Source organism: Lepisma saccharinum, unplaced genomic scaffold, assembly GCF_977018435.1.
Source record: "Lepisma saccharinum unplaced genomic scaffold, izLepSacc3.1 HAP1_SCAFFOLD_967, whole genome shotgun sequence".
NCBI classification, from domain to species: Eukaryota; Metazoa; Arthropoda; class Insecta; order Zygentoma; family Lepismatidae; genus Lepisma; species Lepisma saccharinum.
The window spans coordinates 1-62,778 of NW_028143619.1; the positions used below are offsets into that span (position 1 = coordinate 1).

At 38.0% G+C, this 62,778-nt stretch overlaps 2 protein-coding genes across 2 annotated transcripts; both read left to right on the forward strand.

The window, feature by feature from the left end:
- Positions 1-8,688: 8,688 nt before the first annotated feature.
- LOC145983448 (dehydrogenase/reductase SDR family member 11-like) lies at positions 8,689-27,000 on the forward strand. Its single transcript, XM_083116552.1, has 5 exons — positions 8,689-8,893; positions 10,127-10,256; positions 16,025-16,154; positions 18,937-19,065; positions 26,883-27,000. Exons 1-5 carry the CDS (start codon positions 8,689-8,691, stop codon positions 26,922-26,924), a joined length of 636 nt encoding a protein of 211 aa, XP_082972678.1. The 3' UTR covers positions 26,925-27,000.
- Positions 27,001-34,597: 7,597 nt separating this feature from the next.
- LOC145983447 (dehydrogenase/reductase SDR family member 11-like) lies at positions 34,598-62,013 on the forward strand (the record flags this gene model as incomplete). The annotated part of the gene is made up of 5 exons (XM_083116551.1): positions 34,598-34,807; positions 40,166-40,334; positions 51,924-52,053; positions 58,046-58,166; positions 61,854-62,013. Coding segments are annotated over exons 1-5 (712 nt in total), but the record flags the coding sequence as incomplete, so codon positions are not given.
- Between the last annotated feature and the right edge of the window lie 765 nt (positions 62,014-62,778).

Consider the following 62,778-nt stretch of genomic DNA (forward strand, 5'->3'; position numbering starts at 1 on the left):
CTTTACCAGTTACTCAGCCAATATTTGCTATTTCAAGTAACTACAGGTACCAAAATATTTTACAGCCCAACACTAACTAGACTTCAATTTATACTTTATTAGGTGCTAAATGTAGCAAGAACACTGATTGTACATACTTTTGAAAATCCAACTATTTCAGGATTTTTTCTATGTAAGCATATTTTTATTGATTACTAACTTTAACAGACCAATCAGGAAGACGCCAAAATTCACTAAACTTAGTACTATAGTGTAGGTGATTGCATGAAAAGTAGAAATTATAACAACCACAAGATTTCGCTTCTTTTGCTTTTGTGACTAATCGTGACGCTGAGGATGAATGGATGGCCAAAAATCTTAAGGACTGGATGTATTTTACCACTACAGACGCCTATGTAGAAACACTAGAGTACTGTTAGCTTTCAAAATTGATGTTATACTGTACTGTTTCTTAAATATTTTGTATTTGGCACGTTACACTTATATCCATTTCAGGACAAATATTGCTAAAACTCTCAAATTAATGTGTACAAGTTGATATTTCTGCTATCAGAGGAATTAACAACCCTATTTTACAAACAAATGGTATTGTTTACACTTTATTTACTTCAATCTGAGACTAATATTTTACAGTAATTGAATCATTCAGCCCTAGTCAATACTTTACGGCATCAGAAAGTTTGTTATTAATCTAATAAGTATGCTATTTTGTGCTATTCTAACGCAAACGTTGTTTAATTCACTGGTTATAATGCAAACTTTTGCACAAATTCGATATATTCACTACCTTCAAACCAAACAATTGTACTTATTTAGCGCATTTCATTTATATTTCTTGTAATTAACTTATGTTTCTTATAATTAACAAACTAAAGTAATTACTTTGGCATGTTAAAAACCTTATTTTTTACTATTTCCTATTCTATCAACTTCTATATTGCTCTTTTTATCAATTTATGTAAGACCACACTCTGGTAAATGCACATATATTCTCTTTTATACACACACACACACACACACACACACACACACACACACACACACACACACATTTACACACTTATACGAACATACATCTGACGTTTTTCAATATTTTGCTATGAAGTTTGCATCCACGCTATTCAAACAAGGACAGGCAATGTAGTATTTATGAGTATTAGTAATCCCAAAGTGGTGTTTTTGGTGTCCAAGTTCAGATGAGAGTCTGCTATGTGCCTTTTGCAGGGGATTGCATGTGAAGTGTATGCATATTGAGCATTATTGAGTGTGTATGCTTCCAAGTTTTGCTGTTATTTTCCTATAATTCTGCGTGACTGTAGAGTGTTCTCCCTTTTCAACCAGTTTTCTTTCATTGATTGGATACTTTTTGGGAACTTAGCAGTTTTTTATGTTATGAAGCAGATTGTTGTAGAATATTTTGCATGGTCTTTTGTGATATTGAGTGGCTGCTGTAACGGTAGTAAGTATCTTTCCTTCTTGTGTTGATGTTCTAGTGTAGGTTTCCTATTTTCGGTCAAGTTGCAGTACTTAGAATAATCGCTATTGTCTTATTGATCTACGAAGCTCCTTTGAATAATCATTTGCATGTGACCCTATACTCCACGCTGTACTTTGTTCTGGGAGCTATCTTTTGAAGCCTTAGCATTCTGCTAGTACAGGATTATTATCGTAGAGGTAAATAATTCGTGAAAATATGTATTTTTCTGATTAACTATAGTCGCTTAGTTGTTCTAGCAGGTATAAGTAGTTACTGCTGATGTTGTTAATTTTCTATTCGCAGGGGCTATGTATGATGTAGCGTATTTGTGTTGGCTGTCCCTTTTATTCCTATGATGTTGAGTTTCTCCATAAGCATGTCCTGTTTTACTCTATTCTATGCCTTGTTGCTGCTACATATCTGAGGTATGTTGCTGGTTCATATCTGAGTTAGCTTGTTTGACTATCTATTATTTTTGCTATGGCTGTGGGTATTGATGTCCCTTTCTGAATTTCATGTTGGTTTCTCTTTATCCTTGTTGCTGCTTGTTATCTGAGTTAGGTTGTTTGACTTCAGGACTATCCTTTTTTAACTTTATTGTTGATTGCTGTTTTGTTTATTTCCTTATTTGTTTTTATTTGTTTACTGAATCTATTTGTTTTGTGTCTTGTAATATTATTTACTATAGTAACAAAATTATTTTCCTTCCATCCCACATTTATTATTCTGAGCAACAGAACTTCTCCTTCTTTCCCATATATTTGATTATTTCTGGTGTAAAAGTACAATTTTTTCAAAGTGAATGATTTAAAAGTACAATTTTTTCAGTTAACGTTTTAAAAGTACAATTTTTTCAAAGTTAATGATTTAAAAGTACAATTTTTTCAAAGTTAATAATTTAAAAGTACAATTTTTTCAAAGTGAATGTTTTAAAAGTACAATTTTTACAAAGTTAATGTTTTAAAAATACTATTCTTTCAAAGTTAATAATTTAAAAGTACAATTCTTCTGCTCTTTGAACTTTTGTACAATTTTGTTATTGTTGTTAAAATAAATATGTTAGTTGATATAAAATTACAGTAAATTTTCATGAATTTATATATTAAAATTCAAAATAGTGTTACTTGCTAAAGATAGCGGACAAAATAAATTAAACTTTGACAAATACTGAACAAGAAATATACAAGTATGTTGATAAATATCAATTTTTAAAAATAATTTTGTTACTATAGTAAATAATATTACAAGACACAAAACAAATAGATTCAGTAAACAAATAAAAACAAATAAGGAAATAAACAAAACAGCAATCAACAATAAAGTTAAAAAAGGATAGTCCTGAAGTCAAACAACCTAACTCAGATAACAAGCAGCAACAAGGATAAAGAGAAACCAACATGAAATTCAGAAAGGGACATCAATACCCACAGCCATAGCAAAAATAATAGATAGTCAAACAAGCTAACTCAGATATGAACCAGCAACATACCTCAGATATGTAGCAGCAACAAGGCATAGAATAGAGTAAAACAGGACATGCTTATGGAGAAACTCAACATCATAGGAATAAAAGGGACAGCCAACACAAATACGCTACATCATACATAGCCCCTGCGAATAGAAAATTAACAACATCAGCAGTAACTACTTATACCTGCTAGAACAACTAAGCGACTATAGTTAATCAGAAAAATACATATTTTCACGAATTATTTACCTCTACGATAATAATCCTGTACTAGCAGAATGCTAAGGCTTCAAAAGATAGCTCCCAGAACAAAGTACAGCGTGGAGTATAGGGTCACATGCAAATGATTATTCAAAGGAGCTTCGTAGATCAATAAGACAATAGCGATTATTCTAAGTACTGCAACTTGACCGAAAATAGGAAACCTACACTAGAACATCAACACAAGAAGGAAAGATACTTACTACCGTTACAGCAGCCACTCAATATCACAAAAGACCATGCAAAATATTCTACAACAATCTGCTTCATAACATAAAAAACTGCTAAGTTCCCAAAAAGTATCCAATCAATGAAAGAAAACTGGTTGAAAAGGGAGAACACTCTACAGTCACGCAGAATTATAGGAAAATAACAGCAAAACTTGGAAGCATACACACTCAATAATGCTCAATATGCATACACTTCACATGCAATCCCCTGCAAAAGGCACATAGCAGACTCTCATCTGAACTTGGACACCAAAAACACCACTTTGGGATTACTAATACTCATAAATACTACATTGCCTGTCCTTGTTTGAATAGCGTGGATGCAAACTTCATAGCAAAATATTGAAAAACGTCAGATGTATGTTCGTATAAGTGTGTAAATGTGTGTGTGTGTGTGTGTGTGTGTGTGTGTGTGTGTGTGTGTGTGTGTGTGTAAAAGAGAATATATGTGCATTTACCAGAGTGTGGTCTTACATAAATTGATAAAAACAGCAATATAGAACCTGATAGAATAGGAAATAGTAAAAAATAAGGTTTTTAACATGCCAAAGTAATTACTTTAGTTTGTTAATTATAAGAAACATAAGTTAATTACAAGAAATATAAATGAAATGCGCTAAATAAGTACAATTGTTTGGTTTGAAGGTAGTGAATATATCGAATTTGTGCAAAAGTTTGCATTATAACCAGTGAATTAAACAACGTTTGCGTTAGAATAGCACAAAATAGCATACTTATTAGATTAATAACAAACTTTCTGGTGCAGTAAAGTATTGACTAGGGCTGAATGATTCAATTACTGTAAAATATTAGTCTCAGATTGAAGTAAATAAAGTGTAAACAATACCATTTGTTTGTAAAATAGGGTTGTTAATTCCTCTGATAGCAGAAATATCAACTTGTACACATTAATTTGAGAGCTTTAGCAATATTTGTCCTGAAATGGATATAAGTGTAACTTGTTAAGCCTGCCAAATACGAAATATTTAAGAAACAGTACAGTATAACCTCAATTTTGAAAGCTAACAGTACTCTAGTGTTTCTACATAGGCGTCTGTAGTGGTAAAATACATCCAGTCCTTAAGATTTTTGGCCATCCATTCATCCTCAGCGTCACGATTAGTCACAAAAGCAAAAAAGCAAAATCTTGTGGTTGTTATAATTTCTACTTTTCATGCAATCACCTACACTATAGTACTAAGTTTAGTGAATTTTAGCGTCTTCCTGATTGGTCTGTTAAAGTTAGTAATCAATAAAAATATGCTTACATAGAAAAAATCCTGAAATAGTTGGATTCTCAAAAGTATGTACAATCAGTGTTCTTGCTACATTTAGCACCTAATAAAGTATAAATTGAAGTCTAGTTAGTGTTGGGCTGTAAAATGTTTTGGTACCTGTAGTTACTTGAAATAACAAATATTGGCTGTGTAACTGGTAAAGCACTCAAAAAAATCAACTTCGTTTCCTCGTAGTACTCCCTGAAAGTGTTTCTTGCACGCTAATAAGGCTCTGGCGTGTGTTCCTATGCCTCCTACTACCCTCTGTAAAATTCATATTGACCAGTGCTTAACCATTCAACATGCTGTAGAGCCTAAGCTTTAAGCTTCAGTCAGCGGAATTTAGTTCTCAGGGACATATAGTGATTGTAGAATAAAAAAAGAAGCCTCAAATAATACAGCATAACAGATACAAATAACCCCTGGTGTTAATCAAACACTCAAAAAGTCAATAGTACTTGAAACGTGCCCCGAATAAAAGACTATAAGGGTAAATAGCATGGTAAGAAAAGTTTGGCAGGTGGACTTAAGAGCCACGTAGTCATCTGCTAACATCGTCTTGTCCTGTGATTTGTCATTATATTGTTAAGTAGTTATATTTAAGGGATGAAAGAAACAATATTAATAAACATTCAGTTAGAGTACTCTTGGTAAAGGGGTTTCAGTGCCTAGAGACATAATAATTTTAGTTACAGTAAAAGTTTGGCCTCTTATAAGTGCGAAAAAAGTACAAATATTAAACATTTCATACAGTTTATCTAGAAAGCAAAAGCAAAAATACAATAAGTGCGCAACATACTTAAAAAATAAGCAAGCCGTGATATTCTAGTGGGCCATAATAAGACTAAAATATACTCGAAAATACTCTGACATAAGGTTGACGGCTATCTGAGATCAAAATTTTCAAGCTTTCTCTCATGCATAAAGTGGCTCTAGGAATCACTAAGCCTCAATAAAAATGGAAACAGGCAGTAAAAGCACTTGGAGAGTTGTGGTAATCACATCATATGAAAAACATGCAAGAACAAGAATATATGGAACCCTACTCATATATTTAGGAAACTTTACCTACCCTAACAGTAAGAAAATACCTAGGAAACTCTAAAATAAACAAACTTTCCTACGAAGCAAACCAAAAATACCGTAGTGGAAGTCAATAAAGCCTAACAACAACAACAAGATTCAACAACTACATCAAAACAAAAACAACAACAACAATAATAATAATACTAATAATAATAGTAATAATAAAGTTTGTGGGTACAGTTTTACTTAAAAGTACTTCTTCCTTAGTGATAGAGAAATTTTTTAAATAAAAAACAAAACTCAAAGTTAAGAATTAATAAATATAAGATACAAAAGGCAATAAATAGAAAAATTAATAAAAGAAGTTGAAAAAATTATCTTTGCAAGTCAAAATTGCAATAAACACTTCTGCAAGAATAGATGAAATTGTGATATTAGAGTAAAACATGGAAATAAACTTTTAAAATAGCAAGTTAAAAGTTGAAAAATGTCTTTGTGAGTCCAAAATTTAATAAAAAATGTTGTCTGAATAGAAGAAATTGTGATATTAGAGTAAAAAAATAAACCTAAATTTCAGCTAAAGTTGAAGAAACACAGTTTGTGTGTCTAAATTGCCATGCGAACTCTTGCTTGAATCGTTCAAATAGCGTTTTCTGAGTAAAAATACCCAAAAAATGCGAAATATTGTCCCTAACAGTAAAAACATCTGGTCAATTTTACGTGAATCCTGATGTTTATAAGGCAATAATCAAAGGGTCCGTGGTTCGCAACCCCGAAATAAGGGCAAATAGTGGATCGCATCCACTTTAACTTGTAGATACTGGAACTGAATGTTCCTAGTTCAGCCAAATTACTTACGTTTTGGTCAAATAATCTTTGCAATGTTACGAAAGGCGGCAGAAATACCGCGTAGATTACTTCCACCAAATAAAATTGGAATCTCAAAGAAAATCAATACTCGCGTGTAAAAAAATTGGCGGGTCCCGGCTTCCATTCAACTTCGGAAGAAGACCAAGCGATGGGGGCCGTAACAATGAAGAACCTTTCTCCCCTCCCGGGTCCATGAACGCACGCGGTTTGGGGGTGCCGATGAATGAAACCACATAACAGGTTCTTCCGTAACAGGTTAATATTAATAACATATCTTCTGTCCGCATACTTCGTTTTCATATAGGCTACATCGTTCAATTTCTTCGCCTTTAAAGCGAACATGTGTTATAATATCTTCTACCTCCGATCGAACGCGTCGGCACCGGTTGAATACGAGTAAATCCGGATCCTTAATTATACCAAATATGACTCACCACCGACGCCAAAATGACCGGACGTGACGCCTTAGAATAGGCCGAAAATGTCTTTTGTACATTAATGGAAAAACCATTAATTCCAAGTTCCCACGTCTGTATAAAGCACCCATGACTCATATCCGGCAGAAACGCATTAATAAAGTACAACAATAGTGTTAGGTTAGAGTAAAAACGAACTCCACAATAGTGTCTTTTGTACATTAATGGAAAAACCATTAATTCCAAACTCCAACGTCAGTATAAATCATCTGTGACTCATATCCGGCAGAAACGCATTAATAAAATACAACAATAGTGTTAGGTTAGAGTAAAAAACGGAATACATAATAGTATCTTTTGTGCACTAATGGAAAACCATTAATTTCAAACTCACACGTGTGCATGAGTCATCGATGACTCATCTCCTCCTCCACCCCCGACACGTGCCGACACGTGGCGGTTGATTAAATAACAATAGCGTCACCCCCGAAAATGAATAAAAAAGCCATTAATGTCAATTAAAATGATGATTTATTGGTACCAAGTATTTTTGATACTACTCACTGGCTCCCACTTCTGCGTACACCAGTGCATACAGTGTTTATCTTAGAAATGAATTGCAATTTTGAAGGAAGCGACAATGGAAACGGGAATGACCAACTATTTTCATGGAAGATTCTCAGTGTAAATGACTGCAGATTCGGCTTCGTCAAGGTCTTACGTCTCTCCTTTGAAATGTTAGTAATGTAAATTATATTGATGTTTCACGTAAATACTGCTTTCCTTCGCGACTTTGGATTCGAGGCTGGTCTTTCGGTGGAGACATCCAAAGTTAACCACTTAACGCAGTCAGCTTTCGAGGCGAGATATTCAGGCACATGAACACACTTATCTTTAAGATTGATCGATTGCTTGATTGATTTGCTTTATTTCTACTTCGCTTCTTGTGTCACTTTTGGCTAATTTGCGAAGTTGGGACTGAGTGGTGATATGAAGAAACTGATGAATGGACACTCACAAACATCCATGCCCAAGCCGGGATTCGAACCCGGGACCTGTGGCGTATTAGTACAAAGTGCTAACCACTCCGCCACGGGGGACGGCACTTACGTATCTTTTAGAAATTGATTATGTGCATGTGGCGGATGTTGTGTGTTACATGTAACATCCGGGACACATTTGATCACCTTGTATAAATATTAATATCATTATCAAATTAAAATTCACAGTTAATGGAAGATAATGTGTATGGCAGTGGTTCCCAAAGTTTCCGCTGCGGTGCCCTGGAGCGCCGCGAAATAATCCAATATTTTCACTGAAATGGCACTTACTTGTTAGTCTGCACATAGTTTTAGTACATTTCACATATAAAATGATTCTGAATTTGAAATATGTGTTTATTTTTTAACTTAAGGCAAGCAACCTAACCACACTAACAGAGCGTTGCAAGTGTTAGATGACTCTACATTTCGACTTGGGCGCCGCGGAAAAATATTGAAACACTACGGGCGTCGTGAAACGAAAAAGTTTGGGAACCCCTGTGTTAGGCCTTTAATTTCAATAACTGGTTTAAGCCCAAGATGTGCGTGGCATTTGAAGGTCATTGCAATTAAAAAGAGCAAAATATGACATTACTGACAGGCTCAGAAAGCTTCAACGCAGAATGACTCGATGGAACTTTGCCCTCTCGTTGCAGGCGATCGCCGAAGAACTCGAGGGCTCCCGAGGGAAGCTGCACCCACTGCAAGTGGACGTCTCAAAGGAGGAGGATATCCTGGCAGCCTTCCAGTGGGCGAGAGACAACCTGGGGGGAGTGGACGTCCTGGTCAACAATGCTGGAGTGGGAGCTCCCAACACAGTGCTTACAGGTATGGTCATTCTTAATAGGATACTTATGCGAGTATAAACTGCAGTAAGGAGAGATCAACCTATATATATATATTATCTTATTTTTTAATTCTAAATATTTTTAAGTGTAAGGCAAAACACTCTGTCACGTATCTAGAAAATCACTAAAATGTAAGTTAAAGTGTAATCATGCTGAAAATAATTGATTATAAAACGACGATGAAAAAATCGTCTGACTACCATGCGAGAGACCCGGGTTCGATCCCCCGTGGGGTAGAACCGGGATTTTTTCACCTGTTCAAGCTGCTCCGGTGCCCACCCAGCGTCGTATAAAGTGGGTACCTGGAGGAAACTCTTGGGGGTAAAGGCGGCCAGGGGCGTGGTGTTGATCACATCACCCCCACTTTCGGCCGTGATCAAGAAAGTGTGGGACCCTAACACCACACCCCTATACGCCTTCATGGCGTGGTGCATAGCACAGGGGAGCACTTTACCTTTTTTTCTTTTTACGACGATGAAAAATTTGACTCGTAATGTTTATCACTCAACCTCAGACAGAAAACAAACTAATATTTGTTTTCTTAGTTTGTAATGTTTGCAACTCTATATAAGGTCCGCTTTAGAAGAAAGCGTTTTCCTTAACATTTATCTTAACATTTATGCCCTGACCAAAATGATGCCATGGCATACTTCATGGCATTTCTCAAGCTTAGGATCGGTCCTATTTCTGTAGCATTTTTTGTAGCATAACCAATCAGAAGCGACCTCTAGGTCACGTGTGCAGTTGTAATGGCGGCGCGTGAGATGTAAACAATGTATCACTTCACATTTTTAAAAGAAGATAACTATTCAACCGAGAGGGATAACGTTTCCTATAAAAAGATTTTAGGTACAAAGCAATGGCACTGCTTAAATACATACTTTACAACGTATACAGTACATGTATTTTTTTAGTTGTTTCAATTGTAAACACCGTGTGCACTCACCATAGATGGTGAAACTCAACGTGCCTTTCGTGTTGTATATATTATGCATTGTAATCGCAAAAGCTTACCGAAATTTTTTCATGAAATGCTTCCAAATGCTTCCAAATGCTTCCATGTAAAGTAGTATCTGCTATAAGATTTTTGGAAGCATTTACATACTTATGCTAGCAAAAATGTTAAAGGAAATGCGTTGTCTAAAGCGGGCTTAATTGGGAATCCTTCACAAAAGAAAGGATTGGTTTCAACAGTGCCCACAAATGTTTTCAGACGGAGACACCAGCGCCTGGAGGAAGTTGCTGGATGTGAACGTCCTGGGCCTCTCCATCTGCACGAGGGAGGCCGTGAGGCTCATGAGGGAGAAGAACGTAGATGACGGACATATCATCCACATTAGCAGGTAGGCCTCATTTCAAACTGCACGCGATCAGAAAACACATTCTTTAATTTTCTTCCGCGCCCCTTTCTGCACCCATTTATTTTTTCAAAATCTACGAGGGTGATTCGAAAAGTAAGGTATCATATAAATCCTGTTCTTCGAATTTCCCGTCAGGCTCGCAGCAGAAGAGCACAGCTTTATCACACAGCCGTTAGATGGCGCAGATGTTGCGTCAGACCCTCGCAATATCAGTTGGAAGATGGCTGCGCCCACGGAACATGGTGAAACGTGGAAGTGCGTAGTTGCGTAGTGTGATCAGGTTTTTGAGTTTAAGGACACCTCATCGTCAACTGATTGAGGTGTACGGTGCTAATGTAATGTCACGAAAACAGGCGTGGTATTGGTGCACTGAGCACGATAACGGCAGGAGAGATGTACAGGAGAAACGATCCTGTCGGCCAAGCACGTCCACCACACATCACAATTTGTGCCGTATTGAAACTCTGATTCAGGACGATCGTCGCATTCGACTTAGCGATATTGCTGAGGAACTCAACATATCAGTGGGCAGTGCGCAGAAGATCGTTCATGAGCAACTGGACTTCTCTCAACAGGCGCTGTGTTGCTGCATGACAACGCCCGACCACACTCAGCCAACAGCACGCGTGAATTGTTATGGCGCTCCCGGTGGGAGGTACTGGATCATCCTTCCTACTTCCCCGACCTAGCATCGAGTGATTTCTATCTCTTCGGACCATTGAAGAACCACCTGCGTGGTAGGCGATTCACAAGCGGTACGGAAGTTGTCATGACGTGATTTCCTTCCATGCCGGCATTGATGCCTTGGATGTGTAATGAATGCCTTACCATTGGAACAAATGTTTAGACAAACATGGCGAATATATTGAAAAGTAATGTGTGTCAGTGCCATACTAATGTGTATCAGTATATCTGGTGTGTCCATGAGAGCTCTTGTTACCTTACTTTTTGAATCATTCTCGTAGTTTCAGCCGAAAACACCATTAACCATTAACTATTGCTGTGCCGTGTTATGTCATGTCATATTGAGCGCAGAATGTTTGGTATGGAACTGAGACCCATGTTTTTGTATACAACAGGCAAGCCATTGATGGTTCCACTCAGAAAGAGGAGCTGCATTTACTTCCCTGTTCTGGCGGCAGTCTCCCTAAATTTCAACAGCCTCTCTTTGCCAGCATTTTAGTTAAGAATTGTTTAATATTTTCTTCACTGAGGTGGCCTGTTTATGGTTCTTGATAATTGCTTGCAGTCAAGAGCTCCAGTTCAACACCCAACTCTGATTTTTTTCCAACGAATTAAGCAACGGAAGCATTTCCTTTAGCATCTTTCCTAGCATAAACAGTGGCGACTCGCTTTTTTTAGTTGTAGGAAGTTAAAGTAAACAGACCGAGGAAAGGGTTCGAAAGTGCGTTCAATTAAACAGGCCCACGGATCACTTGTACTATCCATTGCATTTAGAATATTATCTACAAGCCTCTACCAAAAGGGGCCATCCCCCTCTAACAATGAAAAAGATTTATATGGCGTCCTAAAAACACATACGAAAATAACATCGACAATTTTTCAGATTGTGATAGAATATCGATTTTTCTCTTTCGTGAATGAATGGGTTGTTTGTGGAGATAGGCAAGCTCCAGAAGTCTGTATTCTGCAATATTTGGTCGTCTTAATTTTATGACCAGTGGGGCGATTAGGGGGGCGAGGGGGCATTTACCCCCGCACTATGCTAAACTTTATGTACAAAGGGAAATATAATGTCTTTGCTACCCCCGGTTTTGGCACCTTGCCCCCCCGGTTTTGGAACCGAATCGCCGGCACTGTTTATGACCATGCAGGGGAGGATACCGGACGTCCCGATACCCGAACTTTCATGGCTGTTCAATGATAAGAAAATTATAGGTTTTGATTTTTTCAATTTTGATTTGCTTTATTTTACTTCGCTTTTTGTGCCACTTTTGGATAATTTGCGAAGATGGAGATGAATGATGACATTATGAAATTTATGAATGGACAATCACAAACATCCACGCCCAGACCAGGATTCGAACCCGGGACCCCTAGCGTCGTAGCGCGATCTGCTGACCACTCCGCCACGGGGGCCGGCAAGAAAATTATAGGAAATTTGAAAACATGGTAATTTGCGGAATACAGCACTAATAGGATACTTCCGAGAATTAAGTGTAAAACTGTACTCTGTGTGACAACCTTGGTCTGTAAGCCATTGTGTTACTGATTGTTTGTCTGGTTGGGAAAGGGGGCTTCAGTATGAATGAAATGGGTTCAATATTGTGTGCTTGAAAAAGTTGGAGAAAATTCGACGATTGGGAACGGCGACCAGTATGTTTTATTTGTGACCTCCAACTATCTCCAAATTCCCTTTCATAAAATGTTCATTTCATAATCGGGGAGGATAAAGAAAAGATTGAAACAAGAGGATGAACCGGGATGTGATTGTAGAAGCTTGTCCTTTAGTCGGCATACTCTCTCTTGTTTCAAACAAGTCCGCTAGAGAAGTACAAATAAGAAATAAAATATATTTGCTTTTTCCTCAACGTTTCTTCCTTTGAATTAAATTTATCTGTCTCCCAAGGACGCGCGTTAAGAGCACTTGCCAAACACAGGGTGCTAGATGCCAGCGAAGTTCAAATTATACTAGGTATAGAACCATAATGCTAGGGTTGGTATCACTGAATGAGGATACCCTCGATTCTTCCTCGCTGGCCATTTAACCGAGCAACCCCCTCGGCCATCCCGCTGTAGGTGGAAGGTCGAGGTTCCTCAGCAGCAGGAACAACTGTCGTCTTTGGGCGGCAGATGGAGCAAGCGAGTGATAGCGAACAGTAGCGAACCTAGTGAAATGTACACACATTACGCTCATAATTTTATAACGCACATTAAACTCCTAAAAAAGTAGAAGACTGGAAATAAGTGTAAATGAACTGTAGGAAGTTCCTCACTTCCTACATGTAGGAATCGCCCCTGAGCATAAATGCTTCCAAAGATGTTATAGCAGATAATACTTTACACGGAAGCATTTCATGGAACAGGCCTTTGATAAATTTTCTCAGTATGATATGAAAATTCTGTTAGGTGACTGTAATGCACAGATTGGCAAAGAAGAGACATTTAAACCTACGATTGGTAAAGAAAGTCTTCATGAATTAAGTAATGATAATGGTATAAGATTGATTACTTTTGCAATCTCAAAGAATTTAATTGTGAAAAGTACCACTTTTAAACATAAAGATATCCATAAATATACCTGGTCTTCTCCAGATGGTAAAACTCATAATCAGATAGATCATATTCTCATTGATAAGAGAAGACATATTAGTATAATTGACGTTCGTACACATAGAGGTGCGGACTGTGCCAGTGACCATTATTTAGTAATTGCTAAATTAAGAGAAAGACTCTCAGTGTTAAATCATAAGCAACAAAATCTAAAAGTTCTAAAATCTGATACAGGAAAGTTTACTGATGAAAGAATTAAGAAAGATTACCAAATTAAACTGTCAAATAGATTTGATATTTTGCAGGATTTAAATGATGATGAAAATATAAATGAAATAGACGTAAATAAGAATTGGGAGCACATACGTAATGCAATAGAATCAGCAGCTAAAGAAAGTATAGGGTACCATAAACCGAGAAAAAGTAAGCCATGGTTTGATAATGAATGTCATAATCTAATAGAAATAAGAAATGAGGCTAGACTTAGGTGGTTAAATAACTCTGATGATACAAATCTAAACAATTATAATAGAATAAAGCGAGAAGTTAACCGAACGTTTAGAAGTAAAAAAAGAGATTACTTGAAAAGCAAAATTAACGAAATTGAAACAAACAGCAAAAATAAAAATATCAGAGATTTATATAAAGGTGTAAATGAGTTTAGAAAGGGATGGCAACCTAAAGTAAACTTGATAAAAGATAAAGACGGTGATTTTCTTGCTGACCCAAGCGATATTCTAAATAGATGGAAGAACTACTTTAATGACCTTTTAAATGTCCATGTAGGAGATAAATCAGAAGTGAATGAAGTCCACACAGCAGAACCTTTAGTTCCAGAACCTAACGTGACTGAAGTTAAAGATGCTATTAAAAGGCTAAAGAATAACAAAGCACCTGGCATTGATTTAATACCAGCTGAGTTAATTAAATATGGTGGAAATTCATTAATATGTCAAATTCATAAATTAATTTGTTTAATATGGAATAAAGAAGAAATCCCTCAACAGTGGAAAGAATCCATAATTGTTCCTGTGTTTAAAAAAGTTGATAAAATGAACTGCAATAATTACCGTGGAATTTCTCTACTCTCAACAACATATAAAATATTATCTAACATTCTTTTAACAAGACTAACCCCATATGCTAATGAAGTTATAGGTGATTATCAATGTGGCTTTAAACGTAACAGATCAACTACAGATCAAATTTTTCACATCAGACAGACACTTGAAAAAAAGTGGGAATATAATCAAAATGTCCATCAACTTTTCATTGATTTCAAAAAAGCATATGATTCGGTCAAAAGAGATAAATTATATAATATATTAGTAGAATTTGGAATACCTAAGAAGCTTGTTAGTATGATAAAAATATGCACCAGTGAATCAGAAAGTAAAATTCGTGTGGGTATTAATATGTCTGACAAATTTACAATTCATGATGGGTTAAAACAAGGAGATGCATTATCTCCATTGCTCTTTAATTTTGCCTTAGAATATGCTGTTAGGAAGGTAAGAGAAACTAAAGAAGGATTAAAATTAAATGGTGTGACTCAGTTGTTAGCATATGCAGATGATGTAGACTTACTGGGGGATGATGTGAATACAATTAAGAATAATGCTAAAATATTTTTCAAAACTGCTAAAGAGATAGGTTTGGAAGTTAACAAAGAGAAAACTAAATATATGCTTACAGGCCGAAAGCAAGTGTTAGGTAATAATCAAAATCTAATTATTGATAACAACTCGTTTGAACCAGTTTCCAAATTCAAATACTTAGGAGTAATATTAACAAATGAAAATTATATTAAAGAGGAAATAAAAAATAGGCTTAATTCAGGAAATGCATGTTACTTCTCTCTTCATAAACTTTTGTCTTCTCGTTTAATATCTAAGAAACTAAAAGTTAAAATATACAAAACAGTAATTTTGCCTGTAGTATTATATGGATGTGAAACTTGGTCCCTTACATTAAAAGAGGAACATAAATTGAGAGTATTTGAGAATAAAATCCTTAGGAAAATCTTTGGACCTAAAAGGGATGAGGAGACAGGTGAGTGGAGAAGGTTACATAATTTAGAACTACATAATTTGTATTCATGTCCAGATATTATTAGAATAATTAAATCAAGAAGACTTAGGTGGGCAGGCCATGTGGCACGAATGGGAGAGGAAAGAGGAGTATACAGGATTCTTGTTGGGAAACCTGATGGTAAGAGACCTGTAGGAAGGCCAAGACGAAGATGGAGGGACAACGTTGAGATGGACCTAAGGGAAATCGGTAGGGATGGAAAAGAGTATATAGATCTTGCTCAAGATAGGGAAAGATGGAAGGCCTGTGTTGCTGCAGCCATGAACCTTCGGGTTTAAGAAGGCTAGAGAGTTAGTTAGTTAGTTAGTTGTTCTTCCCAGTTTCAAAATTATAGACCGGCCAAACCCCGACAATACATATTACATTTTAACTATGACAAATATTCAAACAATAAACGTGCAATTATGATACTTTTCCACTTTCAGCCTGGCAGCCCACCGCATCGTGAACCTTCCGATGATCCACTTCTACACAGGGACGAAGCACGCGGTGAAGGCGATGACCGAGGGCCTGAGACAAGAACTGGTGGATGCCAACACGAACATCAGGGTCTCGGTTAGTACGTTTCTCGTTCTCGGCGTTTCATGTGCGGAAATAATACATATAACAATACCAATTCTCCGTTTTCGTTTCTACAGGCACTAAAACCCTGTGAAATAGGCCTAAAAAATCAGGGATGTGCGAAAGGTGCTTGCGCACCCCTTAAGTTTCTTCCGCACCCGCTTCAGCACCTCTTTTTCAAAACCAATTTTCAACCTAAACCACTATCACCTGTTTCACCGTCATATTACCTCATGTCGTCATGTTGAGCGTCGAATGTTTGGTATTGAAATGTGACCGCTGTTGTTCTAGTTAGCGGCAATAAAAATGGGAACCTAGATCCTCAAATCCCGAGGAGGTGTTGTGTGTGTTGCCTAAGTCTATGGCAATGTTAGAAGTTGCCATTGAAAATTTGCTATTAAAATCCACTTATCCCATTGGAGTTAGGCAACACACACAACATCTTGAAGGGAAAAGGGTATTTCTTCCCATTTTTTATTGCCGGTGACTCAGGAGCGTATATTTCAGGCTACCTAGGCTATCTGCGAAGCCTGAAGCCTAGAAAGTAAAATACTGAAGAGAAATATTTTAGGATTTGAAAAGGAAGATAATGGCGATTCTGAAGTTGGCATCCTGAATTCTTAGGAGTTGGCAACCTGAATCCTATTAGTTGGCAACCTGAATTCTTAGGAGTTGGCAACCTGAATTCTTAGGAGTTGGCAACCTGAATTTTTATAAGTTTGCTACCTGACTAACGTTAGGATGGCAACGTGGCTTCCTTGAAGACGTCAAGAATTAGTCTAGTCTTCTCCCTTCCTCTATAGCCTAGGACCAGGTGTCATAGTGATATAGCCCACGTCTTAGACTCAGCATACGCCACTGCAGTGACTTAAGTATCTAATTAATTGTAGATTGAAATGCGTCAGGCCGGTAAAGGCTCAGAACATTCCAGGTTCTTAATTTAATATCCTTATTCCTAATGTACAACCACCAATCTATCCTTAGTCCAGGTAAAAAAGGTAAAGTGTTCCCCTGTGCATAGCACCACGCCATGAAGGCGTATAGGGGGTGTGGGGGTAACTTTTGGGGGTTCCTTAGTCCAGGAACCTCCCAAAGACATCCGAATGGGAGAGACTATTTTAACTGCGGAATATTTTACCTTGGGAACATCCATGGCCCCATGTTGCTGATTCTTGACGTAACTTTTTCTTGCAGTGCAGAGTTTTCAGCTCTACGCCTAAATCCCAATGTGAAAGGAGGACCTGTCGTTGATCAGAGGATCCCTCGGATCTAGCTGGGAGGTTCACTTAGTAGTCCACCAACCATACCCCCACTCTACCAATTGTGGGACGCTCATAGAGCCATGACAGGTCAGCTCTATAAATCCCAACACACCAAATTTTGTCTATTTCATTGATTTATTGATTGATTTGGTGTTTTAAGTCCACTGTATGCACCGGAGAGGAGGCCCTTGACCATTTCATTCTGCTTGTTGACTAACTGCAGTGAACAAGCCACTGGGCGATGGGGTTGTGACGAAGTCTACATCCCCTTATTTACTAAGAAACCCCCTTGCTCCGAAGGGCCCAAATTTCAATTGGAATTTCTTAGTTTGTATGTTCTTAAATAATTTGTACGTAGGAATTTATCAACTTGGAAACCTAAAATAAACTTGTCCTTACGTGTATTGTCATATTTAAGTGTAATCAGAAGCAAGGAATGTTTTAGGAAGAGTGAAAGAAACGAGATACGAAAACAAAAAGAGAGTTAAAGATAGAGAAGAAAATATATGAAACACACATAAGGTGAGTTAGAAGAACAGAAGATGGAAGATGGATTGATTGATTTGGCTAATTGGGACTGGACCTACAGTTTAAAGTGGGATCCGAACCACCATATGCCTCCACCGGGTATCGAATCCGGGACCCCTTGATTACAAGGCGACGACACAACCACTGCGCCATCGGAGAGGCCGATGGAAGATGGAAAATTAAGAAGATGGAAGATGGAAAATTAAGATAAATGAAATTAAACGGCATAAAAGAAAAGGTGATTAGATATAGAGAGTGGGGCAATGAAAAGGCAACCGAAACATGGAAATGAGATGAAGTTGGTAATTTATTTAAGCCATCGTCCGGTTTCATGAAAATTGACAGACATTTTGTGATGTGAATAATCTGGATTTCCATCAGCAAGTTTTCAAGCAAGATGGAGCCTGGAGAACAGGGCACTGTTAGAGGAACTGTTTTCAGAACGCCTTCTGTCCAGATGGACTGCCTTCCCCTCTCCTCCAAGAAGTCCGGACCTGACGGTGTGTGATGCGTTTCTGTGGGGAATGTTGAAGGAACAATGTTCCTCACCAGAACCAGGAACTCTGGAACAACTACGAGAGAACATTGACTCAGTGCTGGGAGATGTATCCTCTGAACAGCGCTCCCATATGATGTCTAAACTCATCGAACGCATGTAACTTGTCATTTGCAAAGGCGGCAAGCGTGTGGAACATGTCATTGTGCGATAAATACACCGTCCTCACGGACACGATTTCGGTTACCTTCTTTAGTCCCACCCTGTACGAATAACATTTAGAAAAAATAACAATTGATAATATTTTTCCTTATTTCTAAGGTGCAAGGCTTCTTGATCTCCTCCTCACCAAAAAATCCCAGCATGCACCAAGGTTTATTTTCCTATTCAGCAAAAGGAAATTTGAGTATTCTTTAAATCTCACGTAAGATGTCTCATCCTTCTCAATTCTCATCACCATAATCTAATTATAGAATTATGTTTACTGCAGAGTATCAGCCCAGGATTGGTGGCCACAGAGATAGTGCCCAAAGACTACCTCACCCAGTACCCGTACTTAGAGGCGGACGACATCGCAGAGGCTACAGTCTACATCCTCGGCGCCCCTCCACACGTCCAGGTGAGCTCACATCGTAACACAACCTTGTTTTCTGACGTTATCGCAGAATGCTTTCATTATTAGGCTAAGTTATCAGTGGCGTGCGGTGACATTTAAACTAGGGTACGCAACATGGGCCAACCGAAATGAATTATGGGGGCCAACCCCCCCCCCCCCCTCCCTGGCCATCATGTTATTCAGAAAATAACTTTTTTCTACAATTTTATAATGGGAAATTTCTCATCCTTGTATCAATATCCAAATGTAACGAGGTAAAATATATGTATGATATTTTATATTCGCAAATATATTCTGATAGTAGCTACGTAGAGTCCAACAATTCAACTTTGATTATTTCCTTCATGCAGTGCGATGAACATTGAACGGGAAGGAAATGGCTCAATCATTTTCCGTCCTTTCAAATTTCATGTAATAAATTTGATAAATCTCAGTATCCTCTACTGTTTCACAACATCTTTTGCAGAGGAAACCAACGAATAAGGCCAACAATAAAGTTTCACTGTTTTTCTACTCAGTCAATCACTCTGTAGAGATATTTTTTCTTCTTCTCAAAAATCAAAATGCCTAATATACTGCTTATCATCCTTCACAACTCCTGCCTGAAACAATTTTTCCAAATCAGGAACAGACCTTCCATTTCGGATTGTTTACACTTTTTTCGTAAATTCCGAAAATCCCTTCTCCAGTATGTCATCAATAACTCCCGGTCCCCCTATTTTATCACTTCACAGCACCGACAAACAATGGAGATCCTGTAATGTAAATAATATGAACGAAACACTCGCTGCAAATTTCACACGACAGAAGAAAGCAAAATTCAACCTCCCACGGTACGTTGTGTCCGGTCCGCTATGCCCGAAAACCACGCGTTCTTGTGGACGAATGAATCGGAGTTGCCAGTCGACAAAGTATTTTGTAGAAGGGAGATAATTAAGGACAAGTAGAAAATACGTCAGCATACATCCCAGAACACGTCAAAAGCTAAACTACCGTACATCACTTTGCAATGTCTGGCGGGAGGGGGGGTCATTCTAATCCCATTGTAAGCATTATGTTTTATTATGCTTTTCTTTTATCATTCATTCATATCGTTGGGTCAACAATCAACACCCATGCTATGGAACTCAAAGGAAATGTTGATCCCGAAAGGAGATAAACAGATACTCTCATACTCTGAGAATTGTGCGAAACTTGCAAATTGTTCACATATTTTCCCCTCGACACAGTGACAGTCAATTCTGGTCCTCACCTCCCTATACGAAAAAAAAACCTTGCTAGGGTAACTTTAACCTCACATAAATATTTTATATGTGATAGTTTACGCGTATATTAAATATGATACCACTACATATTCTTGCCCTCCTCTCTGATTCCTGTATCACTTTTTATAATGTATTTTTATTTCAACCCAACAGTGATCTATCTACGCGTGGCTGCTAAATGCTAGTAAGCTAAGCATTCCAGAAAAAAATATGTTGACTACTGTCAACACTGCATACGCTGTCAAAATCTTGGGTACCCTCGATGCTTAGAACCGGGAAAGAAGTGGGAGAGAGGGTAAGCGCGGGCAGACCCAAACACGTGGTCGGGGCTGATATGAGCCAATGGGGTTACCTTCCGAATTTCTAGGGTACCAAGCAGAAGAAACAGCGTCTTTCTGCGGAAATCGGCAGGAACGCGGATCGGGTGGGTGCCGAAGTCACAATCGGCATCATTCGGGGCTGCCTTAAGGAAGGCGAAAATCGTGCGAAAATCGGAATTTCTTGCAGTGGAACTGCTTTCGGAGAGATAATTGTTGAATTTTCATGTTCGGAGAAGACGAAAAAATGTTTATTTTTTCTTACTGTGTTGTGGGTACGCAGTGCGTACCTTGCGTATCCTGAATGCACGCGGCTGTAAGTTATTAGTGCAAGGAAAATTCTAGAGGTGTGCGGGATAAAAAGGAATGATTGGGGAAAAGGAATCGGGACGGATTTTCTTTAAAATCCCGACGTTCGTGACGGGAAGTATTCGCAAATTTCCAAATCATGTCGGCAAATTTGGGAACGGGTAGTGTTCGAAATTTCCCGACGGTCTGGAAATCTCAAATTCTACACGTCATTTTCACCTTAAGTGATTTTGCTTTTGCATTTCTGGAATAAAAACTAACAATTTCCGAGAAGTTCCTGACACAATGTAGGTAACATCGAGAATTAACCATTTTAAAAATGATCATTTTGAATTTACCGACTGGCCAGGATCCTGAAAAGTCTGGAAGTCATTTCCCGTAACATGTTATCGTGTAATCACAAAATAAATGCAATAAACATCTCCTCATTGAACAATAGTCCCGAATTCGAGTATGAGGATGTTGTTAGCATTAAAAAGAAATACAGTTTAAAAAAGGAGAAACATGTTAGCATAGTTTCTCCTCTTTGCAATCGATAGTTGCTTTGATCATAATGACAAATCATCCACGTGGAACTCGCAAAAAAAGGTAAAGTGCTCCCCTGTGTTATGCACCACGCCATAAAGGCGTATAGGGGGTGTGGGGTTAGGGCTCCACACTTTCTTGATCACGGCCGAAGGTGGAAGTGATGTGATCAGCACCACGCCCCTGGTCACCTTTACCCCCCAGAGTTTCCTTCATGTACCCACTTTATACGATGGAGCCACTCGAACAGGTAGAACTCGCACCAGCAATAAATGACTGTTTAGTACATGATTTTACTAAATTTGAATTATGTACGAATATTTACTACATCCAGCACCTCCGATTTATTCTTTATTCAAATATTAAATATATGTATTTTTTCCAAAACGACTTTAAAATAATCGCAGTGTTGGACAATTGGCAACATCAGAGGCATACTGGCGATATATCTAGATTTATCAACGTTTACAATCGTTTTGCCACGTTGCCAAACTTTTTTTTTGTACCTACGATCAGGATTTGATCTAAGATCAACAAATCGACAGTTAGCTTTATAGTAGATAGCTTGAACTTAGTTCATTCCCGCATCGTAGATCAAATGTGATCTCCAATGACGTCAGAACACGAAGTTGATAGCGCGTTGTGCCATAAAGGAAATCCCCTTAAATCTACCGTGGACGCCTCCAGACCACTCAACATAGTAGCAGGGTTGAGCGTGTTTTATAGCTTCTCCTGGACACAGAGAGTTGAGCTGTAGCATAAAGACCTGTTAAAAATTGACAGTTCCGATCGAACCTAGCCCAACATCACACCACAGGGTGTGCACTGCAATTCAATAAGTTCCATTCGAACTCAGGACTTGCACACGCATCATCAAAAGAAAAGGGAGCAGAGCAGAACAAGAATATTGCCCTTCGCACCCTCTGAAGTCTTGAAACCTGTTTCTAAATTCATCACGTAGTATTTTTACTGTGGACAAATATTCCTGCCATTCCTGGTATTCCTGAGAAGTTGAGAAGGACAAATTATAACTTTATTAAAAAAGTTTTAATATAACGGAAGACTGTAACTTTGCAAAATGGCCTCCACTTCCTTCAAAATATCAGCCCTTGTGTCACGGGGAGGAATCATTCAAGTAGTTTTACTGTCATATCGAGATGAGAATCGCATCCACGAATGAAGGGAGCTAACCGAGCTAGCTCGCAGACGTTCGTAATTTCACATATTGTGAGCGAAAAGGCAACAACACGAACAATTTTTGCTTTCAATTGTTCGTTGACTAAGTCATCAATCCTCTCCTCAACTGTATTTATGATTTTTTTTATATTTTTTTTTTATTAGCGTTGCTTTTCTGCCACGTTTGGCTAATGGCGACGATGAGGATGAGTAATGGTATGATGAAATTGATGAAGAGACACATACAAAGAACACCCATGCTCAGGCCAGGATTCGAACCGGCAACCTCTGGTGTCGCAACGGGCTGTGCTAACCACTCTGCCACAGAGGTTGGCAAATTTATTTCGTGATAAAGAAATACTTCTGAATGAATTAACTATCAGGGTACAAAATTTCCACGCTTTTCACTATTCACTTCACAACAAAAGTAAGCATTTCACTTGAAAAATCTACATTCCTCTTTTATAGTCCTTTTCTTACTCCCACGAAGTTTGGGCAGCCATATGGTTCTCTGAAACTTTTACAGAAACTGACTTTTCTTCCAGGTAAATCCTTGAAAATCAAGAAACAAACTCATAGGCGACAGAAAGTATGCACGCTGCCCTCCCCCAGCTGGCAAGATATTTTCGTACTTCAGAAGTAACATGTCCATCAGCTTGCTTAGTTGACACAACACCTACTCTATAATGGAATGTATACCTGTGTAGCGAAAATTGGTCAATGTGTTGAAGTTTGGATGAGTCTGGTCTTGTATCACGAGAAAAGAGAAAACGGGATAACTACAAATGTATAGATAATTTCAAGCATGAAGTGTTAAGTGGGGCCAAGGCGGGCCGCATTAACGGATGCTGGGGCCTACATGCGGCCCGCGGGCCGCGAGTTTGACTGGCCGAAATATCAGGAGAAAAGTTGTTACGCTTCTTCCAGGAGACTGGAACCTGCGCGCGTCCCGTAGCTGGAGAGCCCAAAGCATGACGCCTTAGACCGGACGGTCACAATGCAGGACAGCAGGCCCGTAGGCAGAATTTTATTTTTGGGGAGGGGATGCTCATTCCTTATCAGCAGCTGCCATCTAAGGGCGAAAAAGTGAGGGAACCCCTGAAGATGAGTTTTTGTTTTATAATTTTGATTTGGCAAAGGGGAGCTCTCTCACTGCACCAAGCGCCGTCAACCCTATGCCGGTCGTTTGAGTATCTTGAGTTTGAGTTTCTGTAAGTCTTCTTTATGTATAGATAGGCTAATCGCGACTGGACCTACATTTATAGTGGGATTGAACTATTGGGCGTCCACCAGGTACCAAACTCGGGACCTTTTGACATTACGAGGGTCATCTTTACCATTACGCTATAGGGGAGGCACAAATATCTGAAACTAAGAAGACATTTTGAATGGACATGTAGAATGTAGGAGGCAGGGTTCGCGCTGAAGAGGAAGAAGACGGAATTCTCCCTCCCCTTTCCTAACCTGTACATCTCTAATGTAATTCTCAACCAAGCCAAGAGTCTTGTCTAGTGTTGCCCACGAGACGAGACTTTGGCCTGTCTCGTATCGTGGAAATGGTGTGAAATGCTGTCTCGTCTCGAAAATATTCGTTTGTCTCGGGACACATGATCCAACTCGTCTCGTCTCGAATTTTTGAAAGCCTGTCCCGTCTCGTCCCGTGGGCAACACTAGTCTTGTCCTTCTACATTTTATGTCACTTTTGTTATTGTTATGGAGAATTCAAATTAATAATTTGTCTTTAAATCTCAAGTTAGCAAGTCAGCCAAAATTAAATTTTTATACTAAATTTTAGATTAATTGAAGATTTGCAAGGAAACAGTAACCTTTTCATGATACTTCCACTCCAAAAACAAATGTTTTGTAAGAGTCACATCAAGTTTATGTTTGGAAATAGTGAAGTTCTAGGAACCACACACACACACACATATATGTAAGCAACAACGATAGTAGGCTATTGTAATTTGGAGAGGATATGATTTGTGAGCGGAACAAGCATGGGAATTTAACGAAGTTCCTTTGCGAATCATCAATTATGTGTGTGTGTGTACACGTATTTCCTATCTGCACCGTTGACTCACAAAGTACTACATGTGAAGTAAAACTATCGAAATGTAAAAAGAGGATCCAGTTGACGAAAGTAAAATTCCTGGTACTATTTTGCACGTTATTATAAGTAGTAATAATTCTTGCATAAATCTTCTTTGGTACTGTCATTCAAAGTCGTATTGCTTTCCAATATTTTTTGCGGAAATAAACAAATTGCGATTAGACAACAACCTTATTTTCATTACTTAATTGAAGTTATTTTATGATCTCATTATTTAATTTTTGTACTTGGTAAGTCTTTCGGGGGGAGGTTGGGAGTCCTGGACCCCCCTGAATACGTCCTTCGCGGTAGGGATCGAGATAAAGTTACTGTGTCACTGGTTCCAATTCACGGTAAATATGCTCTGCTTCTCTACACTCAAACATACACAAACTCATGGCCTTCCTGCTTTCTTGGTTTCTTGCCTGGGAAAGAGGCAATAAATCAAGCTGTGACAGGTACGGGACCTTCTGACGAGGGGACGGAACCCAGCTGTGCAGAGGATTCAAACACCCGCGCGAACTAGCCCTCCCCGTCTCGCCTGGGGCAATTTTCGAACAGAGACATCTAGTGGCCAAGTGGCGAACTATGATGAATGAAATTCGGCTGAAGCGGCCGTATCTTTCGCCGTCGATAATACATGACATTTTTAAACAATCATTTTGGGCTGTGCAAGTGACTTTTGAAAGAAAAGCCCTCCCTAGCTTAGTCATAAAAGGATTGAGCATTACGTTAGTATGCATCATAATGGCCATTTTCGTTGGTGCTACCCACAAATCCTATAACCATTCTGTGCTTATTTACGTATTTCCTTATGGGAAATTGAAAAAAAATAATGGAATTTGTGCACATTTAACGAACTGAAATTGCATAAATGTGTCATGTACTCAAAGTTTCATAAACTAAGTTCACATCTACTGCGTGTTTTCCGGCAAATTTTTGTCCTAAAACGTTATATTCAACAAAATGCAGAAAATCCCATGTTAAATTTAAGCGCTTTCCACGGCGACCTTCGCCAAACTCCACCTCCCTCTTAAGGTTCCAGACCGAAAACGTGGGCCTTTTAAGATGGGTCAACTTGAAACCAAGAATCTCGAAGCCAGGGAATACTATCATGGTGACGAGCGTGCCTTCATATATCCATTTATAACACCTATTTTCAATATTGTGAGTTATCGCGCCTTTCAATATTGCAATTTTCAAGTTTACAAAGAAGGATATGTTGCAACCAACAGCCTGTCCCTCTCAACTAACCAGTTGATTGATTGATTTGATTGATTTAGTTTATTTTACTTCGCGTTTTGTGCCTCTTGGCACAAATTTGCGAAGATGAGGATGAGTGATGAAATGATGAAATTGATGAATGGACATTCACAAACAACCAAGCCCGACCGGGATTCGAACCCGGGACCCTTGGCGTCGCAGCGCGATGTGATAACCACTCGGCCACAGGGTAGGGCAACTAACCAGTTGATAAGTACCTCCTGTGGTGTTTCTATATAACATTTGCTACTGTGGTGAGTGGTACTGGAGGCGTCCAGTCATGACTAGTTTCGGTGTTAGATTTATTCCAGTTTTACCTTGTGATGATATTTGTGTTGAAGAAAGAAGCGCCCCGGGTTTTCTATACCTGGAAGCTCTACATTTTTTTTATTTGTTCCTAACAGGTGAATTTTTTCCCTCTCATCTGAAAATGCAATATGAGTATATAACTATCAGTTGCGCCAACTTAATGTAAATTTTGGGTTGGCGATATTGACAAAATATTATACATACAATATACGTATAAAATATCTACTATTCTTGAAGAAATAGGCGACAGAAATTGCTTTGTATCCGAAAATCGTATGTGTACGGTGGAACACACAAGTATTGCTCGGTAAATTGTCCATGACTATTTTCGGTAAATGTTTCTCTTACATCCTTCGTGTTTTTAACCCTAGCTTACCCGTGCTGTACAATAAACTTACTTACCTGAAGGGGGGTGGGGAGACTCAGAGGCCCATACTTATTTTCATTACTAAAATTCAAGAAACCTTTTTTGGTATAAAATCAACATTATTTTAAAACTTAAAACACAGAACATAATGGGCTTTTTAGCATTTTAACGTAAATTGAATTGTTTGATTTTTTTTCCAGGTACATGACATCGTCATCAGACCAACACGCTCCATCCATTAAAAGAAGACAGAATTAACCGGGGAAAGGTTATCAGAACGTCATCTTAGAGAATGCAGCAAATGATTTTTTACAGTGCAATAAATCTTCATAATTCAGATTTGTACGAATTTTATTTTAAAGAAAATTTTTCGAGTGATGTCACATAATTATCGTTTCCACTATACTGTAACCAGGAACGTATCTAGATATAAAGTATATTTCGGGGAGGGGTCCGAACCAATGTCTCAGAAATAATAATAATAATAATAATGTTTATATTGAAATAAGTATATAATTGAAGACTAAAATTGGTAAACGCTGTAAGTACAACAACAATAATTCAAACACCGTTTTCCACGTTAAACTGTGAAATGTGCCATTCTTTATAATGTGGTAAACGTGAAATGTGGCTGGTAGCCCTCTAAGTAGTTCAAAGGGCGTGTAAAGAGGTCACTAGTGTGCACGTTCTTACGGGCTGATGTGCGGAACGATGCGCTTTCCGAACACTTTCGCTTTTGGCATTTACAACGTTTACCACTTTTAGTCCTCAATTATGTTAATTTAAAATAATATTAATTGAAACATTCAAATTAATTAATAGTGTATTGTTATTATTACATATTTTTATGTAAAAAGACGGCATAAGAATTATGATCGCCAAAATTTGTATAAAAACAACTGCCCTGGCAAGGAAATTGATGTCAAATATGTAAGGAACTGAATATTTATTGAATTAAAAAGGGATGTTAGATTTAGTTGATGGAAAGTAAAGCTCTTGATTAATATTTTATGCATATTATTATAAGCAGTAGTTTGCACATCTTCTTTGGTAGTGTCATTCAAAGCCATAATATCAATATATAATCCTTGCTTTGCAATATGTTCGTCGGGAATAAATATCAATAAATAAGAACAACAAATACCTATACAACAAATGCTAATCAAGTATATTTTTGTTACTTAATTTTAATACTAGGTAAGTCTTTCGGGGGGGGGGGTCCGGACCACCTGGACTACCCTAATTACCACCTGTAACTACAAACACTGTGGTGCAACGAAGGTTGAAAGTGTCAGGTAAATATATATATATATATATATATATCTGTCTCCATACACAATCGTAAGACTTACCAAGTACTGAAATTAAATAATTAAAAAATAATTGTTTTATTATTTATTATGTAATCGATGTTTGTTCATTTCTGCCGAACTTATTGAAAGGCAAGGAATCGGGATCATAAGGCTTTGACGGACGACTCCAAAGATTTATGCACACTACTACTTGTGATAATATTCATTATTAATCAGGAACTTTACTTTTCCAGCATATTCTTATTCAATAAATATTCAATTCTTTATCTAATTGACATGAATTTCCTTGCCAGGGAAGTTGCTTTTATACAATTGTTAACCTGATACTCAGCGCTTGAATTGGAAAATGTTAGCTGGTGGGATGTTTAGTCAACACTTGCAGTTAGTTAACATGGTGACAATGAGACAGCTGGAGGAGGATGCTTTGCTAAAATTTGGCTAACTGGGGAATACCATCCCCTCGCATCCCCCCTCACTTCGAGCACTGCTGATAGTGTAAGCTAGATAGTGAATACGTGCTGTTACGATTTCTTATATATATATATATCTATATATATATATATATATATATATATATATATATATATATATATATATATATATATATATATATATATATATATATACAGGGTGTCATTTTAATGGCGCCCACGGACCACAGATTCGTGTAGAGGACATCAAAACAAACAACTTTTCTCACTAACATTTTTCACGTTGGTGCGTCAATTCGACGCTACAGCCGTTCAAAAAAAGACCGTTTTGCCGCCTGGATGCTGGCAACCCAACACAACATTTGATCGTATCTGTGACGTCATTTCCTGCGGCGAAACAGCGCACGGTAGGATTGCAAGGAACACACAAATTTTGTGAAAAATGACAAACTACCAACCACATTATTAGCTGTAAAACGAAGCGAGAAACGCGTCCAGTAAACCGAACATCATAGCCTACCAGCCAGAAGATCAGCAGTCATCTCAGAGGAAGGGGGAAGTGAACCAACGATATGAGAAATGGTAAAAACGTATTCAAAATGAAGAGTCAATATCGGATTTTGTCTCAGCCTACATGTCAAATATCAACAACAATAACTTTTATTGTACTTACAACTTACATGTGGCTGTTTACGCCCAGCTACATGTCAATTATATTTGCAAATCTCGTTGCAAGGTTGATATCTATAGGTTTGTGTCCAGATGCCTTGTGGTACTTTGTGCTGATAACGGAAGTATCTGAGGTTCACGTTGTTACATTACGGCTAAAACACGTACAACAACAGTAACAATCTAATGATGAATCAGTAGCGAATATACTGCCCTGTTCAGAGTTGCAAACTATTACATGTGTATCCAGTGCGTAGATAAACACAGTCGTCGGAGAGTTTGTTTTACTACTATTTATATCCCTGTATTTTCAACCATTTTTGTCACTTGCCTCATAATGCCCTGAATATACATTATATTATGTGTTGCTTACCTTTGGAATTTTGAGTTCCTTCATTTCTATTTTGTCATCTGATCAGCGTGTCACAGACAACTAGTATCAGAAGGACGAAGTGGATAGACAAAATTGTAGATGCCAACTTGGTAACTAGATTTGCAAATATTTGACATGCAAGCTGATACAAAATTCGATATGACCACTTCTACTTGAATTCTATTTTCTTTCTACCATTTTTCGTATCGTTTGTTTACTTCCTGTTAGGTTACAGAACGTGTTTTCTCGTTTTGTTTTACGGTACATAATGTGGCTGATTGTAGCTATGTCATTTTTCACAGAATATGTGTGTTCCTGGCAACCCTGTAACGCATCGCTTCACGACGGGATATGACGTCACAAATGCAATCAAATGTTGTGTGTGGTTGCCAGCATTCAGGCGGCAAAACGGGCTTTCTTGAACGACTGTAGCGCCGAAACGACGCTCCAACGAGAAAAATGTTACTGAAAAAAGTTGTTTGTTTTGATGTTCTCTATACGTTTCCGTGGTCCGTGGGCGCCATTAAAATGACACCCTGTATATATATATATATATCTATTCTTCTACCATCTTTTGACCTATTTATGTCAATACAATATTAATTAATTTACAAATTTAATTAATATTATATTAATTTAATTAGATATACTTATATTATTATTATTACTATTATTGTTTTTTTTAGACAATTGGTAGGAAACCACGAAATATATTTCTAGATACATAGAATAGTACAAATAGTAGTAATAGAATAATATAATAATGGTTGTTGATCTTCAATAAAAATAAACCCATTTTGTTCGTATTATTAATAATATATCGTTGATTGTTGTAGGTCCTTCTTTTCGATCCACCAGATGAGTGATTATCCAGCAAACTAATTTTATTATTATTATTTTACAACCTCTGTATAGCTATTGTATTGAAGCGCAAAACTAAGCAAAGCGTAAATATCGATTTCTATTCATTGGCGGCACCCAGTCCCGTGCTTGGCATGGCGAGAGGGAAAACCGTGGCCCTCAAGCAAGTCACACTGGCTAGGGTGTTATTTTTGTTATTTTTCTTCCTTTTTTGTGTATTAGTGTGTGTGTGTGCGTTAGAGCCACTGGATAAAGCTTAGAAACCTGCAACACTGCAAGGACACGGGGAAAGTTTTGGCGTCTTTGGGAAAGGACATGACACAACGAGATACAGATGAGAGGAGTGAGGGTGTATGTGTCAAGATGTGGGAAATCTTTGCGTATGTGCGCAGAGGGATGCAGGGCGGTGCTTTGGAGGAGACACGTAGGTGAAGTGCGATCGGTGAACAGATGACAGCACCGCGCAGCGAGAGGAAGTGTGTTGATCTTGTGCAAATGGAACTGCTTCCGTGTGTTTACTGAACAATACTTAAAACAAATCACACCATGTCGCCGGAACATCAGCCAGCCTAGAGGAAGACGCAAGGAAGCTGGGATCTGGAGCCGTGACCGATGCCAAGTCACCGCCCCCTTATACCCCCCAACAACGGATCACAACCTCCCCCCCCCCACCCTGTTCTTATGCGTGAGTGAGGAATGGAAGTGATTCTATGTACGGTGCACCACATAAGAGACAAAAGGTAGGGATCCCACTAAACATTACTTATGGCCATAAGAGTTACATATTTTTGTGTTGTATGTGCTATGCCGGGTTATTGAATTTTTTTTTATTATCATTAATAATGTATTTACATGTTCAGAGCAAAATTCAAGTTCTTTACATATTGCCCCAACACTATATTTTGATTACGTACGTTATTATACACCTACTACTAACATGTAACTTTTGATTGATAACTTGATTATCGTGTTCTGTTTATAACTGAAACGAGACTAGCGAAAAGAAGGCAGCGTCAAAAGCAAGCGCACTGGAGTCGGATTAAAAATTACGGATACTCGTTTGGACTGCAATTAAAAATTAACCAGTAGACCTAAGGACAATAATAATGAAAACAATGATCTTTAAAATGACTATGGATAAAGATGCCGAGGGTTAATAAAGATGTAAGATATACCCTTCCTGGGAGAATGGAATTTATAAAGACTAGGCGGGCATTTTTTATTTTTAAACTACAGTAAAAGAAAGCTCAATTGCAGGTGAAATAAGATATCCAAACCAATACGAAAGAAATATATAAATATTATATACAGTGTGTCCCTAAAGTCCCGTTACCATTATAATGAACGTAACTCTGACATAGAGCAGGGCGGTTCTTTTGGAAAGTTTTTTCTTGTTGCTGTTGTAATTTGTGTTAGGCCCATTTTTTTCTTAATGGGGCATTGATTACAGGGAAAATTTACTGCGATGTGTTTGAACAGTACCTACTCCCCCAGGTGGAGGAATTGCAGCTATCCATTATTTTCCATCAATTGGTTTCATGATGTTCGGGATATTGTGAATAGACATTACCCTGGGCGATGGATAGACCGTGACGAACCAATGGCCTGCCCCCCCCCCCGCAATTTCCTGATATCACCCCCTTCGATTCTTTCACTTGGGGTAAGTTCCAGATATTCTTACACTTCACAGAAGGATCATTGCAGCTGTGCAAACACTTGATGCTGATACGCTGCAAAGTGTGTGGGTAGAGGAGGAATATCGCCTTCACTGACACACACACACAAACACACACATATACGAGTACAAATCGAAAAGCCTTTGCACCTATTTTTTTTCTAGCTTGTTATAAGTGTTATTACAAAAGCGAGATATACGAGCGATGCAGTAGGCTTTTCTTGGAATGACCCTATTGTAACTTCCGATTTCTTCCACGGCACGGCGCTGTTATCAGTTGGCAAAGATGGGCGGAGTGCTCAGGAAGTCCACGCCATATGAGCAGCGAAGTGTTATTCGTTTCTTATGGTACAAAGGACAAGCAGCCACAGATATCCACAAAGAAATGGCGCCAGTGTATGGGGACAAGTGTTTATCAGTGCGAAGTGTGCAGGGGTGGTGCAAAGAGTTTGAAAATGGACGGGAAAATGTGGAGGACAATGAGAGATCGGGCCAACCTTGTTCCTTGCTGACACCGGACAACATTACCCGTGTTGATGAAATGGTGAAAGCTGATCGACGTGTTCATCTGAAGGACATTGCTACTGAACTTGGCATTTCATATGGTAGTGTTTGTCCTTTCCACCATAAAGAACGAATAACACTTCGCTGCTCATATGACGTGGACTTTCTGAGCACTCCGGCCATCTTTACCAACTGATAACAGTGCCGTGCCGTGGAAGAAATCGGAAGTTACAATAGGGCTGTTCCAAGAAAAGTCTACTGCATCGCTCGTATATCTCGCTTTTGTAATGACACTTATAACAAGCTAGAAAAAAATTAGGCGCAAAGACTTTTCGACTTACCCTCGTGTATATATACATACATACATGTGTGTGTGTGTGTGTCGCCTTGACACTGACGTAAAAAGAAACTCCGTGCTCTATGTCATGTCGTTTCAGAATTATGTTTGTTATAGCAAGGCCGCACAAGAAGGGAAGAGAGGGAGTGGGCGGAGCGAAGCAGTACACGCTGCTGCACAGGTTGGTAACTGCAGTCGCTTTTCTCCCACCCCGCAATCCCGTTCCCTCGCACGTGTTCATTGGTCGAGCCCTCTCGAATCTGTGCAGAGACTTGATTTCATTGGCTCGCTCTAGAGATTCCCGGGACCACTTTCATGCAGAAACATCGATTTTCTTTCAAGAGGTAGTGAAATATTAAATATTGAGTATTCTTGCCCTACATGAACCTATAACCTAAGACTTATAATTTTGAACTCATATGTATCATGTTACAATAAAGTTTCTATAAATACCAAAGTGATGAAAATAAAACAATCTTCATGACCGAGTGCATTGAGTGTACGAATCACGTTTCGCCCTCGGAACATAGACGTGCGCACGGGCGGGGGGTGGGGTGGAAGTTGCCCCCTTAATGTTCTCATTAAAATTATGTGTAGTTGTTTTGAATCTCATGTTAAAACAGCCTATGCAGTGATTTATCGCCCCCCCTCCAACTTTCCTCAACATTCCCCTAATTTATTTTTTAAAAAAGTCCGATTTATGGTTGTTTCTTGCTCTAAGTTTACATTACTCCTCCCTAAATAATAACTTAGCCCCCATGGGCGTAACTTGGGTCCTAACTTTGGGGGGGCAGAATCAGACTTAGCGCTTAATGGTGGGGGGGGGGGATTTTGCTAAAGAACTATTACATTTGAGGAATCATAAGAATTACTCTTGATTTATTTGTTCCAGGGATCGCAGGAGGTTAACAAAAATACCATTAACTTGTATATTTTAACAAAGCTGAAAATTTTATGGGGGGGGGGGGGCAAGTGGCCTTTTTTACTCCTGCCAAGTTACGTCTATATACACTCCCAGTTGTGAAATTCTGGATCATGTGTACATGCTGTAGTTTCTGAACATCAGGGAAGGGAATTAAAGTCAAACGAAAAATGTCTCTTCGCAAAATGAAATTATTTCAAATCAAAAGCGGAAGGATCCAAAGTACAAACACTTCACCGCTTTTTGGACTCTCTCATCTCATCAATGTATAGTGGGATCCATTAGTATTACCGTGCAAATTGTCCATGACTATTTTCATTAATTTTTCTCTTACATCCTATGTGTTGTTAAGCGATGGATTTTTATGTATGCTGGTGCAGAAGTTGTCAACAGCTTGTTTTGAGTTTTCTTTTAATTCTTGAAGCTCTTATTAGGTCAAATAAAGTGCGCGAACATGGTGATGGACAATTTGCAGGGGAATACTCATGGATTCCACTGTACGTATCAGTCACGAAACTGTAAATCTGGTGAATGCAGTGGGAAGGCTCTTTACATTAAAACCGAATGAAGAAGATATCAGTCCTTTATCTGCTTACTTCAGTGTGTCGGCTTAAAAGGACTTAATATTCGTGATGAGCATACTATTGTTTAATAACGGTAATATGATTCCTCTGCACTAAATTTCTAAATGAAAATATTAATGTGGAAACTGCCCCACTCAACCCCCCGCGCCCCAGTGCGCACGCATATGCACCATCTAACATGAAGATCTGGCGACGTCGCAAAACAATCCTTGACATTGACTGATAAACAGCGTTCAGTTGTAAGCCAGCACGTGTCTGTATGGTGTAAAGGTTCCCTGAGAAAGCTGTTTCGTTGAGCACGTCGAGATCATTTGAAAATCTCAAATGGAAAGGTGGAAAAATCGAGTGGCTCTGGTGACAGGAGCAAGCGTGGGGATAGGTGCTGCCATCTGCCAGGAATTTGTTAAACATGGAATGATCGTCGTTGGTTGTGCTCGCAGGGAAACTGCTGTGAAGGTGGGTAAAATATCTCTCTCTGTGTCTCCCTTTTTGGACAACACTTGAGCAACATTGCGTTCTGACGTCACTGCGAATGCCTTTATTGTTAGGCTAAGTGCCTAAAGGCAGTGGCGGATTACCAAATAGGCCTACTAGGCACGTGCCTAGGGGCGGCAACTCCTGGGGGCGGCAAATCCTTTTTCCAGAATATCAAGAATAATAAAAAGTGTCTTACGTACACAGTGACAATTTAGACCTATGAGACCAATGTTTCAAATCAACGGTTTGCAACACTTTCGCTTCATAAGAAAGAAACCTTGATGTATCGGATTTATGTGTTATCAAGAAATGTTTCGTCTGCTCTGCCTCCTTCAGGCGCCAATCAATTTGTTTTTAACCCGTGCTGTGGCATTTATCGCTTACAATGACAATGCAAGCCGCCCAGCCTTCGTTGGTTTGTTACTGATTGTTTGAAACTCTCATCTGTAACAATGCCAGTCTTAAAAAAAAATAAACACATAAACACTGCTGATAAGTGAGTGAGTGAGTGCAGCTTTCGCGTGGACAGCAACTATATTCTCTGGCTGGTGCATTCAGTTTGTTGCTGGTGCGTATGCGATTTGGTGTTTTTTTTATTTTTCATGCAGCAGGCAGCATGAAGCGAACAAAATTAAGTGGGGCGGTTTATCGTAAAGTTGCAAAGGAAAAGCGTGAAAGAGAAGCAACCTTACAGAAAAAGCTTGGTCCAGTGGACACGTTTTTTAGGCGAAAGGAACAAGTGATTTCCGAAAGCAGTTCAAGAATTGAAGTGGAAGCGGCTACATAGAGTGAACTCTGTGAAACGCAAAATGTCGAAAATATTGTGGGTTTAGTGGAGGAAGAAAGTGCACCTTAGGTAGTGTCCCTCAGTTCGTGGGAGTTCCTGATTGTGACAGTGGACAGTGCAAATTTCGTTAGTGACGATCCTGCCGAGTGGTTTCTGAATGAGTCTATAATTGACATTCTTCTAAGACGTGGAATTAATCAGAATGCTGAAAACGATTTTTCTAAATCGCAAAGACTCATAGCAGGTAATACAAGATTTTTAAATAATAGTGTCATTTTTCGTAAACTTGTAAATGGCGAATCAATTTTGCGGAATTATTTGGTATATTCGTGCAGCACTGGTGCCGTTTATTGTGCATCATGCAGGTTGTTCAAGGGCAAGACAAACATCTCAACTCACGGCATTTCAGACTGGAAAAACATTTCAAATATTCTAGCATCACACGAAAAATGGTGAGTGGTGAATTTAATTTCTCAATACATTACATAATTTTAGGTATAGCACATACAGAAAATGAATTGTTTGTTATTGATTTTTATCCTTTGTTTTTATTTCAGTATGTTCACTAATTTTTATATTAGCCTGTAAAAATACTGCAAATAAGTTACGACTTTTCTTTTGAGAAGGGCGTACATTAAGTTTGTGCCTAGGGGCGGCGAGGAAGCTTAATCCGCCACTGCCTAAAGGTCGAATCGCACGGAACTGGCTACCTGCCCGGATGTGATGGCTGCCTGGCTGGCAACTTGATTGATTTGGTGGAATAGGACATGTTCTAATTGCTACTGGCTTTTCTCGACTAGTTTCTGTGGAACAGCCAATAAGAGCAAAGTTTGGCCATGTGAATTTAATCTGTGAGTTTTCAAAGTTGAGTTTTGACTGTGGTTTCCGAGTGTTGGCCGGTTTTGTTAGTTTCTCGATAAAAAAAAAAAGTAAAGAGATGGCATGCAGTGCGTTCGTGTTTAGTTCATTGATATTTAAGTATTTATGCAAAGCGATGAGATGTGTACGTGATAAATATGATTAGCTAAAAATGAGAATCCATATTAAATGTTTTATTTTTTTAATCTTGCGAATCTCATGTATGAATATGCATACCCGAGTTCATAAAAAAGCTTGTTCGGTACGCATTGATTGTCATATTTTTTTCGAGCCAATTTCTAATCCATGCTTTTCTTTTTTAATTTTTAATAAAAGCACAAAGCAGTAATTCTCCTACAACATTCTTCAAATTGCTCGTACATTTTTACAGATTGTCTGCTTTGCGCAATGTCTTATGGGAACAAAAGTCTATCGACAAGTACGGTGGCAAGTATCGTGTGAGGCGAAAACTAGCAAATTGGTAGCCAGTCCAGCGTCAACTAGGGCATTCCTATTCGAAACCTAGTTCCGTGTGATCCGGGCTTAAGTTGTTAGGTTAGGCTAGCTAGGTTTATTTCTCTTCAGGCCCGTAGCTAGAAGGGGGGGCAGATGGGGAAACTGTCCCCCCTGAGACACTGCTTTGCCCCCCTGTGAAAAATATAGAACACATTCTTACCTGGAATTCTCACCAATATTTACAATTATATCCTATATTGTTCTAGCAACATAAGAAAGACACTTAGTGATTTGATGATTTATTAAGGTGTGTTGGATTCCGTAATGTGGTACCAGGATTGGGAAAGAGATCCCCTTCCAGATCCAGACTTCGGGAAACGTTTCTAGATTTTCAGTATCTAGAACCAGGCCCGTACCTAGGATTTTTTTTCTACAACTACCTACGATAAGCAACATATGTGTGCATGAGGGTTCACACTCATTTTGCAAAATCAAAGTTCCTGACTTTTCCAGTCAGTATTAAATAACTTTCTATACTACTATATAATGATTTAACTTACTAATAAATAAATAAGGGTTATACTTCATGTTTGCAAATTAATGAATTAAGTGTAAGTTTAAATGACAAATAAAATGATAATTTTATATGCAATAATACTCCAAAAGGAAGATTGTTATGGAAAATGAAACAAAATGTGTTTTCGGTTACCAAACCTGGCAAGCAAAAATCATTTAAGTCCCCTGATTTTTCCAGATTCTGAATGCTTTTTAAAAATTTCTTGCGTTTTCAATGACCTTATCACTCCCAGCCTGGATTTTCCAACTTCTTCAGGTACTCCAGGATTTTCAGGTCAATTGGAACCGTGGAAGTGAATTATCTGAAGGGAATGTTTAAGAAATGTGACTTCACCCTTGCAGTGTCTCTAATGGCATAATATTGTTTCCATGGCATGTTTTCACTTTTAGAATCTTATTCATGAGAAGTAAAAGTAAATTACAGTGGCAACCAAGAAACTATCAAATGAGTTGCATACACATAGATAGAACATGCCAAGAATCCACTTAGCACTGAGTCAGTCACTCCTCTGCCATTCCCCACAATTCATGGAGCTCATCCCGATCTGTTCAATCGTCATATCTGACTATATCCCGGACCATGACTTATTTATCATTTTATTGTGAAATAACCAACCTTTTTGGGACAAAGTCAACATATTTAATTAAAGTTATCTTCTCTTTGAGACCAAATATTTCCTATAAACTACCATGTGCAATGATAAAACCAGTTGAAACCATAAACGACATTCTGTAAGAAAGAACATAATGTAAAAATTCCAGTTTTATGGAAGGAAAATGCTACAAAACATCATGCAAAAGAGGTTTCCCTGAGTTTCACTCTTTCCAAATGGGGTTGGAAAAAATATAAAATTTCTCGCTCCTCTAGCACCTAAACGGCACATCCTAGAAGAAATATGTACAGAATAGTTTGTGTAGAGAATTTTATGTAGATTAATTCTTGTCTTATCCTATTTTACTGTAAAATGCTTCTCAAGCAAGATATTTGCAAAAAATTGATTGTGGGCGCTATTGTTCAAAGATGGCGGCCAAAGCCTGGGTAGCAGAGGGGTGTAAAATAAATATGTTGTTATGAACACTTTTACGAAGATAATAAAATTTGTTCCAGCTTCCGCGGATTTTTTTTCCTTATTGAATCAAGCATCTCATGTTGACTGGCCTGGTTGGTGGTGCATTACTTTCCATTGTTAGGCGCCAAGAGAAAGTGCCCTAAATGCAGTTTTAGCCTGTTTTCGGCCCATATCATCTCAATTAAGCAACAGTACCCAAAATATTTGTTTACTTGGCATGGAAACTCACTATTAGAACAAGCTACCTGATATAGCACATTACTTGGACATTGATGATGTTAGCAGATATAACCCTTTCAATACTAAAAAATTGCGAAATTCGCAACTTCAGAATTAGGCTTATCTCAAAACAGCAGCAGGGCAGAAAAAAAACTAAGTGTACCATCTTGCAGCTGAATATATGTAGTAACACAAGAAAATGGAAAATACATTGGGGCCTCGTGCCATTTTCGAGAATATAAATTAAATATTAAGTAATGTCAATGTAAATTATCACATTTCCTCCCCTATCAGAAAGTGGAACAGCTCTTTTTTTCTCTTTCTTGGTTCCAATTTGTGGAACAGTTTTCGCTTTTCTTTCTTTGATGGATAGCGTACTGGTAACGTCGCCTCTTTGTAATCAAGGGGTCCCGGGTTTGATGCAAGTTGGAGGTACAAGTGGTTCGGATCCCACTTTAAACTGCAAGTCGCAAGTGTATATACAGTAGCACACTTTCGAAAGAGATGGCGGGTTTGTACATTTTTTAGCAGAAAGCCATAATTTTGCCACCTTTTCCTGCATTTGACATTTTTTACTGGGCTAAAAATGGGTTATGACCCCTTGGGAACACCACGGTATATATCTATATCTATATCTATATCTATCTATCTATCTATCTATCTATCTCTCTCTCTCTCTCTCTCTCTCTCTCTCTCTCTCTCTCTCTCTATATATATATATATATATATATATATATATATATATATATATATATATATATATATATATAGTAAGTCCCCTAACATTACCACAGCCAATATTGTGTGAAGAACAATAAATATTGAAAAACTGAAAACTACTTGCACAGATATAAACACATAAACATAAACAATCCGAACTTACCCATATTTCACTTTTCATGAGAAATGGACGGTATGACCTTCAACTTTGACATTTTCTACAAGGGAGGGACATTTTTTTTGACAGTCTCAAAATTGCACAACATTCATTTCTCTTGACCTACTTCAACAGATAAAAAAATCAAGCCAAGCAAAAAATATAACCATTCAAATATCACTTTTTTTTGTTCGAATTTCAAAATAATGGCTCTTAACCTACACACACACACACACACTTAGTGTGTGCGCATTCCACACCATATTTACATTTTATGAAGATTTTCTAGAAATGTATTATCGAGTGGAAAGTTTTATAACTCGATTCATTTTCAAAACAAATCAGACTTTAAACCTCATTATGTTCGATTTGGTTTGTTTACGTCGCTTTTCTATCAATGTCGGCTAATCCCGACGATGAGGATGAATTGTGATGAGACGATCTGGCAACATTAGATATGTGTCCATTATTGTTTTCCTTTGTCTGTGTTGCAGAAAATCTCCGAAGAACTGAAGCATCTACCTGGAAAGTTGCATCCTTATAAATGTGACGTCAGCAAAGATGAAGAGGTCCTTGGATTATTCGATTGGATAAAGCAGACGCTAGGTGGAGTTGATGTCTGCGTCAACAATGCTGGAATGACATTTGGAGGCTCGTTGTTGGGTAATTTATATTCTTAACTCTTTAGGATTCAATATGTCTGTCTGCTGCTACAGCTTTTCTGTTTTTTATTAACCCTAGCTTACCCGTGCCGTACGAGAAACTTACTTGCTTGAGGACGATAACAGGCCCACACTTTTTTCCATCACTAAAATTGAAGAAACCACTTTGTTATTGAATCACTGCTTTCTTTGTTGATTATTTTATATATGTGCAGTTATTTACCAATTATAATTACAAAAAATACCATGCAATAACCGATTATTGCATGAGAGTCACCTTATTTTACCATTCGCTAAAACTATAATTATCAGGGGTGCCCACAGGGCGGGGGGTGCGCCATCGAAATTTTTTTGGGGGGGAATTTTTCCCTTCAAATAATATAAAATTCAACATTTACATATTTTTCCAAAATATATGTAAAAATTTTACTCCTTATATGCACAATATTTAATCCATTAGATGAAGAAAAGAAAGTGTGTAAGGGTGTTATCAAATGGAGTGGTGGGGAAAATATTAACCTCCAAAATATTAGGCCTTATTTTACACGTGGGTTCTGGGGGTGATTCTGAATTTAAACATTGGACGGGGGGGGGGGGGCAGTTCTAGGTCTTAGATTATGGTGGGTATTTTAGATTGAGAATTAAATTGAGGGGGTATCCAATTCTTGGATATTACTATTGTCTTAGACTGTTGCGAAATTCTGCTGTGGAGACTGAGAATTAATTTTTTGGAGGAGGAAATATCCACTCTTCAATATCAACAGTAAGTCTAAAATTGGCTTGGAAATTATGGTGGTAGGATTGAGTATGAAATTTAGAGGGGGAGATAGGAAGCTTTTGATAAAGTGTTAAATCTTAGGTTGTCAAGGAATTTCTGTAGTGGGGAAAGAGTTCGAACATTAAATTTTGAAGACTGTATTTAAGCTACGTTTAGATCCCGAACGTGCCAAAAGAGAAGCTGGAAAAGACTAATTAATTATCTCGGGATCCTAAGAAATTACTGACACCCCATTAAATTAATATTCTTGAAAACCTGCAAAGAGATGAATATAAAAATTTTCTTGTTCGCTTCGCTTGCAATAATGTGTTGCAAGAATGCGTGTTTCTTTGGCGCTTTGCTGACGTGAATGCGAAGTTTTATACTATAGGAAGTGCATTACAAGACATAAGCGATATTCTCGATATTTATTATTTAATGCTTAGTGTTGGTATACTGCTTAATTAAAACAGGTGCATAATTTGGAACAAAAATATATCGAATCCACATTTCTAACTTTACGTCACAGAAAAATTTTACTTTAACAAGTTAAATTTGCACTGAAGATAAAATTCACGTAATTATTGTTATGGGTTACTAAAATAATTATATTTACTCCAAGAAAACGGGGGGGGGGGTGAGTTCTTTGAAAGAGGAACGGTATTATTTTATCGTCCTGAGCTTTACTTTGTGGGGATTACTATATGGTTTGAGTGCGCGAATAATATAATTTGGGGAGGGGGACGCATGACGTAATTATGGAGTAATTGCGCCATTGGCCTGGGGGGGGGGGGGGGATGGGCACCTCTGATAATTATTAATGATTTTTTGTTTATAGAGGGACAGTTGTTTATTAAATATAATAATTACAAAAATTACCAGCCAATTGTACACTGTCACCGGCATGAGTGCCTCGAATCACTGGCGTACGCAGAAGCGGGGCTGATGGGGCTACAACCCGCTCCGGAATTTTGAGAATATTGACATTTTCAAATAAAGGCAGTGAAGAACTTGGCAAAAACGAAAGTGGCAAATGCATATCTTCCTTAAAATGAGCTCTGAGCTCTAATCGTAATTTTTTATAGTGAAAAGTTCTAAAAATATGAAATATCATGTTCTGTATACTGCCCCCATAGAAAACAGCTATTTACTATCGACCTTTACAATTCCAGCCCCTCCGGAAACAAAGTGCTGCGTACGCCAATGCCTCGAACAACACTCATTCATAGATGGCACCTGATAGGCCCACCAAGTGCATTTTGCTTCCTATTTACATTACATTAATGTTTTTATGAACAAAAGGAATACAGAAATGTTAGAACACCCTAGGGAACAACGTAATTTATTTTCAGTTTTCTATAAACATTTTCACAGTTGAAAAATCGCAAAAATAGATGTGGTGGGCCTGACAGCCCCCTCCCCCATCGGGTAAACTAGGGTTAAACAGGCCATCGACGCAAGCCTATTGCTCTCTCACGTCCCCAATTGCTCTCTCACACCCCCAATTGCTATTAGGTGTGTACGACGTGTAGAGTGGGACGCATAAATATTCCCGTTCATTCACTTGTAGATCCAAGAAGTTACTTCTTGAAATTAGTAATTTTTTTTTTCAGAATAGGGATTTACAGTCAATCCTCTCTCTAACCTCTATGTTTTTATATTGAAACATATATGAGGTATTAACCTTATAATTTAATGAAAATAATTTAAATTTATTTTATTTTAATTGTCTATTATAATTGTTTTTCTTACTCTGAAAAAAACAAATTTACATGAACTACTGGCCCCTTCGAATGCATGTATCGTAACAATCCCTAAGATTGTATGTTTATTTTATTAAGTCTCTCTGAACGCTTCATGTTGACCAGGGCATTCACTTGTTTTTCTCAGCTGTCTCAAGCCTCTTAGGCATGTTTACAATGCATTGTGTTGTGCCATGCAAACCTCCTGAGCATTCAGGAAACAGGTAATACTTCTGGTTATGGAGTCGGCGGTTTGCATGGTAGCAATTATAATAAACACGATTCGGCATTGAGGAAGAGCTCGATGGCCTGGGAATATAGAGGTGAGACAAGCTGAGGGAGGACTGACTTTTGGGATTGAGTTGAGAGAGAGAAGGTGGTCAGCAAGGCAGTAGGTCAGAAGTGGAAGGACGCTTTGGTCAGCATAGGAGAGAAGCTTACAGAGGACTTCGCTTATTTTGATTCAGCTAAAGACTTCAGATAGACAGGTAATTATCCTACACCCAGCCATGATTCAGGTTCAACGGTTCGCAAAACCCAACGAGTGACCATTGTCTTTTCTGTAGTCTAGTCCCTAGTGTAATTTTGTACCTTTCGCATTGCCAAGCGATAACTCGCCATGCTAATGACGAGTGGTCTCATCAAGGATGAATGATGACCAATTTACATCACCCCAGCAATTAATTGCATAAACAACTGGTTCAGATCCCTTCATTCTTTAGAATGACACGTGGTGGAGATTATCGGGTCTTTTCATTTTTCAGAAATGAAAAGAGTTTGTTAACCAGTTTAGAATTCAATACCACCCCTAAGGTCGTTACCCACCCCAAAATTTTGTTCACTTGTTTAGTTTTTTAGTATGTCCTTGCCATATTTTATTTTGAAAATACATAGGGCTTAAAGGTTTTAACATTAATGGGGGGAGAAGAATTTACTTGTGCCATGATAGATGTCGAGCTTTCACCTTGCTGATGAACTCGATGAAACATTAGATCAATTATTAGATATAGCACGAGGGACTACAAGTTTTAATTTAGATGTCAGCGGTCCAGCTGCAAGTTCCACCCCCAAATTTAAACGTAGCCCAATCTTAACTAGACGCCTTCAGCGACAATTATTAGAAAAAACAGAAATGTAAACAGCAATTAGAGCAACAAGATCAGGATATTAGAGATTTAGGCCCAACACAATTCGCAACCATGGCTCAGTCTCAGTTTGTTCCCTCAACTATTTTAGAGGGTATCCCATTTCAGGGGATAGGCGGGGAAGATGTATCAAAATTCTTAGATAAAGTGGATAGCCTTGCCATACTAAATGGATGGAACAGTACCCGTAAGCAGGAATTATTTCCAGCCCTTCTGGCCGGGCCAGCGTTACGATGGTACCAGACTTGGAAGGATGGTACAGAAAATCAAGACGTTTCTTACGAGGAGATACGGTAAAAATTTAAGGATGAATTTACAGGGTCCTTGGATCAACTCCAGATCGAGGAACAAATTCGATACAGATTACACAAGGAAACTGAGCCAATTACGAATTATGTTCGGGACAAACAATTACTTTTACTTAAGGCAGACCCCAAAATGAGTGTTCAACAACAGATCAAACAGATCATATTAGGATTACAGGTGGATTACATGAAAGATATCCACCATAAAGAGTATGAGTCAGTGCATGGGTTACTTAAGGATTTAAAATCCTTTGAAAAACTTCAGTTCTTGATGAGGCAGCGCAAGCTGAAAGAACTGAGGTACGAAGATCAAAGGGACAGTTTATTCTCTCCTTTGCATCATGCACCAACACTTTCGCAACAGCAGCAGATTTTACTGCAGAGTAACAATCTGGCTACTGCTGAACCTGCGCAATAGCGACCCACTTCAGACATTGAGGCAAGATTCAATGCCTTGCAAAAGGAGGTTGAGCAATTAAAATTATCTAATAATCCTCAAAATACCAAAGCTCAAGTCCAGGCTCAGGAAACTGGTTTGGAAGCGAGATTAGCCAGTCTCACTTTGAGATTGGATAGCATGGAGGATCAAAAACAGAACCCTGGCACCGATTCATCTACTCCCAAACAATTTAGAGAACCTTATTATAGGGATAGCTATCAGTCAGGTAATAATTGTAGAGGTTCCTACCGGGGTAATAATAATAGACGACAGTACAATAGGGGGTACAGGAATGAACGCAATAATAATAATAACAACTCAGATCGCAATAGGCGATATGGCAATACCCAACAATGGCGAGGACGTGGAAAATTCCGCGGACAGAACTCGCGGGGTTCCTCGTCTTCAGCAGGGCGAGGCCAGGAAGACGGAAGAGCAACGGGGGAGACCACGCTGCTCGATTTGTAACTACCCTAATCACACAGCAGCCACTTGTTTTCAGAACCCAGAGGCTTTAAACGAACAGTGACTGCCCATAGAAGAGACGTATGCGCAGATTTCGTTGGCAAACAAATATCAGTCTACTTTCCCCTATGAGGAATTAATTTACATTAACGCAGTGTTAGGGGGACAACGTCAGAGGTTTCTTGTGGATTCCGGAAGCCAAGTATCAGTTACCAGTGATCGAGGTATTCCTTCAACCGCCAAACGTTTTAAAATTCATACGGCCATAAGGGGAGTAGCAAAAGAACAAATTGAAATTAAAGAGATTGTCCTGTTAACATTTGCAATAAACGGCCGCAATTTTACACATCCTTTTCGGATGATTCCAAATTTTGAACATGGGACAATCCTGGGAAATGATTTTTTAAGAGCTCATAAAGCAAATTTGGATTTTGATCAAAATCGACTTACATTGAGGAGATTTGGTACTCCTCCGCGGAACCAGTTAAGGACGGAACACAGAAAAACCTTTGACGTATCCATAAAAGTTGCTAGTCTGATCAGGGATTTATATGTGCCAGAATTTGTGACTTCCAGACAAATTAGAATCAAACCTAGATCTCATTTGTGCATTCCTGTCAAATTGACAAATTCTAGTAATCAGAATTTAACTTATTTAGAACCAGATTTACAGTTTCAAATGGACACAGGCTTAATGGTGCCTCGAGCCATTGTAAATCCGGAGTCACTTTTAATTTGGATTACGAACCCAAATTCTTACAAAATTAAAATTAGGAAAGGGGCACGCTTAGGTACCGCAGAGGCATGGCAAAATCCAGTACCAGCTTCGCGTCATATTGCAGATGACAAAGGACCTAACGTTATGGTGACCAAGGAGACTGGCACCATGACAAAACCAGTGCACGACATTACTAAATTTGACATTAATCCAGCATTAGAACCCGATCGGAAGTTGCAACTTAGACAATTATTAGAGAGGTATGTAGATGTGTTTTCTTGGTCCGAGCAGGACATTGGTTGCGCCACTAACTATACGCATCGTATAAAGTTAAAGGACGATTCTGAATTTCACGTCCCAGCCTACCCTATACCTGTACACCTGCGTAAGGAAATTAATCAGCAAATTAACAACTTGCTAGAAGCAGGCGTCATCAGTCCTACGACATCACCCTACAATTCACCAGTTTTTCTTGTTAAGAAGAAATCAGGAGCTTATCGCATGGTGCAGGATTTTCGATTACTTAATGCTAGGTCTGTTTTCGATGCAGTTTCTATAGGAAACATTTCAGAAATATTGCACAATATGGCCGGTAAGAGCTACTACTGAAGTGCCGACCTGAAACAAGGATTCTTTCAGATACCATTAGCAGAAGAATCGAAAAAATATACTGCCTCTACTATACCAGCCAGGGGACAATTTGCCATGAATTTTACACCTATGGGACATGTGACATCTCCCGCGGCGATGACCCGATGTGTTCAGCTCGCTACAGCGGGGATGAATGACAATAACTTTGCCTTTTATATCGATGACATGTTTGTTTTTGCCAATACATTTAAGGATATGTTGGTGAATTTAGAGAAAATGTTTCCATGTTTACGATCTGCCGGATTGAAATTGGCTGTACCTAAATGTTCATTTGGATATTACGAGATAATTGCCTTAGGCCACAATGTGGGCAGATATGGTTACCGTATCAGCGATAGAATACTGTCATCCATTAAGAATTATAAAGTTCCCACCACTACAAAAAAGATTAAAATGTTCTTAGGTCTTTGCAGCTACGTAAGGAAGTACGTCAAAAAAATTTCTGACATTGCATCACCATTGCAAGGTTTAATTCGTAAGGGCAAGAAATTTACATGGGGCCCTGAACAACAATCAGCGTTTGAGAAATTAAAGAAAGCACTAATTACTGCACCTGTTTTGTTACCATACGATCCAGCGAAGAACACCAAGGTTTTTACCGATGCTTCATCTCATGCGGTCAGTGGCGTATTAATGCAACCCAATGAAGAAGGAGAGTACTTGCCATGTGCGTACTGCAGTAGAACGTTGACGGACACTGAAAAAAGATTGAGTGTTATTGAACAAGAACTAACAGCAATTTTATATGCTGTCAAATCATTTAGATTCTTTCTTGTGGGACGCCATTTTGATTTACACACGGACAATAAAGCAATTACGTATATTAGGACATCCCGTAATTTAAGCTCAAAGCGTCTTCGATGGAGTAACCTTTTGGAGGATTTTTCATTCACTCCTATCCATGTCAAAACTACGGAGAACATCGCTGATCCCCTTAGCAGAGAATGTGGAGAAAACGTGGAGGATGGCAACACTGAAGAGGACATTCCCGAACCCAGGACACTTACATTATTTGATGCAACCACAGATGTTGCGGAACATCAGAGACAGGATTCATTTTTTGGCCCAATTATTAAAGTTTTGGAAGACCCAGACAGGGACGATGGAACACTACCTTTATCCATCCAAAGGCAGGTTTATCATCATGTGTTGGAAGATGGTGTATTATATAGACAATAGAAATTAGGAGCTACTACCAAGAAATTATTATGCATTCCAATGACGTTACGTGATTCTGTGATTGAGACACTCCACGCTTCACCCATAGGAGGTTCTCATCTTGGATTTACCAAATGTTACAACGTTGCATTGTCACAAATTTATTTTCCAAATATGAAATTATTTATTCAAAGGAAAATTAGGGAATGTATTACATGCCAGCAGAATAAACGCCGTCCAGGTCTACCATCAGGAGAACTGTGTACTTTTCCCGCACAAAAGCCGTTCTATCGGATTCGCCTGGACTTTTCAGGTCCATATCCTCCTTCATCCAATCTTCGTCACCGATACATAATAGCCGCAACAGATTTTGGGACGCGGTATTTAATAGCCAAACCAGTTGCGGATTGTACGGCCAGTACAGCAGCTGAAAATGTGTATGAGGAAATAGTGTTACGCTACGGAACCCCACAGGATATTTACACCGATCGCGGATCAGCATTCAAATCTAAGCTCTTTCAGGAACTTGGCAATAAATTGGGAATAACCATCAAGTTTTCGCCAGTAGGTTTACACAATTCCATAGGGCTTTCTGAACGTAACCACGGGGTTCTACAGAGTATCATGAAGTGTTATGTTAATTCAAAACACACTGATTGGGTCCAATATTTACAACCAAGTGTATTCAGTTATAACACTACAAGGAATCAGAATTTGAGGTATAGCCCATTCTTTTTAGTACATGGATTCCAACCTACTTTGCCCTGGGAACTTGCATTACACACACACCAAGCTGTGAAAATGTGGAGAATGATGTACGGTTCCGAGTATTGGAGAAAGCAAGAACCAATGCTACGGATAACTTAGCGAAACGACATGTTGAAGTAAAGAAGTATTATGATCAAAAGAGGAAGCAGATCAAATTTCAACCAGGTGATAAAGTATTAATTTTTGGAACCGGAATTGGAACCGCACGGTGCTTTTCAGTATTTATAAAGGCCCAGCCACAGTTATCCGAGAAGAGAATCCTAACACATACCTGGTCGAATTCCAGAACAAGCGCGGAAAGACATTAGTGGACTCTATTGCCGTCCAGAGACTCAAAAAATACTATGCGCCAGATGACGGTGAAGGCGAAGAGAAGTTGGCAGGTCAAGATGAAGATGAAGATCATCAAGAGGACAACATTTTCACTAAAAATGAAAATTCATATAAGTAATAGGTTTAACATTTTTAATTTCACTTGCATGACATAATAATAATTGATAATAAAAGAGCACTAATAATATTAAAGATTAAAAGCAGACTTATTGAGTAATAATGTGCTTTAGGCACAAAAGTTTTTTGCAGTATGTAATAATACTAGCTCAGCGAGTACATCACTAGAATTTTATAGTTACTCTTCAGAAGAAGGTATATGATTATATTAGCAAAGTTTATTTTAAGCGCCAGTTATGAGAATATTTATATTATATGAATATGTAGACGTCGACGTCAAGATTTTTTTTGCGCTCCAATAACAAGTATTTTCCTTCGGATATTGGATAGCTACCGATAATCCTGGAAATCCATTCTGCGATGGCAGAATGATAATGATTTAACCACAACGGTTTTAGTTTCTAACTTTGCCACAATAATATGCTAAGCATATTTTAGAATGAGTAGAGAGAATTAAAGATTCTTCAAGTTTTAGTGATGTTAGTATTTTAATGCATTTAAAGATCGCATAAATAATGATAATTATTTTATTTCAGGTAGTCAGGAGTAAATCAGTCTCAATTTTTTCTTTTACCTTGTACCTCAGTACGGTTCGATTGATTTTAAGTATTTAAACATAAAGTTAACACCTGAAATTAAATAAGATAAGTTTGCAGTAAAATTTAAAAGAAGATAAGTTAAACAGTGCTAATAAATTGAGAGAATAAATAAATTATATTAAGTAAATAAATTACGCAGATAAATTGAGCCAAGAGTCAGAAAATAATTAAGTTGAGTTAAAATATCTATTACTTTAAACTAGGCAGGCTTAAAGTACGTATTAGTTTTGAAGAACTGTTTGTTTTGATTGCCTAAGCAACATGAAAGCATTGCGATTTTAGCTATTTTAAACGGATTTCTTCCATACGTAAAAGCTTTTAATTTTATTTATCTGTTGAACAAGTCCTTTGACTATCCTTATAATATAATTACAATTTTATTATTAACAACATTTATTATTAGAATTTTTATAATTTTCATAATTTGTTACTGTCAATGTCAACGCAAGAAATTTATTATTTATGACCATGAGTGTACCAACGAATTACCGTTAAGCAAACTTAATAATGATTCACCATCCATTGACCAGATTTACGATGATGTTGCACCGATGGTTGAAGTGGTACCATTAAAAACGAGTCACCCACCAGTTCCCCCACCTCTTCCTCCGTCTGTTATTATTCAACCTAGTGTACAAAAAGGAGTTAAAGATGTATCCAGAAATATTTTAGTCACCAAAGACGACATTTTAGATTTGCCAAAGAATATTGTATCTGTTAAAGATAGAGTTCAGGAATTTGCCGTAAGCAAGGGTCCAAATTTTGTTCAAAACAGCCGCAAAATGGAAAGTGATTTGCCTATTTCACCCTTTGTTCAGCCAGTTGTAAAAGTTAAAGATTTATTTGCGAATCAGTCACCAGTAAAGTCGAGAAAGTTTCAAATGTCACTTTATAAGCAGAAAGTAAGCTAAATTCTCAGTTTTCCGAACCTGTTGTATCTTTCACAGATCATATTTTTTACGACTACACGTTCGCCTAGAATTTTTTATATTCATTACGATTCAAATTTTAAGTATAATTCATTTTTTAGGTTTGAGTATACTTTATGCAAGGTTTATTAGTCATTTATTTTGCTAGCAGCTTCCCAAGTCTTGTTCTTGTACGAGCACGGAAGTGTTCAAGTAAACACTCTGTCGCAAGCGCGACGATCTTTTCTCTCTTTCCATCCCGCCTATGACGTAATTTTAAAAGTCCTTGACTTCATTTTGATTCTCGCAGCTCTTACTAAACCTTGTTTGTAGTAATTTAAAGTTTTGTAAACATTAACACGTCATGCTGCTAGTCAGCGAATCATCGCGTTGCATTTTCCTTCTCCGCACGTTGTAAGCTTGCCGTCCAGGTATTTCCCCATGGGGACCGTTTTTTGACGTCATCAGCCGTTTTCGCCTCGAAGATTTGAGGCTAATAGTATGTAGATTAGTGTTGCCCACGGGACGAGACGGGACAGGCTTTTAAAAATTCGAGACGAGACGAGATTGATCATGTGTCCCTTTGACAAACGAATATTTTCGAGACGAGACAGCATTTCACAGCATTTTCACGAGACGAGACAGGCCAAAGTCTCGTCTCGTGGGCAACACTAATGTAGATCCTTCGGGAAGGTTAGGCTCAGAGCCAACTGTAAGGTGTAAGCCCACTGCAGATTGATCTATCTGAGCATACAGTTATTGACAATTTTTGTAATATACAGGATGGCCACGAATTAAGGAAGCACCTTTTAATCTTCAATTACGTTTAGCAATGAGAACATATTTATAATATTGTCAACTTTTAATTTTCTGAAGATAGTAACTTAGACACTACAATGACAATTTTATCTGTTTTCCGCATAATTATCAATTTGAGCTCTATTTAAATCAATGCAAGTTTGGAGACGTAATTGGCTTTTCTTCTATCTGTTCGTGGCTTACCAGATTTTTAAGGTCTGAAACACTTTCGGTTGCATCAAATAACTTGTTGATTCTTGAGACTGTGTCACTTGTAAGTGCCAGAGGTACACATTCCTGCAGCATTCCTCGCTGAACTGCAGCCATACGTTATTGGTAATGGAAAATACACGTACACATTTGACACGCTGCTCAATACTTAGGCGAATTTTTTTCATGGTAAACAACATCCACTTCTTCCGCTATGTCGGTTAGATTTCACGTAAGTGTAAAGAAAGATAAAAGGAAAGAAAAATACTAGTTAAATTAATACAAAAATTGCAGTTACAAAAGGTGTCCCTTTAATTCGTGGCCACCCTGTATACAATTTAGGCATTTTAAGTGCATTTAAGTGAATATTGTTATTTTGAAAGCATGTATGTGCAAGAATGAAGTTTCCACTTTTCCGGTAGTAAGATTTGAAGTCAACTATATATTATGTATTGATTCTTCTTTCGCTATTTCTAGATGGGAGTCCCACGGAGTGGAGATACATGATGGACGTGAACGTCGTCTCTTTGTGTCTGTGCACACGAGAGGCTGTGAGGTCCATGAGGGAAAGAAACGTCGACGATGGACACATCATTCACATTAACAGGTAAGTCTTCTCCTATCAAAGTGGAGGGATAACAGCTGAGTCAATGAAAGGTAATATACGAGTACTGTAGTGACGAGAAATGACGATGCGTGTACGGAGTTTCATGGAGTTTTGTGGAGTTTCATCAAAGACAGGGTATTCGTCTCACCGATGCCGCATGATATCGCAGCCCTAAGGGTGCGTGTGATCGCAGCGATAGATACTATCGACAGGCCCATGTTGATGAGAGTGTTGCAACAAGTAGGCTATCGTGTAAATGTGTGCCTTGTCACCCGTGGTGCACGCGTTGAACATTTGTAGGTGTAAAAAAAACCGCCTGAGTTCCTTGTTCGTTCTGGACTGGTTTCATTAACGAAATTTCAATAGTTTACTTGCAATATATTTTTGTAACCCCTAAATTTTTTCTGGAACACCCAGTATTCAAACGTGAGCTCTACGAGTTATTTTTAACTTCATGAACGAAAGCACGTTGAGTGGTCGGCCCTTCATTGCGTGACTGGCGATTCTGGTTAGTGTTTCTGCTTTGGCGTTTTCATTAGATTAATCTAATTTCGATTAATCCTCACATCGAAACAAAACTTGACTCTGTTTCGACTTTTAAATGACTGTCTAGGTATCGAAGGGCAAGTCTCGGACTTATCTCGAGTTTCGAGTCTCGAAATATGTATTATAAACAGCATATACAACGTGACATCGCACAAACTTTCACAGTGTACAGCGTGGGCGAGACGTATCTAGGCATTGAAAATTTGCTGTAGTTTTTATAATATTTAAGCAATCTGAATGAAACCTGTACATATCCATTATGGAATAGGATTACATATGTGCATAGGAATTTCACAATACGATGATGTTTTGTTATCTTTTCATTGAGATGACCAACCACTCGACCGCCCAGGAGCGAGCGCAGATTGTGGCACGCTACGAGGTGTGGAATTCAGTTATTGCTGTACAACCAAGCCTGTGATCATATGACAATTCTTGTCTCTGGCCAGATAGTTGCATTTCTACCCTTCACTGTACGCCACCACCTCTGCACATCAATCACTGAATTACACACCTCATAGCGTGCCGCAATCTGTTCTTGCTCCTAGGCGGTCGAGTGGTTGGTCATTTCACTGAAAAGATAACAAAGATGCACATATGTAATAACTAACTAACTCTCTATCCTTCTTGAACCCGAAGGTTCATGGCTACAGCAAACACAGATCTTCCATCTGTCCCTATCCTGAGTAAGATCTATATACTCTTTTCCATCCCTACCAATTTCCTTTAGGTCCATCTCAACGTTGTCCCTCCATCTTCGTCTTGGCCTTCCTACAGGTCTCTTACCATCAGGTTTCCCAACAAGAATCCTGTAAACTCTTCCTTCCTCTCACATTCGTGCCACATAGCCTTCCCACTTAAGTCTTCTTGATTTAATCATTCTAATAATATCTGGACATGAATACAAATTACTTACCTCTAAATTATGTAACCTTCTCCACTCACCTGTCTCCTCATTCTTTTTAAGCCCAAGTATTTTCCTAAGGATATTACTTTTAAATACTCTTAATTTATGTTCCTCTTTCAATGTAAGGGACCAAGTTTCACATCCATATATTATTACAGGTAAAATTACTGTTTTATATATTTTAACTTTTAGTTTCCTAGATATTAAACGAGAAGACGAAAGTTTATGAAGAGTAAAGTAACATGCACTTCCTGAATTAAGCCTACTTTTTAGCTCCTCTTTAAAATCATTTTCATTTGTTAGTATTACTCCTAAGTACTTGAATTTGGAAACTGGTTGAAACGAGTTGCTATCAATAATTAGATTTTGATTATTATCTAACACTTGGTTTCGGCCTGTAAGCATATATATTTAGTTTTCTCTTTGCTAACTTCCAAACCTATCTTTTAGCTGCTTTGAAAAATATTTTAGCATTTTTCTTAATTGTATTTACATCATACCCTAGTAAGTCTACATGATCTGCATATGCTAACAGCTGAGTTGCAGCATTTAATTTTAGTCCTTCGTTAGTTTCTTTTACCTTCCTAACAGCGTATTCTAAAGCAAATGAAAGAGCAATGGAGATAATGCATCTCCTTGTTTTAAACCATCATGAATTGTAAATTTGACAGACATATTAATATCCACACGAATTTTACTTTCTGTTTCACTCGTGCATACTTTTATCATATTAACAAGCTTGTTAGGTATTCCAAACTCGACTAATATATTATATAATTTATCTCTTTTGACTGAATCATATGCTTTTTTAAAATCAATGAATAGCTGATGGACATCTTGATTATATTCCCACTTTTTCTCAAGTGTCTGTCTGATGTGAAAAATTTGATCTGTTGTTAATCTGTTACGTTTAAATCCACATTGATAATCACCTATAATTTCATTAGCATATGGGGTTAGTCTTGCGAAAAGAATGTTAGAATATTTTATATGTTGTTGAGAGTAGAGAAATTCCACGGTAATTATTGCAGTTCATTTTATCACCTATTTTAAGCACAGGAACAATTATGGATTCTTTCCACTGTTAAGTGATTTCTTCTTCATTCCATATTAAACAAATTAATTTATGAATTTGACATATTAACGAATTCCCACCATATTTGATTAACTCAGCTTGTATTAAATCAATGCCAGGTGCTTTGTTATTCTTTAGCCTTTTAACAGCATATTTTACATCAGTGAAGTTAAGTTCTGGAACTAAGGGTTCTGTTGTGTGTACTTGATTTGATTTGATTTGATTTAGTTTATTTTACTTCGCGTTTTGTGCCTCTTGGCTAATTTGCGAAGATGAGGATGATTGATGAAATGATGAAATTGATGAATGGACATTCACAAACAACCAAGCGCGACCAGGATTCGAACCCGGGACGCTTGGCGTCGCAGCGCGATGTGCTAACCGTTCGGCCACAGGGTCGGGCTGTTGTGTGTACTTAATTTACTTCTGATGTATCTCCTACATGAACATTTAAAAAGGTCATTAAAGAAGTTCTTCCATCTCTTTGAAATATCGCTTGTGTCAGCTAAAACATTGCCGTTTTTATCTTTTATCAAGTTTAGGTTGCCACACCTTTCTATTTTCATTTACACCTTTATATAAATATATATATATTTATATATAAATATTTTTATTTTTGTTGTTTGTTTCAATTTCCTACTTTTCAAGTAATCTCTTTTTTTACTTCTAAAGGTGCGATTAACTTCTCGCTTTATTCTATTATAATTGCCTAAATTTGTATTTAACCATCTAAGTCTAGCCTGATTTCTTATTTCTATTAGGCTATGACATTCATTATAAAACCATAGCTTACTTTTTCTTGGTTTATGGTATCCTATACTTTCTTTAGCTGCTGATTCTATCGCATTACGTATGTGCTCCCAATTCTTATTTACGTCTGTTTCATTTATATTTTCATCATCATTTAAATCCTGCAAAATATCGAATCTATTTGACAGTTTAATTTGGTAATCTCTCTTAATTTTATCACCATCAAATTTTCCTGTATTAAATTTTATAACTTTTAGATTTTGTTGCTTATGATTTATCACCGAGAGTCTTTCACATTATGTAATCCTATTCCAAAATGGATATGTACAGAAGGTTTCATTAAGATTGCTTAAATGTTACAAAAACTACATAAAAATTTTCAATGCCTAGTTACTTCTTGGTCACCCTGTATAGAGCTCATTAAGGCAAACAACATTTTAAAATTACGTTTTTTTATTTTATACCTCGTTTCGATGCTTTATCCGAATTATTCATGCAACTTTACAATTAACATACACAAAATTCATGATTATCACCCATTTCGTATGTCTGAAGAAGGCATAGTAAATTAAAATTTCGTTACTAAATGTTTCAGTCTCGAACAAGAAAGCGAACATCCAACACTAACAAGGAAAGGCTACTACTAGGGAAATTGAGTTTGCGATGAGACTTCGTGTAGTGGTAGGGTAGGTACGCTATAGGTATTGATATGCCAAAGTACTATACCGCTCGCAATTCCAACTGGCGGCTGGGAAACTACGAATCAGCGATCAGTTAATTCCCTTCGACTGACATCGGACATTTCCGGGTCACAAGGTACCGAACGCTCTTAGCGGGACGCAACAAATGAGCGTCGGATACACAGCATGTTGCCAAACGTACTGTAAAACGGGGAGGGTAGAGTTGATCTGCGCCGTTTCTGGATAAAAGTTGTACAATATCTGTGCTTCATCTACGTCACAAACTGTTGCATTGTGGCTTCGAGCAGCCATGATTGAGGCCAGTTCTTGTAAGCATACGGAATTCAAGCGGGCTGTCGGGGGAGACACTAATAGTGTTGCCCACGGGACGAGACGGGACAGGCTTTTAAAAATTCGAGACGAGACGAGATTGATCATGTGTCCCGAGACAAACGAATATTTTCGAGACGAGACAGCATTTCACAGCATTTCCACGAGACGAGACAGGCCAAAGTCTCGTCTTGTGGGCAACACTAGACACTAACTCAGGCATTCATGATTTAAAACAAACGTGCAATTGGCACAGATGTAACGAACGCTAGGCGATGGATATTTCCTTGCAAACTACAAATAAAATTGGCGGCAAACATGCGGCTGTGCGAATCCTGACATCACATGAAACCCACCTATACTACACAAAGCATGGACAATTAGTACACAAAACACCCAAACACTGTACAAAAAGTAATAAAAATAACTGACATAAACAGACGTAGGCTTCGCACGTTGTAACGAGAGAGCGATGTTACCCCTACAGCTTTTACTTTGCAACTAAGGTTGTTGACACTCATCGAGGCACACATCCCCGAAGACGATTGGTGAACAGATAGAGTTATATATGTCAACCGTCAGTTGGGCTTGTGGTCAGTATAGTGCGCAATAGCCAGTCATTTCAGAGAAAAAGTGGTTCAAAATTTCTAAGCTCGACTGTCAAGTTGCTAGGTGGCCCGTTGATAACGTATGTTTCTCACGCTTCGAAGTGCCTTCCCCTTACTTTTTTTTATTATTTTTTTATTAAGGCCTGTTCGGCGAAAGAATAAACTTCAAAATTCTATTTTTGTCCTTTCCGTCGAAAACCAGGGAGGGTCACACGATGCACTGAACTAATCTGCTTTTTCCAGTTGTCGTGGTGAGGGGAAATTTATAAGTTGCAAAATTTTCAAGTCGTTTTCGAAACAGGTGGTACCCTCCACGCCGCGTAGCAAGCGAAAGGGTCTGCGAGTCCTTGCTTCTCCCTGAAATGCGAGCGAAGGGTGCATGTTGACAGCAAAAGATGTCGTGTACGACTGACTGGACAAATATCAGGCCGGTAGCAACACCGCTTCCCCCCTCTTGAAACTTCCACAACTGGAGGCGAGAAGTCTGGGTTTCCTGAAGTTCATTCTTTGGCCGGTCTGACTTTAACTAGAGTAACTATTTATTGCATTTTGTTTATTGCGAAAATTCGTATTTTATTTGTTGTGCGAATTATGTGGAAATATTTTGTTTACCAAGCTTCTACGATAATTACTACTCTGGATCGTGTACAAAAATATGTGAATAGTATACTTGTGTTTTGATCATTTTCTCGAAATGAAAAGCGTATTCCTTTCGTTAGACGGAATATTTTGTCGAATATAGCACGTGGGTAATTTAAAATGCAAATGTTCTTAAAATTATTAAAAAAAAAAATCATGAATAAAATTGAAAAACCTGGAAAAGGAATACGTGAGTATGTCCTCAGTGAGATGTATAAATAGATCCAGACAAGCTCTCCGTCAGTATTTTCATGAATTTACACCCTACGTAAGGAAGGGAATTGTAATGGTGGTGCAGAAGCTGTAAAACTGCTTCGTTGGCGACTTGAACCTTACCTTGCTTAGAACACATCGACAATGTGCTAAATAATTAAGAATCCCAGTGTACACCACATTGTGATCATTGATGCTTTTACGGAATACTCTAATTGATTAAAATTGCATTTTAAACCCACAGCATATCAGGGCATGGAGTGTACGGGTCTCACTTCTACGCCGCAACGAAGCATGCTGTGACTGCGCTGACAGAGGGCTACAGGCGGGAGCTGAGGGACATCAAGAGCCACATCAGGGTCTCGGTGAGTACGGGATTCTTTTGAATTGATTTCTTGCTACCTCATATCTCTATCATTTTCTTTATATCGTCGTGACTTCGTAGCCCCGCCTAGTTCGCTGCACCTTTTTACTCTCTCTGCACTCGCGCGTCTAGTTGGTTACACGGTGCAACACCCACTCGTCAACTTCGTTGATTTGGTGTCACGTAGTGTATTTGGTGTCTGCACCGTTTGCACTACGTTCTGGAGGGGTGTAGCTTGTGTTTGTATGATCATGTGGTGCGTGCTAACTACAGCGCCTTGACTAGGTAGTGTGGAAAACAACCCGGAAAACTGGTTCCCGAAGCGGATGACAACATAGATGGCAGTGCGATCAGTAACGCAACTAATTTTCTTATGAAGGTAACAGAGCTTAGTTAGTTTTGGAATATAGTGTGTAGGTTTGTTTGTCTTGAAAGGCAATACGTGAATTGATTGAAGCAGTTATATTTATAGAGTTATTTGTAGTCACGAAATGGCATTAATTTGGAAAGAAAAGTTAAATAAAATAAATAGCATGCGTAACATAAGAAGAAACATCGCAATGTGATTCCGGACGTCAGGAGTTGGATTGTGTACTAGAGTTTATTTATCTGTGTTATTAGAATATAAATAGTATCCTGAGAGATATTTCAGATATATCATATTCTCATTGATAAAAGAAGACATATTAATATAATTGACGTTCGTTCACATAGAGGTGCTGACTGTGTCAGTGACCATTATTTAGTAATTGCTAAATTAAGAGAAAGACTCTCGGTGATAAATCATAAGCAACAAAATCTAAAAGATCTAAAATTTAATACAGGAAAATTTGTTGATGATAGAATTAAGAAGGATTACCAAATTAAACTGTCAAATAGATTCGATATTTTGCAGGATTTCAATGATGAAAATATAAATGAAACAGACGTAAGCAAGAATTGGGAGCACATACGTAATGCAATAGAATCAGCAGCTAAAGAATGTATAGGATACCATAAACCAACAAAAAGTAAGCCATGATTTGATAATGAATGCCATAACCTAATAGAAATAAGAAATCACGCTAGACTTAGGTGGTTAAATATCTCTGATGATACAAATCTAGGCAATTATAATAGAATAAAGGGAGAAGTTAACCGCACGTTTATAAGTAAAAGAAAAAGATATTTCTTGAAAAGTAGAATTAACGAAATTGAAACAAACAGCAAATATGAAAATATCAGAGATTTATATAAAGGTGTAAATGAATTTAGAAAGGGGTGGCAACCTTAACTAAACTTGATAAAAGATAAGAACGGTAATTTTTTGACTGACCCAAGCTATATTTTAAATAGATGGAAGAACTACTTTAATGACCTTTTAAATGTTCATGTAGGAGACAAATCAGAAGTAAATGAAGTACACACAGCAGAACCTTTAGTTCCAGAACCTAACTTGACTGAAGTTAAAGATGCTATTAAAAGGCCAATAAATAACAAAGCACCTAGCATTGATTTAATACCAGCTGAGTTAATTAAATATGGTGCTAATTCGTTAATATGTTAATTCATAAATTAATTTGTTTAATATGGAATAAAGAAGAAATCCCTCAACAACGGAAAGAATCCATAATTGTTCCTGTGTTTATAAAAGGTGGTAAAATGAACTGCAATAATTACCGTGGAATTTCTCTACTCTCAACAACATATAAAATATTATCTAACATTCTTTTCGCAAGACTAACCCCATATGCTAATGAAATTAGAGGTGATTATCAATGTGGATTTAAACGTAACAGATCAACAACAGATCAATTTTTTCACAACGGACAGACACTTGAGAAAAAGTGTGAATATAATCAAAATGTCCATCAGCTATTAATTGATTTTAAAAAGAATCTGATTCAGTCAAAAGAGATAAATTATATAATATATTAGTCGAGTTTGGAATACCTAAGAAGCTTGTTAATATGATAAAAGTATGCACCGGTGAAACAGAAAGTAAAATTCGTGTGGATATTAATATGTCTGACAAATTTACAATTGATGATTGGTTAAAACAAGGAGATGCATTATCTCCATTGCTCTTTAATTTTATCTTAGAATACGCTGTTAGGAAGGTAAAAGAAACTAACGAAGGACTAAAATTAAATGGGTGTGACTCAGCTGTTAGTATATGCAGATGATGTAGACTTATTAGGGGATTATATAAATACAATTAAGAATAATGCTAAAATATTTTTCAAAGCCACTAAAGAGATAGGTTTGGGAGTTAGCAAAGAGAAAACTAAATATATGCTTACAGGCCGAAACTAATTGTTAGGAATCTAATTATTGATAGCAACTCGTTTGAACCAGTTTCCAAATTCAAGTACTTAAGAGTAATACTAACAAGTGAAAATGATTTTAAAGAGGAAATAAAAGCAGGCTTAATTCAGGAAATGCATGTTACTTTTCTCTTCATAAACTTTTGTCTTCCTGTTTAATATCTAAGAAACTAAAAGTTAAAATATACAAAACAGTAATTTTGACTGTAATGTTATATGGATGTGAAACTTGGTCTCTTACATTGAAAGAGGAACATAAATTGAGAGAATTTGAAAATAAGATCCTTATGAAAATATTCGGGCCTAAAAGGGATGAGGAGACAACGTGAGTGGAGAAGGTTACATAATTTAGAACTACATAATTTGTATTCATGTCCAGAAGGAATTAGGTGGACAGGCCATGTGGCACGATTGGGGGAGGAGAGAAGAGTTTACAGGATTCTTGTTGGGAAACCTGATGGTAGGAGACCAGTAGGAAGACCAAGACGATGATGGAGGGATAATGTTGAGATGGACCTAAAGGAAATTGGTAGGGATGGAAAGGAGTATATAGATCTTGCTCAGGATAGGGACAGATGGAAGGCCTGTGGGGTTGCAGTCATGAACCTTCGGGTTCAAGAAGTTAGTTAGATGTTACATTTAGTTGCATAATATTATTGACGAAGACGCGGTATTTTGTGTGTATGTCTTCTTTTGTCCTTTCGTTCTATGTTGTAAATTATAGAATTTTTTTTAGAAAGAAAATCACAAAAGTAAGATTATTTTTCTTTGGTTTCATCCCATCCAAATGTAATGCACTGGATTTAGAATTTCCTCCCTCCTGAAACGTGTTGAGTGAAATAAGTTATGATTTTTTAAGTGAACCAGAACACTTGCTGAAGGACATTCTCGTTATGAAACCAAAGAAAGGTTTACCAATAATGGATAAAAACGATAATATTCTATGGATCACAATAGTGGTCCACACAACCACTGCAGTGTTAAAAGAAAAACCGTTTTGTTTTTCTCGAAAAAACACAAGTTTTACCAACTCTGAGGTTATCGGTAGCGGCAAGAAATTGAGGACCAAAAGTGGTAAACTTTGTGAGTGCCAAAAGCGAAAGTGTTGGCAAATCACATCGTTCCGCACATCAGCCCGTAAGAACTTGCACACTAGTGACCTCTTTACACGCCCTTTGAACTACATAGAGGGCTACCAGCCACATTTCACGTTTACCACATTATAAAGCACGGCACATTTCACAGCTTAACGTGGAAAACGATGTTTGAATTATTGTGGCACTTACAGCGTTTACCAATTTTAGTCTTCAACTCATAAGGATTAGCGTAATAATAAAGAATGAAACTTTCTACTTTTATTTTGAATGATGCTTTGCTTGCAGTCGATCAGCCCAGGGGCGGGTAGTGACGGAGTTCGCCCACGAAATGTTCAAGAAGGAGCCACAGAAGGAGAAGGCTCGCTACGAGGAGTTTCAGTGCATGGTCCCTCAAGACATCGCTCTGATCGTCACCAATGTACTCTCAGCTCCACCGCACGTTCAGGTAGGAAAATAAATCTTGTACGAGTCAATTAGTATTCATTTGTATTATCATGTCGGTGAAAGGAAGTATACGCTATCCCGGGAATCTCTGGAGTAAGAATACAAGTAGTTATTGTTTATGGTTGTAAAATATAGTGTCCCAAAATATTGTTTGTACTCATGAACGTTAATAACAGAGAATATATTATACAGGGTGGCTCAATAAGTCACTTAACACCCTCATTACAAGGCCACTGCGGCATAGAATTTGAAATTGCCGATGATCAATCATTGCCTGGCCAAGGGGGAACCACATTGACGCCACCCACACGGTCGGCGGCCATCTTGATGTCCGCCATCTTGAATTCAACTTCAGAATTTTAAATGGGAAGGTGGTCGTGCGACATATCAAAATGGGCTAGAATTTCACGAGAAATGCAATGGTGAAGGTTGTTTCGACGTATCTTTAACCAGTAAAAAGTTATGACTGAATTCTTGTACCAATTAGCTCCTTTTCGAGGTGTTAGAAAATGCCTTAAAATGTGTTTAGCGCATCGGTAATGCATCGAGATCAAAGTGACGTCTAGGAGAGACGTTCGCATGCCATTGCACATTATTTTAATCGGATACATCCATGAAGAGCTGCTCATTATGAATGGTTGTCGCGAACAATTTACAGTGTGACGCTTCCATTGAATTAAAAGTCCTTCACAGTGACAAGGCTAATGTTTATGTTCAGAAGGAAGTTCATAAACAGAATATTCGATGCTTTTTATCTGATAACCCA

Coding starts and splice junctions, on each gene's coding strand:
- LOC145983448 (XM_083116552.1), top strand. CDS start 8,689: ATGACTCGATGGAACTTTGCCCTCTCGTTGCAGGCGATCGCCGAAGAA. Junction 8,894..10,126: donor TCCCAACACAGTGCTTACAG/GTATGGTCATTC, acceptor AAATGTTTTCAG/ACGGAGACACCAGCGCCTGG. Junction 10,257..16,024: donor CATATCATCCACATTAGCAG/GTAGGCCTCATT, acceptor TTCCACTTTCAG/CCTGGCAGCCCACCGCATCG.